General features: G+C 41.4%; 1 protein-coding gene across 2 annotated transcripts; it reads left to right on the top strand.

Annotated features, from left to right (window-relative positions):
• Positions 1 to 7,939: 7,939 nt before the first annotated feature.
• On the top strand, positions 7,940 to 40,636 carry LOC102812183 (tribbles homolog 2-like). Of its 2 annotated transcripts, none has more exons than XM_006869445.1 (3): positions 7,940 to 8,048; positions 14,323 to 14,615; positions 39,505 to 40,307. In XM_006869445.1, the coding sequence occupies exons 2-3, from the start codon at positions 14,461 to 14,463 to the stop codon at positions 39,971 to 39,973; spliced, it is 624 nt and encodes a 207-aa protein (XP_006869507.1). In that variant the 5' UTR covers positions 7,940 to 8,048; positions 14,323 to 14,460; the 3' UTR covers positions 39,974 to 40,307. The 2 variants fall into 2 exon arrangements, with proteins under 2 accessions (XP_006869507.1, XP_006869506.1); XM_006869444.1 differs by lacking the exon at positions 7,940 to 8,048 and adding an exon at positions 8,889 to 9,645 and having other exon boundaries at positions 39,505 to 40,636.
• Positions 40,637 to 52,959: the final 12,323 nt, after the last annotated feature.

Here is a 52,959-nt window from a genome sequence, read left to right as displayed (position 1 = left end):
GGAGGTCCCTAGGACCATCAAGGGAGATGAGCAGAGAGCGGGACCCTACCCAGAGAAGCAGTGATGTGTGAAATGGAGCCAGAGATGATGACATGGAGCAATGGAGCAGCTGGAGACTTTAGATCCAGAGAGGGAGAGACCTGGGGGGTACGGGGGGGAAGGGTTGCATGGAGGGGATTGTAACCATGGCAATGAGACGATATATATGATGGAATGAATGTAAAACTAATGTTCTCCCATGTAAATTATCACATAATTCACAATAAAACATTAAAAATAAATAAATAAATAAAAAGGGAATACAGAATTTGCTTAGAAGTATTAGGTAGATGGATTAGAATTTCACTTCCTTGAAACTCCATTTCCTCATCTGCTAATGCTAATAATGAAATTGACTTTTTAAAGTTGTTGTAGGAATTACATGAAACAAAATAATTGTGTTCTGTGAATTTGTAAGACTAATAACCATAGAAACATTTATTAACCTTAATCTGAGTTTTCAGTGCTGTCCAAAGCCATGTTACTAATTGGCTAAGTTGTGGCCAAAGGAAGGCAAAAACTCAGCACATCTCTGTTCAGATATTGGTCTACTTGTGACAAGTCTGGTTTTCTCATACTGAAGTTAGATTTCAAAAGTTCAAGAGGGACTTAAGTAACCATTTGGTTTAATTCACTCACTTTGTCAAAAAGATATTATTATTAAAATCTCCATTCTACCCTAAAGCTAAGTAAGGATGTTAGTGGTACTGAAGGCTCCTAAACCTACAGATGAAGCAGAAAAGCTACCTAAACCCAGGTTTGTCTACTCCATGGAGGTCTGTCTGTGTTCTGGGCATGAAAACACACACTAGATTTACCAGAACATCCTTCAAACTGAATCTGTTTTTACAATAACTGAGCCCACTAGACACTATGTCAATTTGTAGTACTTCCTGAACTAGTTGGTTTATGTCACGTGTTTTCACTTTTCTCTATTAGTTGTTAAGCAATACTTAACAAGATAATTTGCAACCTCCAGAAAGTTATCATATTATGAGTTTCCCACCTTCCTCTAAGTAAACAAAACAAAAGCATTCTTTTGTATCTAATTTCACTGGTGAGACTCAACAATTATTTTCCTATATAAAAAGAAAAACTACAAAAGCAGAGTCTGGGACTAGGGGTGGGGGAAGGTGAGAAATGGTTGCATTATGACAATTCTGTATTGATATACTGGGCATTCCTTAGTGCATTATTTATCCCCAAAGAAAAGCAGATTGCAACTTATCCACTACGAAACAAACAGACTGAAAGTTACCTTTGAATAAGTACTAGGTGGCATAGTGGTTAAAGTGCTTGGCTGCTAACAAAAAGGTTAGTGGTTTAAACCCACCACCCATTCCATGGGAGATTAACGAGGCAGTCTGTTCAGTAAATATTTTCAGCCTTGAAACTCTATGGAGCCGTTCTGTTCTCTCTTACAGGGTCTCTGAGTCAGAAGAGACTGGAGAACACTGGATTTGAATTTCTTGGGCCCAATAGAAACCACCTTGTATATAAAATAGTGTCTTTTCAAACAACATGAGCCGCTTGAAAAAGAGAACTTGAGAAAGAAGACCATCATTATGGGAAGATTTTAATTGGGCCAAATAAAATGTTCAGTAAGCTCTTAAATATATGATGATAGACAATATGATGTAGAAAAAAAATATAGACTTTCAAAATAAATTCATCATTATCCCATAACATCTTCCTTTCTCATCTCTCTCGAACATATACATACACAGATACACACACACACACACACACATGCATGCTCTAAATAGCAATTCAAAAACATGGAAAAACATAATCTCTCTACGTCCTGGTTTCTTCATCTGTAAACTGAGGATATCTACTTTGAAGAGTTGTGTGGAATCAGAATGGAAGTAGTTGCTGTATCTATCATTCATAAGTTAATAGTTAGAATGTAATTATAATTAAAGTTAGTAAGAGAAGATTTTTCTCAGTAATGGTGCAATTTATGAGATGGAGTTAATATAATTATCAGTGCCAGAGCCTAGAAAGGAGCCGTAGGCCTTATGATTACCCCAAACAGCATATCTGTAGGTAAAGCCCAGGATCTTTGTGAACCTGATAAACGAATGTCCAGTGGCTGTAAATGAAAAGGCACATACCCTCTTTCCTGGATTTCTTCCTCTTTCCATAAAAAGATGACAAAAACCATTCCTAGAGTTAGTAGATTGTTCAGGAAGACAACAAGAGGAAGCAAAAGTGCACACAAAGTTGTTGTTATTAGCTTCTGGTGAGTCTATCCTGATGATCCCGTGCATGACTGAACGAAATGCTGTGTGATTAGGTTGCACAGCTGACTGTTGTGATCCATAGAGATTTCATGGGTTGATTTTCTGAAGATAATCAAAAGAACTTTTTTCCTTCTAATCTATCATAGTCTAGAAGCTCTGCTGAAACCTATGCACCATCATAGAAACATGTAAGCTTCTGCTGACAGTCAGGTGGTAGCTGTGTATCATGTGTATTGCCCAAGTATTGAACCAGTATCCTACATGGAAGACAAGAATTCTACTGCTGGACCACCAGTGCTTCTAGAATGCAATAGTATTGAACTCAGACTAAGGAAGGATATAAGAATTGTATCTAGATTTGTTTTGGTGTGGTGCTGCAGGATAATGCACTAGATTACAAGTCAGTTTGAGCCTCAGTGTTGGTGTTTCAAATTCACCAGTTGCTCCCGGAACCCTATACAGGGTTGCTGAGTCACACTTAAACCACAACAACAAGATGGCTAGTTAAATCTCACATGAGGAGTGAATTAGGACCACTTACCTTCTTAAGTTGAACCTGCACTTAACAATATCATCTTAAGTCAGAAGCCCTAGTGGTATAGCGGTTACAGCACATTGGGCTGCTAACCACAAGGTCAGTAGTTAGAACCCACGGGTCACTCCACAGATGAAAGATGGGGCTTTCTGCTCCCACAAAGATTTACAGCTTGGTTCCAACCTAAGAGCACACAACCACCACCACTTTCTTGGCTATCTTATTAACGTTAATGCCAAACATCAGGAATCCATTATTGAGAGTATATAGATTGCAATTTATGCATTGACATGAGAAAGCCTTGGTCAAGCTCGCCCATGTCTTGATTTTACACATGTCATTTAAAAACCCGAAGCACCCACAAAGGCAAATAAAGGCAAATAAGCTCAAGGAGGAAGCAAGGTGGGGGCAATGACCTGAAAGAAGTCATTCCTATGAAACATGGTAACAAAACACGTCCAAGTCACAGGCACAGAGGTAGGAACCTGAAGCCTATGGAGTGGTGAACAGCTGATGGGTATGTAAACCAGAAGAATGGGAGATAAAGTTGCTTGGAAGTGCTTGAATTCCAGCCCAACAAAAATTTACCTCAGGCTCCCATTATGACCCCAAACTGCATTTTGCATAACTTCCTGGGCATCATTCACAAATCCTTCAATGAGAATGAAATTTCTGGGGCTGTATATGTCAGTCTGCACATACATATGAGGTGACACGCTCTAAAACTTCTCCTATCAGTCTGTCACAAATTCTTGAACCTAGATGTGACTTGTAAGAGTTGTTTAAAAAAGATGATTATGGTCACTTGTGGTAGATATAACATTTAGAGTTATGTGGTAGTTTTATGACTCCTTCTCGAAAGTCATTTATTTGATCAATAAATACAGCACTTAGTTTAGATCTTCACACACAGCAGTACTCAATTTGTGTTTGCTAAATGAGAGAACTAATAAACAGAGTGAATGCAAGAGTAAACCAAAATCCAACCCAACTCACTGCCATTAAGACAATTCTGATTCAAACCCTAAATAGGGTTTCCAAGGCTGTAAACTTGTCCTGGTGTGATGCCAAGATCTCAAGCTCAAGATCGGTTTGAACCGCAAGGTCAGTGATTCAAACTCACCAGCCGTTCCTAGGAAACTCTATACAGGGTCGCTATAAATTGGAACCAGCACTTAACAACAACAAATCTTTATGGGAGCAGAACGCCTCTTTTTTCTCCTGATGAGTGGCTGGTAGTTTCGAACTGCTGACCTTCTGGTTAGCAAATCAATGAGTAACCCAGAAGGAACATTAAAATAGATTTCAGATAGGGAGTGTTCTAAAAGCATGCGCCGTAAGCTAGTGAATAGAATCAGTTGGATTACATTACTCTACAAAGTAGACTGGATAAAATGTGTCTCCCTGAAATGGTATAATCCTTTTTAACTTGCCACATTATTTTATCATAGATATCTACTATATATAGCTATTTATATGATTAAATGTTTGACAACTCCCATATATTTTAATTGATATCATAAGCACTTCATTATTATTATTTTGTGTGTTGGGTTACTTTCTGTTGTTGAATTCTAATAATGATAATTTGTTGTTGTTGTTGTTAAGTGCCATCGAGTCGGTTCTGCCCCATAGCGACCCTGTACAGGGTTTCCGAGGGTGTAAATCCTTACGGGAGTAGAAAGCCTCATCTTTCTCCCGCAGAGCGGCTGGTAGTTTCGAACCGCTGACCTTAAGGTTCGCAGCCCGATTCGTAACCACTACGCTAGCAACCATTTATTGTATTTTGATTATATGCAAGATTTTATGCTAGTAGTTGCTTTATAGACATCTTTCATAATCTTGCTGTTAGATATAATTCAGTTTTATAAAAAAATTCACCCAAAGTATATAGCTAAAAAGTGAATGAATAACCACCGAGATCTTCCTATTACAGTCTCCCTCCAAGTTTAGAAAGGGTTGCTGAGTCAATACGCATATAAATAAATATTTAAGGCACTTGTAATAACTAGTCTAGTGCATCCTGCATGACAATAGCTTTTAAGTCCATGAATTTGGCTATTCTATGGACTCCTGGTATGATCTACATGTTTTCTAAATGCACTTAGTTGGTTTGAACCACAAGGTTGGCAGTTCAAACTCACCAGCTGCATCTTGGAAATTCTATACACGGTTGCTCTGGGTCAGAACCGACTCAACAGCTCTTAATAACAACAACAACATACATACATACCTTCTGTTGTTGTTAGGTACCATTGAGTCTACATTGACATACCAGGACTCTAACCATGCCACTTACCATTTTAACATAGACCTTTATTGCAACATCCCTTCTAGGAGAAAGACCATGCTCTCTAGCTGGAGCTATCAAACCCTTCCCACTCTAAACACAATCCATTTTTGCCAGCCACATCTTCAATCATCTCTCTCCAAATTGCCAGTAGCAGAATCATGTTGAGTTACAAGAATTTTCAGACCATCCCACCCCTTTCCTTTTGTATATTCCTTCTTTCTTCTTGAAATGCCAACAACAACTTTTATTCATTTTATTTTATGACTCATAGGACATTTTCAAGGTCCATGAAGACAAGAAATACATTTTTTAAATCATCGAATCTCCATATCCGTGTCTGGTGACTAGTAGGTTTCAATAAACGTTTGTTTTACATTAGTTCAAGATAAGATATCATGTCTTCTTTTTTGGAAAATCTCCCTGAAGTCCAGGAAAAGTTGTTCTCTCTTCTTTATGCTGCCTTGATGTTTTAGGCACACTCCAATTGCTATATTGTTACACAATGAAATTATTTGTTTCCATAATTTGCAATCTCTGGGACTAAACTCTGAGGTTCTGGGTTGCAGAGACTAAGTCTTACTCATACTTGAATTCTTAACATCCAGCATAGGGCCTGGTTTATGGTAAATTTGCATAGATTTCCTGGAACTGAGAATGTAATTCTAAAGTAATCACGTGAGGTGAGCAGGGTGGATGTTATGCTTCTTACTTTACAAATGAAGAAACAGAGACCAAGGAAGAAAGAAAAAAATGCCTTGATTCAATTTCCATTTGAAATTAAAGGCCCACCCAGGTCTGAAACATAGGCCTCCAACTCATAATTATTAGAAAACATTGATGTTGGCCACTGAACAGAGGAAGCTAGCTACCTACTTTCTGACTTATCAGCAGACATTGCCTCAGTCTGTTACTCAGGCAGGGACAAAGGCACAGAATGTCATCTTGGAACAAGGCTGGATTAAGGGACATTGCTCAGCAGTAGTGATCACAGTATAGATGTAAACATGGGCTTGTGGAGAATGGGATGTGACATGAGATGTGTCAGGAGGCAGGAGGCCACTTTTTAACCTTCTTTTCAAACTGTGGTAGCCTATTGTCCATTTAGTGTCTTGTCTCTCTTTCTGGCTAACTTCCAAGGAACTCTATCACTAGAATGACTCAGGTTGTTCCAGTAGGCAGGCATAATTATAAATAGCTCCCCTGTTCACTCCAAAGGGTCTACTATGGGAGATATAATATAATGGTCACCCTGTTTATCTCTCTCCTTTTCCTCTTCCCATTAGAAATTAAGCATATATGCCTGCACAAACTTGGAGAGCTCTAAGAATTTTCTAAACGCCCTGTTCCCAGTCCCCTGATTTTTTTCTTCCTAGTTTTCCTCTTTTTTTTCTTTTCTTTTCTTTAAATTTGTTTCCAATGTATGGAAGACCAGATTTTTTATTGAATCTTTGTTGTTGTTAAGTGCCGTGGAGTCGGTTCAGACCCATAGAGACCCTGCATAGGGTTTCCAAGGAGCAGCTGGTGAGCTTGAACCACCAACCTTGAAGTTCAAACCGACTTTGCAGTCCAGCGCATTAACCCACAGCAAACACACCAGGACTCCTTTTATTGACTGTTGCTGTTGTTTGTTGTTAAGTACTGTGGAGTCGGTTCCGACTCATAGTGACACTGCACAGAGTTTCCAAGGCTGCAAATCTTTACGGTAGCAGAAAGCCTCATCTTTCTCCTCCGGAACAGGTGGTAGTTTCAAACTGCCGACCTTGAGGTTAACAGCCCGATTCGTAACCACTACGCTATGACTGGGGTACATTAAATTGAGGCTGGAGTTCCAAGACTGCTTGCGTTCAAGCCCCTGTGTTCCTGCATTCATATTCAAGAAAGCCAACTGGAAATTTCTCAAGTAAATTAAGAATGATTCAGGGGTTAAACTGCAGTTCTTTCCGTACTTTCAGTATTGAATGCATTTGCGGTTCCCATGTGAAGGGTTAAGACAGGAGGACAAGTGAAATTAAGCATTTTGGCTAAGAGCCAACTGCACTCAAGGTGTGGGTGCAAACGTTTGTCTCATTTGGCTTCCAGGGACCTTTGGGCACTGCCTTGGGAAGAGAAGAATTAGGGATTAAATTTGGCCTGACTCAAACTGGATGGAGAGAGATAATGAAACTAGGTCTTGAAACTCTAGGCAGCAAGACTGATGCAAGCACTTTCTTCAAAAACAGAACAAACTCCTCCCATTGCAACATCTGAGCAGAGGTGGCCCATGGTTCAGAGGATGCCTGTCTTACTGGTTAAAAAAAACAAACAACAAAACACACACACACAAACCCGTTAGGAAGATGAACTACATACGGAAGAAGTGCAGTGCACTTCGCGCTGCTAGGTTGCGTGGGAGACATGGGTAGGTAGACAGCACCCTACAACTTTTGCCCCGACGCTTCCAGTCCGGTTGCGCTAGCCGTACAAAGCCGGCGGAGGCGTTCCCAACCCGCCCTCTCCTGAGGTCAGTGAGCTCTCTCACAAAGACTCACCGGGTGTGAGCCGCGGAAGGATATTGCACTTTGTTTACCTCACCCAGGGCCCAGCGAGCCAGTAGCTATGCTAGAGCCCGGCTTCCCAGACCCGGGAGTTGCAATTGCTATTGCAGCCGCCGCGCCGCCAGCTCGCTGAGGGGAGCCGCTGGAGGACTGGCAGCGGCGAGGCTGATTGATGGGAGCAGGACTCAATGAGGGGGGCCCGGGCTGGGGGAGATGGGGCGGGGCCGGCTGTGGTCTGAGCCAGTCCGGGGTGCCGCGGGAGGGTAAGGGAGGGGGGATCGAGGCGGGAGGCTCCGTGGAAATGTGTCGGTGACATTGAATGGAGAGACTCAGTGCGAGCGAGGCGCGCGCGCGCACACACGCGCACACACAGCCCCGCTCACTCCGAGATCCCCGGCCACGTAAGTAACTATTAATACCGCCTCGCCGGGAGATGCGGGTTTGCTGAGCAAGGGGATTGGTCTTCGGGATCGTCCGCCATCCCCTTTAATTTTAAAATACACATTCCTTTCTTACCTTTGGTGGGAGGGGGGGGGGAAGAAAGAAAGAAAGAAAAAAAAGCCCACAACAAAAGAAGAAAAGCTGTCAATTTTTTTTAAAACAAAACCGCCAGGAGCATTTAGGTTTCGGGTAGGAAAAGGAGTGATTGCAAATTATCCCAAGGCAAGATCCAGTTATACAGCGGGAAAGAGACGCCTCGAGTTGGCGGGGTTGTTGGTGCATCACCTTGAAACGCCGGGAAGACCCCTGGAGGCTCGTGCCGCGGAAATCGGAGACCATTGATCAGCCGTTGTCCTGGACCGCGTTTCTAGCTTTATTCAGAAGACTTGGAGAGTGTACGGGAGGGTGGAAAGCAAGGCGACAGCGGCATGAGCTTTTGCTGACCCTCCGCACGGCGGGCCAAGCCCTGGGATTTGTCGCGGTACCTGCGCCTGGCCCATTCCGTAACTCTCTGCCCAGGTTTTGCAATCTTTTGTTGGCAGCGCTGACCGCTCCAAGTTAAATGCTCCCTCGTAATTTTTTTTTGTTTTGTTTTGTGTAATTTTTGGAGCGCGCTTGCGATCTTGGAAAAGACTCATACGCCATCTACAGTTAAAACGTAGGTAACTACCCTCTCCGGCACCCCCCTCGCTTCCACGCCCCCCACCCTTGCCTTTCCACCAAAAAAGGGGGTGCAGCACTGATTGTGTCTGCGGTGCGTCGCGAGCCGGTAGACTCGTGCTTATTTCCTTTTTCTTTTTGTTTGGTGTCTAACGCTTTGAGATTAAACCTCCGCTGTGGACTCTGCGAAGACTGCACAAAGTATTGTAAGGCTTCTCCCGTCTGTGATTGGAAAGCCTGATGTGGGGATCTCTTCAGGAAACCCGGAGCTGCACCTCCCCACCTTAGCAATTCGGGTACTCTTCTAGATCCACGTTGGGAAAAAAAAAAAACAGAGAGAAACTAAAAGTGAGGCGATTCTACAGATCGCCGGCTGCTCTGGAGTAACAAAAGGACCCGAGTTGCCGGCCAGCCGAGTACTCACTCCTGGGAACCAGGTTCAGAGCTGACAAGGTGCCCTGCCGCACTCATTTGTGGTCTTCCAACTACTTCACGTAACCCTTTTCCCGCCCCCTCCCCTCTCATCTTCCTTTTAAATTCGTGACACCGAGGCGCCTGCAGCCGCACTCGCCTGCGACTTATCTCGCCAGCGGGTTTTTTTGTTTGTCGTGTGTGCTCCCCACACTCATGAACATACACAGGTCTACCCCCATCACAATAGCAAGATATGGGAGATCGCGGAACAAAACCCAGGATTTCGAAGAGCTGTCGTCTATAAGGTCCGCCGAGCCCAGTCAGAGTTTCAGCCCGAACCTCGGCTCCCCGAGCCCGCCCGAGACTCCGACCTTGTCGCATTGCGTTTCTTGCATCGGGAAATACTTATTGTTGGAACCTCTGGAGGGAGACCACGTTTTTCGTGCCGTACATCTGCACAGTGGAGAAAAGCTGGTGTGCAAGGTAAAGAGCCCGGGGGCGTTTTTTGTTTTTGCCTTTTAAACCACCCTTTGAAGGGGACCGGAGGTGGGGCAGCAGGTCACCAAGCTCTCCAGTCAGGGGGAGGGAGTTTCGCGGAATAATTATCCGCATCCTTGCTAAATGGGCTTATTTATTTATTTGTTCATGTTCGACTAGTTGTGAAGTTTTCAGACCGTTTCAGACAATGGGGCGGGTTGCGGCGGGGGCGTTTTGGGGAGAGCCCAGGGCGGGGGAGCGGCGGGGCTGCGCCGGAGCCACGGACACGCGTGTTCCGAAAGGCACGGAGAGCGCTTCTGCGCGATGCCGGGTCCCGCAGCCGTAGGGATTTCTGCTTGTTTCTAGCCCCCTCCCTTTTCAACTTGGAAGTAGGGAATCCCCCGCTAATTTAGCCACAGATGACTTGACTCTTAGCCATTGTTCTTAGCAGCATGCAGGTGTTAAACCTTTGTTCCTTAGGTGTCCTTTAAAAGAGACACGTAAAGATATCTATACCCTCTGGCAGAGCCTGGGGGACCACCTTGATGACGGAGTTTACTTAGAGCTTTTCTGTCTAGAACCTGGAAAGAAAGGTTGGAGGGTGGAAATCAAAGCCTTGGGCACACCTTTGGGTGTAGAAAATAGTGAATCCTTTGAGTCTCAGCTTTTCATATCTATACTTGAGTGCCTACCCTCCTCTCTCATCCACCTGAACACACACCTTGGCCTGTATGGTTTAGGGACTAGTATTTGGAGACTCGTGGGATTTCAGGGCTGATAAAGGGATGAACACTTCAGTTTTCTTTTTTTTTCTTTGACCCTGAACCGTGACTGGTTCATGTATGTATGAGTCTGTATGTCTTTGTGTGCTTCCTCTCAGGGCTCCAGACAAGGGGATGAAGAGAATAGTTGCAGGGGGAGGGGGGGGGGGGGAGAGTGTACTGTTTACCCAGGAATTGGACATGGATCAAGAATTCATTGTCTCTTAATTTTAGATTTGCTCTCTATTAGGTTTTTATTTTTGGGGAGTAGGGGAAAAGTGGGGACTCATGCTTCTCTTGAAATTGGCACTCTACACAGATACAATACAAAATAATGCATCACACTTTCAGCATTAATTACAGCCTGTTTTGTGGACTTGCTTTTATCAGATGGCTTTGTGGAATTGCTTTTAATGCTTTATTTCATATGGGACAATAATATTTATTTATTTGTAAAAAATTGAATTTCATGGAGGTCTTTGGTCAGTTTTGAGATTGTTCAGTTCAAACCTCAGGGGGAAATTGGAGACTTCAAAAATATTGCCCTTTGCTTGTACTGATCATTTGGCATTTTGCATCTTCTCCAAGTTATTGAGACGCAGAGCAATTGTGCCTGGTTAACCAAAATTCAGTAGGCTATTCAGAGCTGGTTGAATTCTCAGAAGTCCTGCAATGTTGCACAATAGGATAGTCATCCTTTGAAATGAATGAATTCCACAAAGCTGCCACTCGAATACGAAATATGCACAATCACCCAGCAATGAGTGTTTTCACTCCTTTTCCTCAACTTAAGTAGAGCATTTTAATAATTTTCAAAGACTGAAGATGCTTTTAAATACAGGTGCTCTGTAGCCAATTTTGCAGGATCATCTTGCTTTTATTTCTTTGTTTAAAAGCAATGACACTGACCCCCTTACTCTTTTCTTCTCCCTTCAGATTCTTCAAGACATATGTCTGTTGGGCAGCCCTCACAGTATAATTTGCAAGTTGCTCTCTGGCCTAAAACTGAACTTGATTTGTTGGTTTGGTTATTGCAAAGATTGAATCAGCCCCTCAACAATTACACTGTGGCTTCAAGTGGATTTAAGTGTGTAGTATCATTGTTCTGCTTGACATAGGTCATCCCTTTAAGACACAGCAGCTTCTGTTTTCCTGCCTTTTTTAACTAGAAATGATGTGGATGACTTCTTATGCTAGCAGATTTATATGTATATAACGTATGAAGCTCCAAGTGAGTCTTACAAGGCTGCTTCAATGAACTATCCTGAGATATATACATTGGACTCTTAGCTTACTTCAAGGCTCAGTGAAATCTACACACTGAATCAAGTTCCTTTTGATGTCTCAAAATAGAGTTTATGTCTCCTAGCACTGTGTTGACTCAAGAAAAAAGTCTGCAGAAACAGATTCAATATATAATGCCTTTCAATTATAGAGGTCTGTATAGAGAATTCTGTATGACACTATTTGGAGACAGGGAGGTTCTAGTGCCATTTAAACAAAATAATCAGGCCTTTTTATTGTCAAATACTCCCTACATTTGCTACACAGATGAAGGAAGGGAGCTTGAAGAGATCCTTTAGCTGTATAATTTCCATGGAATTGTTGTTAGCTACTGTGCAGATTGACATAATTACTATCTTGGCAGATTGGGCAACTTCCCCCCCCCCAAATGTTATTAATGATGGACCAATCTTACTGCCTTATCTGAACTGTCACATTATATAACTAAGGCTCCAAATTAAGCATTTAAAAGAAGCTGGCAACTAGGCTTATGGCATGATTTTGCACTTGAAGGTGATGGTTTAAATATCAATCCAAGCCCATAAATGCCTGTTATAGCTACTAATAAAAGTTTGTGGCTCCTTTCCATTTGGGAAAACATTAAGTACATGCTTTATTTTTCATACTCTGTCCACCATCTTGGATTTTGGCATATTTTGCAAAGGGTATGGCTACATTTTGAAGCTGCCATGAATAGATTTGATTATTATTATGAATACTTTTATTTACATTCCATGCCCATCTAATATTTTTAGCTGTGGAGCCAGGATAAAAGTACAGGAAAAAAGAAATCACCGTCTGGTTCTTTTTTTTTTTTTTTTAAATAGAACTTGAAACATTCTGAATAATCATAACTCAATGAGCACTGGAGACAAAAACGGAGTGTAGAGCCCCAGAAGACATCTTCCTCATTATATAATGCATAGTGTTTACATTAGCCACTGCGTTGGCTTTATTCATCTATGAAATTTTTGAGGCTTGCCCGAGCTTCTGTTGCCTGAAGTCAGGGTGTTAAAGTTGACTCAAGCATTTCAGATTCCTAATTGAACAGGCCTCTGAGGTCACTGCTCTTAGGTCATTCTTTGACAGTATCAGGGTGTGATTTGTGGTCTCTGGAGATGGTGAAGTATTCATTCTTAAATTCTAGGTTATAGTGGCACCAGCTGTGCCGCTTTCCTGAGATGCCTCATTATGGTTCATTCACAACGTTACTTTGCTTCCTCGCCCTGGGTTAGCACCAGTTTTCTTGAGGTTCTTGCTATCCCTGTTTGACTCACAGATTTTTTTTTTTAAATCTAGGAGGGACTTGTGGATTCTGAAATGCCAGCTTGTGTCCCTGAATAGGCTTTTGAAGGAAGACTGCAAATCCCCTTAAAATGAATCCAGTATCATGCGTGCATTTGAGAATGGGCGTTGCCAGCTAAAAGGGGGACCATGCTTTTATCAGATTCTCCTGTGGGATCTGGACTCCAAAATTAACAGCGTTCTTAACCATTCTCTTCATTTAATGAAGAGGAGGGAGGGAGGCCGTGTGATCTGAAGTGTTTTATCTAAGACCTTCATTCAGTTCATTGGTAGCAGAGCCAGGATTTAGAGCCTCAAATTCAGTGGTTCTTAGGCCAGCATTTTTTTTTTTCCTGCCATACTGCAAAATGACGACCAAGAGAAGTATGTTCTAACTAATGAAAAACATATTAAAGATGCTGAATGATTGTGAACTGATAATAAATACATTGTTAAGAGCATTCCTGGTTTAGCTGCTTTCCCACCTAGCAATGCATCATCTTTCACACACAGAAGATTCATTCTGCCTACGTTCCAGGCAGATACTAAAATCACATTCCAAACCCAGAGATTTGTATTCCTGATTTAGTGGACGTCTGGAAATGAGTAGAAAGCCATTCCCTGTAGCCTCAAAAATTTTGCAGTAGTGTTAATTCCTGTTGGGTCTGATTCAAGAAAAGTATTGATGATGCTTTTTTTTCACAACTCCACAATGAGGCAGCGTTTCCCAGGCTACTTTTGATTCACAGAAAATCATTGCATAACTGGCTCATTGAGCTAGATATGTATGGAGGGAAGAGAGAAAGAAGTCACTCTTTTCATATTAAGGCTATTCTATTCCTTGTTCTCTTACTGGATGCTTACATTTAGCTTTACTTCTCTGAGTCTCAGTTCCCACATCTAAAAATTAGGCAATTCTTAGATTATTTAATCTATTCATTGTCGATATGTTGCCTGATGCCTATTGATGTACATTTCTTGGTTTTTGTTTTTTTTTTTTTGGAAAGTAAACATGGGACTGTCTATGGCTTCACATTTAAAATAATAATTATTTTAAAACCTTGCCATTTGTGTACTATATACATTTGCAAAGCTCTTTTACCTTCATTTTCTCATATAATACTCCCCATACTATAAATCAAATATCCGTTGCCCATTTCACGCATCTGAGACATCAAGTAATTCAATGCAATGGAGTTGGTAGGAGGCAGATCAGTATGATATAAGTCCCAAGTTCAATGCTCTTTCTATCTTCTTAAAAAGTTCATGCATGAGGGGGAGGTGTCAGTATTTGGTAATTTGGTTGTGTAAGAAATAACTCTGACTCTTGGTTTTGTTGTCATTCCTGCCCTAGGTGTTTGATATCAGCTGCTACCAGGAGTCCCTGGCCCCGTGCTTTTGCCTGTCTGCCCATAGCAACATCAACCAAATCACTGAAATTATCCTGGGGGAGACCAAAGCCTATGTGTTCTTTGAGCGGAGCTATGGGGATATGCATTCCTTCGTACGCACTTGCAAGAAGCTGAGGGAGGAGGAGGCGGCCAGACTGTTCTATCAGATCGCCTCTGCGGTGGCCCACTGCCATGATGGTGGTCTGGTGCTGCGGGATCTGAAGCTGCGAAAATTCATCTTTAAGGATGAAGAAAGGTAAGGTTCAATCTTTTGAGACTTGTGTACTGTGAGACCTATTCATGGAGGCTTGAGTAAAAAGCTAGAATGGATATTTTTCTGTATCTTGTACATGTTTTAGTTATCTAGTGCTACTAAAACAGAAATACCACAAGTGGGTGGTTTTAACTAACAGATTTATTCTCTTATAGTTTAGGAGGCTGGAAGTTTGAATTCAGGGTGCTGACTCTAAGAGAAGACTTTTTCTATTGGCTCTTAACACTTTGAGTTTCTGTGCCTGGATATTTTCACATGGTGTGGCTTCTACTTCCCCATCTCTGCTTCTTTCCTTGTTTTCATCTTTATATAGCAAAAGAAATTGATTGAAGATATACCGTATAATAATCCTTCCTCAATAGCATAACAAAGACAAATTCATTCCCCAATGGAATTATAGCCACAGGCATATAGGATAGGATTTACAGTATATATTTTGGGGTGGGGAGGCACATAATTCAACCCAGAACAGTTCAGGTGAGAGGAAATTTGGGAATACAAAGAGAAGTGAAATACTAAGTGTCCTTGGAAAAGAAATGGCCACCTTCTGTAAAGGTGAGTATTTAACTTACTCAGAAGGACAGATGCCCAGATCGTCTGTGACCCAGCAAATAGTATATGTGGTATTGGGGTGACTGCTAGTCTGTGTGACATTTTCAGTGTCAATAACTCAGGGTCTTGAAAACTATTTTCAGAGCACTTAGTGTTTAGAATCAGCGAATTATAATTCATTCACTATTTTAGCAGGTATTTCTAAGCCTATTTTATATATTCTGGTAAAAGATGAGGCTTTCTGCTTCTGTAAACACTTACAGCCTTGGAAATCTTATACAGGGGATTGCTATGAGACGGTCTGTTCAACTTGATGGTAGTGGATTGGTTTATGGTTTTTGTATAATGTATATAAATTACAGTTCTCAGGACTAGGAATATCAGCATGAATTAGATAATCAAATGAACTAAAAATAAAGTTTGAGGTATATACTGGGCATATAGTGGGTTATTTTAAAGTGTGGTGCTGCAGGATAATGCGCTAAACCCACAAGGACAGTTGGAACCAGTAGGTCTGCAGCTGCTCCTTGGAAACCTTATTATACAAGGTCCCTATGAGTTAGAAGTAACTCGATGGAACTTAACAACAACAAGTTCATAAGACCCAACTGTGATCATAAGTATATCCTACCTGAATTAGAGACTGTCTGAAGAATAGATTTGAGGGATTGAACACTAATACTAGACGAGTTGTGGATGGCATCAAAAACATTATACTAGAAGAAAACAAAAGATTATCAGAAAGACAGGAAAGAAAGAAAAGGCCAAGATGGATGCCAGAAGAGACTCTAAAACTTGTCCTTAAATATAGAATAGCTAAAGCAAATTGAAATAAATGATGAAATAAAAGAGCTGAACAGAAGATTGCAAAGGACAGTTTGAGAAGGCAAAGTAAAGTATTATAATAACATGTACAAAAGACCTGGAGTTAGAAAACTTAAAGGGAACAACATATCTGGCATTTTTCAAGCTGACAGGACTGAAAACAAAGTTCAACCCTCTAGTTGCAATATTGAAGGTTCTTTGGACAAAATATTGATTGATTCAGGAAGCATCTAAAGAAGATGGAGCTAGTACACAGAGTCACTGTACCAAAAATAATTGGTCTGTGTTCAACCATTTCAGGAGGTAGCATATAATAAAGAACCACTGGTATTAAAGAAATAATTCCAAGCTGCACTGAAGGCGTTGATGAACAATAAGGTTCTAGGAATTGATAGAATACCAATTGAGATGTTTCAACAAATGAATGTAATTCTGGAAACACTTACTCATCTATGCCAATAAGTTTGGAAAATAGCTACCTGGCCAACCAATTGGAAGAGATCTGTATTTGTGTCCATTCTAAAGGATGGTGGTAAAACAATGTGGAAATTATCAAACAATGTTAATATCACAAATAATTTAAACTTTACTGAGGACAATTCAAAAATAGTTGCGTCAGTACATATTACCAGGGAGCTGTCAGAAATTCAAGCTGGATTCAGAAGAGGGCATGGAATGAGGGGATATGATTATTGATATCAGCTAGATCTTGACTGAGAGCAGAGAGTACCAGAGAGATGTTTACCTGTGTTTTATTTACTATGCAAAGACATTTGATGTTGTGGATCATGACATATTATGGATAACGTTGCAAAGAACGGGAATTCCAAAACACTTAATTTTGCTTACTTAGAAACTACATAAACCAAGAGACATTCATTTGAACAAGGGGATACTACATGGTTTATAATAAGGAAAGATGTGTGTCAGCATTGTATCCTGTCATTCTACTTACTACTCAGTCCATATATGAGCATATAATTTGAGAAACTGGATTATATGAAGAATATAATAATAGGGTCAGAGGAATACTCATTAATAACCTGCAGTATGCAGATGACACAACCTTCTCTTGCTAAAAATACTTACTGATAGAGATGAGACTACAAACTTCAGTATGAATTACACCTTAGGATAAAGAAAATAGAACTCCTCAAATATGGTCCAGTAAGCAATATCTTGATAAACAGAAAAAATATTGAAGTTATCAAGGAGTACATTTTATTTGGATCTACAATCAATACCCATGGAAGCAGCTGTCAAGAAATCAAAGATGTATGTGGACCACCAAAAAGTCTGTGGGATAATTCTATTATCTTTCCATTCTTATTTTTTCCTGAAAAATTTCAACTGCCCAAAGATTGCATTGGATAGATCATCTGCAAAGGACTTCTTGAAAGTGTTAAAAAGCTAAGATGTCACTTTGAGGACTAAGGTGGGCCTAGCCCAAGCCACGATATTTTCACTTATCTCATAAGCATGTGAAAGTTGGACAATGAATAAAGAAGACCAAAGAAAAATTGATGCTTTTGAATTATAGTGCTGGCAAAGAATATTGAATATACCTATGGATTTCTAGAAGAAGGAACAAATCTGTTTTGAAAGAAGTACAGTTAGTATGGTCCTTTAGAAGGGAGAGTAGTAAGACTTCCTCATAAGTGCTTTGGCATGTTATTAGTGGGGGCCAGTCCTTGGAGAAGGACATCATGCATGGTAAAGTAGAGGGTCAACAGCAAAAAAGGAAGAACCTCAGTATCACAGTGGGGTCAAGCATAAGGATTTTTGAGGATGGCACAGGAACTAGCAGTTTTTTTTGTTCTGCTCAGAGCTTTGAACAGGTTTGACTCCCTGCTGAGAATTTGCTTTCCATCTGAGATACACTGAATCAGAATCAGAATCTACAGTTTAACAAGATCCCAGGAATCACCTGGGAAACTTGTTAAGCTGTAAATTCTGATTCTGTGTATTGGTAGTAGAAATGGAAACTTTCAGCAGGGGATTGAACCATAATGTGGAAGCCCTGGTTCTGTTGTATGTAGGGACACTAAGAAATTGACTCTGCAGCACCTAAAAACAACATCTGGGGCAGGTAAAGGCCACGGGATGGGAGAGAGGGGCAATTCATACTAAGTTGTGTGGGAAGTGATTTGGGAGCCAAAATTTAGGAGATGAATTTGTTATAGGCAATGTGAGAAGGAAGGACATTTCAGATGAGGAAACTGCCTATGCAAATGCATGCCATGTGAAAGTCTGTTATTTTAAGAGACTTCAAAATAGGATCCTGGGCTTCTGGGCTCCTTTCATGGTTCTTCCATTAACCCCTTACATTTTACTTAGACTCTAATGGATCCCTGTTTTCTCTTCCAGCTGACTTTGAGTGCAAAACCTTTTTTAGGTGGCTTTTTTTTTTTTTTAAGAATGTGTTCCTGTTAGGGGAGGCAATTCATTTATATTTATTGCTCACTGGATTCTGAGAACTATTCTAAAGGATTCACATACATGATGCCATGGAATTTTCATGACAGCCTTGGGCATTTTCATCCTCTACCAGGAATGAAGTCAGCAAAGTAACGGGTCTGTTGTTATGAATCTGATTAGAAGGCTTGTTGTTGTTGTTAAGTGCCTTCAAGTGGTTTTGACTCATAGAACCCTATGTAGGACTTCTGAGGATTGGCTGGTAAGTTTGAACTGCCGACCTTGAGGTTTAAATTGACCTTGTGGTCCACTGCATTATCCTGCAGTGCCACACCAGGACTCTGATTACAAGGCTAGTGCACTTCATTTAGGAGTCTCTGGGTGATGATTCGGATAATTATCACACTGCTGCTAAACAAAATGTTGGCAGTTCAGGTTCACCTAGAGGTACCTCAGAAGAAAAGCCTGGCAGTTGACTTCCAAACAATCAGCTGGTGAGAACCCATGAGGCATAAATCTACTCTGATACCATATCAGAGTTAATTCCACAACTGTCAATTTTTGTTTGTTTGTTTCCTTTCGTTTTGTTCAGTTTTTGTACTTCATTTAGTCATTACAAACCCTTTTGTGGGTCTGGCATAGATCTTGCTGTGAAACCTTTCTGTCTTCTAGTAGTTGGCCAGCCAGTCTGCCCAGTGACCTATAATATGTTCAGACTATTGCTTACAGAAATCTGATGGCATCAAAAATAGAGAGAGCCTAACAACAACAAAACGATGTGTGCTTTGATTTCTTCATCTCTGTGGTTTAAGCTAATTGGGAAGTAAATATCTGGGAAGCATTTTGGGATTAGCCAAGGAAAACGGCCTGTTGTTACTTAACCCAAGGGGCATAATTCCCCAGGCTTTTATAATCCAACTGAGTATACAAAGTGCAGAAAACCACTTGGCATTTTAGACCCAAAGAGGTTGCTTATTTTTCCATATTTTTACCCATTAAGGAGGACTGTATGGTGCTGTGGGTTAATGTGCCAGACTGCAAAAATCAGTTTGCTCCGAAAGGTCGGTGGTTCAAGCTCATCACCCGCTCCTCAGAGACCCTATACAGGGTCACGGAAGGGTCAGATAGACTCAACGGCACTTACCACCTACAACAAGGAGGACTATAAGCATCCATGGTAGTTCATGTAATGGTCTCTGATAGTGACTGTCTTTACCTTTATTAATGAACAATAAGAGGAGCTATTTTAAAATCTAGAGTGTGAGGCAGCAATTCTTGTATTTTCTCTTTTTCTGCTTAGAGACATATGCCCTTGGAGCCTGGAAACCTAGGTTCTTACCGTGTTGTTTGTTAGGTGCCATTGAGTCAATTTCGACTCCTAGTGACCCCATGTACAATAAATCCAAACACTGCCTGATCCTGCAACCACCCTCCCAGGAGTGGCTGCGTTTGAGCCCATTGTTGTAGCCATTGTGCCAGTTCAGCAGTTCATCCTATTCTCTGGCCATCTTCTTTACCCAGATTTTGCCGTAACACCCTTTGTGACATTGTTCAGGCCCCTTCTGCTATGGGCCCCTTCCCCTACGGGCCCGACTGTCCTCATTCTTTATTGTCATTTCACTTTTATATTGACTGCAAAATCTATTTTAAGGAGCCTGGTGGCACAGTGGTTAAAGCACATGGTTTCCATCTGAAAGGTCAGCAGTTCCAACTTACCAACCACTGTACAGATGAAAAAACCCTGGCTTTTTTTGTTTCCATAAAGATGGTTGTTGTTAAGTGCCGATGAGTTGGTTCCAATTCATAGCGACCCTGTACGAGGTTTTCAAGGAGTGGTTGGTGGGTTTGAATCACCTGCTTTGCTGTTAGCAGTCCAGCATTTATCCTACAGTGCCAACCCATGAAGATTACAACTTACAACACTCTGTTGTGAGGCCAGTTCTACTTTGTCCTGTAGGGTCACCATGAGTGGGAATCGACTTAATGGCACATAACAGCAACAAGGGTTTTTTTTGTTGTTGTTGTTATAACATTTTGAGTATGTACTTCTTTAAATATTCTCATTTGTCCTGTTCCCAACTCTCAGTGGACTATTGACTAAGGTATCATCCCACCTTTCTTAGAGAATTACTTCTCCAAATGAAAGTTGGGAAGGGAGATGTGAGTATCATCATGTCCATTCCTAGTGAGGCCCCACAGTGCAGAGTGGTAAAGTTTCACAATTATAGACAGGGGAGAGCAGAACTAAGGGCATATATTCGAATCAGTCAACCCTCAAATACTCAGTTACATAGCAGACGGAGTAAAGACATGAAGAACAAGCTCTGCATTTTTGAATAGAGCATCATCGTTGATTGTCTCCCCTTAGAGAAATTTCAGATATCAGCAGTGTGTGGTGTGGTGTGTCCATGATAGCACATACATACTCAACAGATGCTTGTGAAGGGAGTCAGAGTAGGGTAGATGTCCTCAGGTCACAGAGCAGTAGAACAGGACTGGACTCCAGAGGTCCCAGCTAGATGGTCTGTGCTTCATTCCTCTCCTTTTGTCAACCAGGAAGCAGAGACTCAGAGAATAACGGGACTTGCTTCAGTGCTCACAGCTACCTGGAATGTAGCCTAGCTCACGTCTCCTAGTCACTGCTCCAGGGCTGTTTCTTCAACCCTAGATTTCTTCTTTATCGTAAAATGTATAATGAGAGTGCTGTGGCGTATATCATGGCAAAATTAAATCCTTGACGTTCCAGAACCCAGGAGTATATACTGAGATACATCAAGCTTCCAACAAGTTTTCCAGTACAGGAGGTGATATTAAGTCTGGAGTAAGGTTTGACTTTTGTGGAAGAGCATGACCCTCTGCAGAAAGAACTAGAAAGGAGTATCAGTTGTGAATGCTATACCAGAACAATTCACTGTGAAAATATGTCAAACCTAAATTCTTTTTCATTTTAAAGAGCATTCCTAAAAAGAAAATTTATGTGACTCTTATGGAAACTCATGGTTATCTGTTACCAGCATATCTGAGAACACCTTTGCTCATTCAGTCTTGTGGGTGAGTTGATGCTTATCATCGCTTCATGAGCTCATCCAGGAGAGTGGCAGCTACCCATTGAATTTGTGAGATAACTGGGCCTCACAGAGGTTAAGTGACCTTGCTCGAAGTCACATAGGCAGTCTGATGACCAAGCCATCATATCATTTCACTCCGGAGCTTTTTCTCTGCCTCTCATCAAGCTGAGGTCCCAGTGGGTTTGCCATTGCAGAATATGCCAAGTGTCAGTGTCTGGGCAGTTCTCAGAAACTGGTTTCTTTTTCCAAGGATGTTCTAAATTTTCTGAGCAAGCATTAGCTCATTGAAACTTTATTAATATTATTTTTCAATACACCTATTAATGCGAAACGTCTACTAGTCTTTATAATTTTTTTAAATTGTTGTTTTATTTTGTTTTTAAACCTGTTCATCTCGGAGTGTGAGCCTCTGATTCTGTAACTCACTTCTTCTGTGCTTCCTGAATTCCTGGAGTCTCAGGAAATTTGTAACCCAGATAGTGGCCTACATGAAGACACTGCCACCATTTCCTGAGGGCACAGTGTGATGATGACAGGAATCAGGAGACCTGGAGCCTCACTGAAGCAATGCTGCTGGGGGCTTTACTTCATTGGCCCTCAGTCCCATCAATTTCAATAGGGCTGAAGGGTTCTCTCTCGAATATGGAAATATAGTATAAGAATGTAATACGTTAACTGTGAAAGGATGTTGAAATGGTAAAGTAAGGAATCTTTGTTTTCTAACTCTTTAGTCATTCCTTTGAAGAAAAATAAAGCATGGAAGAAACTTTTGGAAGTATTTCTTTGTTGGTAGGTGCCATCAAGTTGATTCTGACTCAATGATCCTATCTATGCACGACAGAATGAAATACTGCCCCGTCTTGTGTCAGCCTCACATTCCTTATTACGCTTGAGCCCATTTCTGCTGCCATTGTGCCAGTTGTTCTTGTTGGGGGTCTTCCTCTATTTGATGACCCTTCACTTTACAAAGTATGATGTTCTTCCCTAGGGACTGGCCCCTCCTAGTAATATGTCCAAAGTGTGAGACACAAAGTCTCGTCATCCTGGCTTCTAACAAGCATTCTGCTTGCAATTCTTCCAACACAGATGTGTTTCTTCTTCTGGTAATGCATGGTACTTTTAATATTCTTCTCTAAAACCAAAACTCAATTGCATCAGTTCTTCTACCATCTTCCTTATTTATTGTCCAACTTTCACATGCATATGAGGCTAATGAAAATACCATGGCTGGGGTCAGGCCTACCCTAGTCCTCAAAGTCACATCTTTGTTCTTGAATACTTTAAAGAGGCCTTGTGAAGCAAAGTTGTCTAGTTTCCCCAGAGGCTTTTTCTTTGCTAATGTCTTCAGTGTACCTTGGACTTCTTCCTTCAGTAGTACTGGCTCTTGAGCATATGCTACCTCTTGAAATGATTGAACATTGACCTTTCTTTTGGTACAGTGACTCTGTATTTCGTCCATCTTCTTTTGATGCTTTCTGCATCATTCAATATTTTGTCCATAGAATCTTAATATTTCAAGTTGAGGCTTAGATATTTTCTTCAGTTCTTTCAGCTTGAGAAATTCTGAACATGCTCTTCCCTTTTGGTTTTCTAGCTCCAGGTCTTTACAAATTTAATTATAATAGTTGACTTTGTCTTCTCGACCTGCTCTTTGAAATTTTCTATTCAGCTCTTTTACCGCTTCATTTCTTCCATTTACTTTATCATCTCTACTCTGGAGAGCAAATTTCAGAGTCTCTTCTGACATCTATTTTGGTCTTTTCCTTGTTTCTTGTCTTCTTAATGACCTTTTGCTTTCTTCCTGTATGATGTTTTTGATGTCATTCCATAAGTCTTCTGGTCTTCCATATCCTCATAGATTTTTCTCTCTACTTTCCAGCCTCCCTTTCCCTGCTGTTGCATTAGTATGATCACTTGGTCAGCCCATTCTCTGAGGTCCGTTGTCATAAATTGAGCTCTAAGGGATAGCCTGCTTTTTTTTTTTTTTTTTTGGCAAAGGGCAGCTACTCCAGTATAGAATCAGAATTCCTATCTGAATTGCTTTATTAAATATCAAATAATCAGCTGTTTGACACATTTATCTCATGGACATGTGTTTGATAATCTTGAGTGATTGAAGGTGGAGGCATTTAACAGTTAATTTGGCTGCCACCACCCCCTTCCAACCCCACTCCAGGCTCAAAATGTGACCTGCTTATTGGGTTACTTCCACATCCATGGCTTCAAACCAGTTCATTGTAGGGTGACACCCTGCTGAGACTTTGCATTTCCATCCCAGATATACTGATTCAGAATCTAACAAGATTCTCAGGTGGCCACATCCTCTTCTCGCTTTCTTTTGATCATATTAAAATTACTAAGTCAACCAGCAAGTTGAATGCATCAGGTACAGAAACTGAGGCCCAGAATGGTGCAAAGATTTACAATAGTATGGAAGAGATGTACTCAGAAAAGATGCTCCTTATGTGTAGATGATAGATTCTGAACTGTCTTAACATCAGTGGCTATCATTGGAAACATTCCTAATGGAACTCTGAACGTCTTACGACTAGCTTCTCCCTAGTTAGGTATGTAAAGCTTCATACACAGATAACACACAAGTTTATGTGAGGACCCAGTGCCAGTTTGTCTCTTATTCAATTGGCAGCTTCTCTGGGCTGTCTATTTTGAGTTGTGTTCTGTATTCAAATTCTGGCTAATTTGCTACTTGTGTGGTGCTGTGGGTGACCAACCCAAGGTTGGTGATTCAAGCTCACCAGCGGCTTCTCAGAAACTCAGAAACAGGGTCACTATCGGTCGGAACAGACTCAATAGCACTTAACAACAACAATATTGGATCAGTCATTCAATGTGTCTGTGCTGCTTTAAGATAGAAATAATAATACCACGCTATAAGGAGCTCTGGTAGAGTAGTGGTTATGAATCGGGCTGTGAACCTCAGGGTCAGCAGTTAAAAACTACCAGCTGTTCTGAGGGAGAAAGATGAGACTTTCTGCTCCCATAAAGATGTACAGCCTCACAAACTATACAGACTCACTAGGAGTCAGAACTGACTTGTTGGCACACAATAGCCACCATCACCACCTGGATGGTTGTGAGGGTTTAATGAGGTGGCTCCTGTGACTCAAGAAGTAGCACAGGCACTCTGTAAGTGACAGTGGTTTCTAGAGTCATTGTTAAGAAAGTAGCTATTGTCATGGATGAGCAGAACACTGCAGGTTCATGTGGCAGTCCTTTCTGTGAGGACTGGCGCCCTTGTGAAGTGCCATCCAGTGGAATCCGATCCATAGCGACCCTGTGTAGGGTTTCCGAGGAGAAGCTGGTGAGCTTGAACTGCCGACCTTGCAGTTCAAATGGCTTTGCAGTCTGGCGCATTAACCCACAGCGCCACACGAGGACTCCTTTGTGAAGTAGTAGGCTTTAGAATTAGGCTATCTCCTCTTTCTTGCTTTGTCACAACTGACTTGATGGCACTTAACAACACACCAACAACATATCATTGCTTTGAGGCTGACCAGCAAGTCCAGTCAGGCCCAGAATAGTGCAAAGATTTATGAAAAGTTGGGCACAGGAGAAGATTTATAGTGTGAAGATGTACAAAGGTACACAAAATGAGCATCATGTTCCTCCAACCTGTGTCGCTTCTCTTCTCGTTTCCTGAGCGCTGCTTCTGAAAGGCAGAGTCTTCCGTTTACACTGCTGAAAAACCTCAAGATCCACAGGCGCTGAGAAGTGCTTTTGAAGACATTAACCCTGACCCTGATTGAATTTTCTCTGCCCCTCCAGTTCCTGTAGTAAAATCTGAAATGGTCTGTGTAACATAGGAAGTGCCACCCTGTAGATATGGGCCCTGGGATCAGATAAGAGAGCCATGTCCATGTCCTCACAGGGTTTGCCCTGTGCCTCCCAGCCTTCCTCTCCCTGCTGTGGCATTGCATGATAGATATACTTGGTCAGCCCATTCTCTGAGGCTCCTTGTTTAAATTTGAGTTACAAGTGAAGGCCTGCATTTGGGTGAAGGACAGCTTACTCCAGTGTAGAGTCAGAGTTGCTGTCTGAATTCAAATCTCTGCTCTTGTACTTATTAGTAAACTTAACCTTGACAGATAACTGAGTCTCCTTGTGCCAGCATTGCCTCATCTGTAAAGCGGAAACAGCAAGAGGCCTTTCCTCATAGAGTTAAATAAATCATTGAAAGTGAACACAATGTTTGGCATACGATCAGCTTCAGCAATCGGTCAGTCCTGCTTTGCTGAGCCTCCTTTGCACTTAGCTCTTGGCCCACTGCACAAATGTGGGGCCAGCTAGCTGACTGACCAGGATGTGACAAGTCCTTTAAGCTGGTGCAAGCCTTGGACTGAGGAGAAGTAAATGGTGCTTAAAGGATGTGGGAGGGGCATTGTTCCTGAAGCCATCTCGGTGTTGCTCAGCTTTATTTTTCTTTCTTGAGACAAGGTGCATTCCATCCCTCTCCTCTCTACCTTAGCCCCAATCAGAGTTCAGTGTTGACATTTCCTAGCATAGATATACCTCAGGTGAAGTCAAGAACATGCTCCTTTATATGTTTCTTCTTTGGTTAGAAGATCTTTATCTCTTGACGTCACCGGGTTTTCATTTCCTCTGCTTTGTGGAAACCGATTAGTGCCAGCATCTGCAGACTGGAAGCTGGAACCCTTTGCGGAAATCGACAGGCCCTGGAGCTTTCAGATGTAATCAATGCCATCTGCCTAGTCACACAGCCCCGCCCTCCTGATGGGGCAGAGACTTGTCTTCTTCTCCACCACAGGAGGTCAGCTTTTGCTTTTCTCAGGTGTCAGTGTCTAATATTGACTCTTCCTTTAGATCTTCATCCTGCTGCCACCTCCATTGAGGTCTCTCCACTGAGTATCTAACAAAGTACAGAGGACAGAAATTGGAGCCCTATTTTTCTTTCATTAATAAACATTTTCATTATTTTAAGCTGTAGGCCTTTTGTATTTTAGGAATATACCTTTTGGCTTGGAGCAGTCCTTGGGTGTATGAACAGGTTAATATGCTCTGCTGTTACTTGCCAGATTGCAGGTTTGAATCTGCTTGGAGATGCTTCAGAAGAAAGGCCTGATGATCTACTTCTGAAAAATCAGCCATTGAAAACCCTATGGAGTTCTACTCAGACAAACATGGGCTCACCATGCATCAGAGTTCACTCCGTGATAAATGGTTTTGGTTTTGATTTCAAGGAGGTAGAGCAGGAAAACCTCCACTTATGTACTGCAGCTTTAGGCATGACCAACCCTTGGGGAAGGTCTGCCTCATGCTATCCTTTCTCAGACTGGTATGTGACTGATCCCAATCCCATACCACCTCAAATTTGCATCCCTCAGGGCATACTCCCTTTCTATTCAAATTGTGTACATCTCTAGGCTGCCCCAGTCTCCTCCTGCTGGTCTAGAAGCATCTTGCAAACAGGGTTTTCATGTTTACTGCTCTGGAGCATGGTGAGCATTGCTATTTGTTGAGTGAACGTTAATCTCCTGGGACAGGAGCAGCTTTGAATCTGAGAGAAGCAGAGAAAAGCAGAGAGTATTAGCATCTAGGCCTTTACTCAATATGGGAGCATAGGAAGGCTGACATCAATTTCCCAGAGAGACACCTTTTCAAAAGGAGCTATTTTCAAAGTTACACATCAAATGAGAAATTAACCAATCATTCTCATTTTCATTTAATGATTTCTACAAATATAACATAATTTTAAGTGTATTGTCAGTATTTATGTCGTTGTTAAGTGCCGTTGAGTCGATTCCAGCCCAGTGAGCTTGAACGGCTGACCTTGCAGTTCAAATGGCTTTGCAGTCTGGCACATTAACCCACAGCACCACACCAGGACTCCTCAGTATCTATGTTGTTGTTAAGTGCCATCCAGTTGATTCTGACCCATAGCAACTTTGTATAGGGTTTCCAAGGAGCAGCTGGTGAGCTTGAACCACCAACCTTGCAGTTCAAATGACTTTGCAGGTGATGCATTAGCCCACCGGGCTTTTCTAACCACAGTTAGAGAGGGGGGTGTCTTCTTCATGATTCTATGACTAAAGTAGACTAAAGAAGTAGAGATTCTCCAGCAGGATGTCTGGTTAGACACTTTCCTTATGTACACATAATACATTAACTGGTGGTCTAGACTGGAGCCCCTGAGCAGATGGACGCTATAATCAGAAGGCATAGCTACAAAACGTTTTGATACTTAGCTGTATGACCTTGTCCCACTTTCTCTGAACTAAATTTCATCATCTTAACAATGAGAAGAAGGTTATAGATAGTGTATATAATGTATCTAGCATAGTGCTTGTTATCTGGCAGATACCTAAAAACATAGCCACCATTACTACTTTCTATTATCATCTAATGTCTTTGAGCCTCATAACTTTAAAACCTGGAGGGTCATTTATTTGTTCAACATAAAAGGACATCATTCTTGGTAATATAGAGAGACAATGGAATTAGGGTATCCGATAAGTTTTTATTATAGCCTTAAGAATGAACTCAAACACATCAAGGATCCTAAAGGACTAGGCAGTATTTCATTCCACCATATATAAGGTTGCATGAGTTGGAGCTCACTTGATCACAATTAACTATAACAACAAATATTTCTTAAACACCTTTTAGGTGTCACAAATTATTCTGTGTGCTGGGAAATACTGCAGTACCAAATAAGACAAAAATCCTTCCCCCATGAGATGTCTTTTCCTTTGAAATAATAGCTAGGGCCACCATGCACTGTGTCTAAGTAGGGCCCTGTTCTATAGGGCATTTAAGATTAATCGATCTTAATTCTAATAATCTATGCCAGGGGACTTCGAAAAGGTTATGGAAAAATGGGATTAAAAGGTTAAGGAATTGTTTCATGAATTTTTTTTTGAAGCCCCTTTGTATTGATTGATTCAAGCCATATGAGTAAGGTAGTATTTTTATCATAACTTCACAGATGAGGACGTTGAGGCACAAGGTCTTAGAGCAAAGAAGTGGCAGACCTGGGGTTTGTATTCAGACTGTCACATACTATATTGTTTCTAGGAAATAGATATCAGGTACAATATTAATCCCCTCTGCTTAAGCAGTTTGGCAGCAGTACAGCAGTAAGTATGCATCATGAGGATCTAACCAATCAGAATATAAATGAAGTGCCCAGTAGTTCGTTTTCTCTGAGCAGCCTCAGCACTGGGTAACTACCAACTACTGTGAGCTAACTCCACAGTCCTATTGTGTTCCCTGTTTCCATTTTAAGGGCTGGGTTTTGTTTTCCCCATAGAACTGTAAATTGAGATCTATTCATGTTTCTGTCCCTCATGCCTAGCACAGGACTTAGCACTGACAGTACTTGGTGAATGTATGAAAATTGACTGACTGTATGAATAGCCCCTTATGCACTTATTGTTGTTACATGCCATCAAGTCAGTTCCGATTCATAGCAAACTTATATAGGGTTTCTGAGGTGTTAAATGTCCACGACAGTAGAAAGCCTCATCTTTCTCCTGAGAAATGGCTGGTGGGCTCAAACTGTGGACCTTGTGGTTTGCAGTCCAGTGCTTATCCTGTGCACTAGATACATAAATATTATAAGACAATCCCCTAGATACATTGAAGGTAAAATGTGGAAATACATTTTAAATTTATTTTACAACATGTCACTGTGGAGAAGTTTTGTTTCTTTAATCATGGAATAAAGGTCAATGTTTTTGAAAATATTTCTGTGAACGCATACCTAGAAGCCCTGATCTCTAGATGGGGCTGGGGGCATCTCAGACGTGGAAATCACGCTGTATTACCAATATTTATTAAGCACCTACTGTGTTCTACACTTACAGTACTAGGTATTGGTGTTGCAAGAATCAATATAAAGAGACTCCTTGCCTAATGGAAGAGACGGCATGATGGTTATATTTAATACCATGTGCTAGAGGATGTATGTTCAGGTTTGTGCATCACTCTGGCCAGCCTGCTGCTATGAAAAACACTTGGGTATCTGGGGGGTGGGGTGGGGGATAATTCTGACAGTAGAGTATGAGGTAGAGAGTGATTGCGTTAGGGTGGGGATGGGCTCCTGCGAACACTGGTCTGAGTGATGTAGTAGGGGGTGATGATGGAGGTGATGCCAACAGGGATTCCAGAAAGAGTGAACAAAGGCTAGAGAGTAGAATCTACAGCTGAGGCTGCCTGTGGGAGGACAGAGATGAGGCTACATAGGAAATCAAGGCTCTGGAGCCTTGGCTGCCTGCCTGTGATCTTGGACTTGACCTGAAATCTAGGAGGAGTCACTGAAGGAATTCTAAACCACACAGTGATGGGATTAGAGTTGTCACTCTGGGAGTGTATGTACAGGATGGGGCTAGTGATCGATGGAAGGTGGGAATCTATTTCAGAATAAGGAGATTTGAACTGGGACTATGGCAGTGAGATTGAAGGTGGTGAGGAGGAGCAAGAGAGTAATTAAACCAAACCCTCCATAGAAGCCAGGAGGGGAAGGTCCTTACGTAAGAATCCTTAGTACAGTTGTGTATCAGTAGCACAACTGAGAGCAGAATCCAGGTTTTCTTGACTTCTAAACTTGCTCAGTATGTGTCAAGCCATCTCAGATGTGTCACGCCATCTCTGGGAGAGTCCCGGTGTAGGATTTGTTCTGTCAGCTGGAGCATTAACAACTGATTTAGTGATTTAGGTGGACAGACCTGCTCATGGTACTCCCCAGACTGACGGGGTCTCAAGGGACTAAGCCCTGCCCTCTCCCCCTCTCCTGTCCCCACCTTCTACCCTGCAAATGGGGCATGGATAGGAACGCTCTGGACGCCTAATAAAGAGCCAGAACAGCTAGGTAGGAGCAGCGACTCTGGGTGCCCCTTGCTGTCCCTTTGTATTGCCCCTTGGGTCCCAGGCCCAGTTCCATAAGCCCTCGGACAGAGCTGTCCAGCATTGATTGAGCTTTATATTGCCTGCGGAAGCTTTTCTGAGAGGTCAATCGATTGATTCGGTGGGGTTCCTTTGGGAGCCAAGTCTAAATGCAGTGAAGTGAATGGTGAATGGTGTATTGATGAGTTCAGAGCAGCATTGTCTTTCTCGGGTTTCCCTGTCTGTTCCTATGGAGACAGAGACGTACTTCCTCTGCCTGCTCCTCTGCGGCCTTCACATTGCACTTTGTGGTTTCTTTACCGGCAGTGGGAGGATTTTCAGAGTTGGAATGGCTTCCCCCGCTCCCCCTAGCCTCCAGTGGCCATGATGACTCAGAGCCTCAAAAGAGGACCAAGCAGGGCTGAGGCTGGGCAGCCTGCTGCTCCGGAAAACACCTGGGCGTTTGCTTCAGATTGGGTTTCACCTTCCCAATTCTGCTATTTCTGAGCAAGTTACTTAATCTTTCTAAACAACAATTTTCTCAGACATCAAATCAGAGCAGGAACACCCACCTCCCCGATTGTGTGGTGATGTTGTAGGGAAATGAGAGGATTATAGTACCTGTTAGAACTAACCCAATCCCTCCCCGTACAGACTTCTCTCTGGGCCATGAAATGTGCTCCTTCCTTACTCACCTGCTGCTTTCCTTGGCTAGCTTGTGAGTTATGGTGAGATATGAGTTGAGTCTCAGCCACCACCGAATCTGGTGGAGTTGGCTCTCAGATTAAGATGCTGGGGAAAAAAAAAAAATCCATGCATGTATTAAATAAAGACTTTAAATGAGTAAAAATTTATTGGTGATAGTTCAGCAGCCTCTTCTAAAAATAGGTGCCAGATTAGCATGATGTTGATTGTGGGTCTGAGCCTCTTTCCCTGGACAGTCTCCTCTAGCAGTATCCTCTCCTCTAGCAGTATCCCCAGGTGGGGCCCTTGCAGGCACAACTGTACACACAGCCAAGGTCAGTTTTCAGTAGCAGGCAGAGCAAGGCCAGACCTGGCTGCAGCAGAGCCTTCTGACTTGACCCTTAGCCTGCCTGGACCCACCCAACTGGATGGCCTTCAGTGACTTTTCTGAATTTCACTGACCTCAGGACACCGGACTTCCTGTCCCTGCCAGGCCCACTTCGTCTGGCTGAACTCCCAGGCCAGCCCCACCCTGGCCCACCCTGTCCTGATGTTTTCCTGCCAGGAGCTCAGTGATGTTTAAAGGTTTAAAAGCAAAGCACAATTTGCTTGTGTAGGTCATTTTTTTATACTGTAGACAGGCATTAGAGGTTAAAAACCTGCATTGGAACCTGAGCTTGGCCATGAGCTTTTATTTTTTTTTTATATAGTTATGATATATATAACCTTGGGTATTTAATTCTGCATGCTTCTGTTTTTGTTGCCTTTCAGTTTTGTTATAAGTAGTAGAGATATGGAACATAAAAATCCTAGTATATAATAGATACTTACTACATGTTTACTATTACCATTACTATTAAGATTTATTTAATAAAAGAAGTGTTATAATCATTGGAATTTTAAAAAGAAATACATTTCAATAAGGCTATTTTGAAGCTAGAAGAGTCCTTTGGGAGCCATTTAGCCATTTGTTTTTACTTATAGAGGGGAAACTGAGACTGAAAGAGAAAAATAACTATTGCTTGTGCCCAGGTTCTACTCCGAATCAGTGGCCTCTGAAGCCTGTGGTGGGGGTGAGGAGGGAAAATGGAGCTTTCAAGGCCAGCTTCTGCTACTTCAAGGAGACTGGAGTGGAACCACATCCTGCTGATTCTGGCTTTCTCACCTGGCACCAGAATCTGGTGACACAAGACCCAGGTCCTGGCCTGGGCTGGCATTGAGTACACAGGCTGCCCACGTGTGAGTCTTGTTCATTCAGCAGGTCTAAAGCAAAGCAGGCTGTTCCCTTTTTATGCCAGGAACAGATTGCAAAAGGCATGCAGGGATCCAGCTTCTCTGGCCAAATACATCCTGCTCTTGGCTTAAAGGGAGGTGTCTCTTTCTCCTGAGAAGTTTCAGGTGATAACCGCTGCCACTTACAGCTCTTTGTTACACAACCCCTCCCTCCTGACCTTCAGCGTTACTTTGCTGTTGTTGCAAAGTCCCACCTCATAGTGACCCCATGAAGGGTTTCCAAGGAGTGACTGGTGAGTTTTAATTACTGACCTTGAAATTCAAACTGACCTTTCCTTTTGGTCCAGTGCTTAGCCCACAGCACCACACTGTGACTCTTTAATATTATTCTAGGGAGTCTTTATTCTTCCTAGACTATCTTGAATATCACCTTCATAATGTACATCCTGATCACCTTAATCTGTACTGATTTAAATGAGCAGGAATGAGCTAGGCCCTGCTCTTGGCTCCAACATTCCTGTTGGTGGAGAGAGTGAGTACAATGGCCCTTGGAAGGAACATGGTCAAAGAACTCACATCGACTTTGATCTTTGGAGGTGAGGAGCATGGGAGAGTACCTTATCTTAATTCAGTCAATCATTTGACAGTGAAACCTCTGAGAACCCAAGCTTACCAGGACTTCCTTGGCCTGCCTTGTCTTTCTGGGTCTCCCAACTTTTTACTCTTTGACAGCCTTGTCACTTTTCTGGTGTTCATTTTAGTGGAAATTATTTCAGTTTTCCTTCTCTGATAGTTTTCTGCCTTACATAGGTTCTGGCTTTCTCAGGTTTTACTGTAATTGCCAAGATTTTTTTTTTCTTCTTTTTTTCAGATCGTCTATGTCTGGCACTTTGATGTGCTATACTTGCATTATTTCACTGAATCCTTCCAAAAACTGAGACGATGGGTATCATTGTATGCCCAGTACCTAATTTGGGAGCTTAGAGTCAGTGCACATTGTTGTGACTTGATTCTGAATCATGGTGACCCCATGTGTTCAGATTAGAACTGCCCCATAGGGTTTTCAGAGGTGGTCCTTCCAGAGGTGGAAGCAGATTGCCAGGGTCTTGAGAGATTCCTGTGGGTGAGTTCGAACCACCAATCTAAATGTCTTAAATGCCTGAATGTTTTAACGGGACATTTGAATCACTGGGTCCACAGACACTCTTGTTGATTTCTATGAAATTTGATTCTTTGCCTGAAAAATTCAGTCACCAAACTACATAATGCACCATAGAAATTGAAAGACTGTTCCATTCTCTTTCTCTCCCATCTCCAACTTATACTGGTGCCCTGTTAGCCACTTCATCTAAAAGATCTTAAGCGCAGAGGACAGTAGCCCAGTTTTCCAGAGAAGGAAGCCCAGAAACATTCAGCAGCACGTCTGCAGTTGCATAGGAAGTTCATGGGGACGAGGGCTGAACTCTAACCCCGCCTGTCTGACTCGCATGTGCTCCCCTCAAGATGGTGTACATCCTGAAAGGTCCTTGTTTAAAGACATCATCCAGATCACTTGCCTCGACCCTTGCCTGTGAGTGATGTAAACAAGTTCAGAATGTTCCAAGAAGGAGGCAAGGTCAGAAAAAACGATGCAAGTGCTTCATTTCCTGCCCATCTTTTTCCAGGCTTCCCTCTCCCTTTGCTGATTCCTTTCTCCTGCCTGAATTACTTATACTCCTGCCCTGAAAGCCAGCTTACCTTAGACCCTGGGGTTCGCATGGGCTGCCCACTTTGAAGGAATTTAGTCGACAGACTGCCCTGGGTGTGGTCTCTTGCTTCAGATGCTTTGGTAGGTGGGGCAGGGCTGAGGGCGTCTACCCACTGCCTGGAGAAGATGGGCCCTCAGCCACTGAATAGCTGTATATTAGCTGTCTGGGCTTACTTAACGTCTCTGAGTATGAGACTCATGATCCCTGAAAAGGAATAATAAGATCATCTTTGAAATTTTCTTTTAAAGAGATAATGTACGTACTTAGACCATACTTAGGCACATAGATCGCATTTGACACAGTAAAACTTGCAGATACAGTAAAACCTATAAGATAGGAACTTGTCAGAGAAGGAAAACTCAAAATTAAAATGAGGTAGCCTTCTTAGTAGAGAGCACTAGTAAGTACCTTGCCAAAGGTGGAGAAATTTTGAGACCTCAGAAATAAGCCCGTCCCAGTTCCAGTTATCACAGGTTTCACTAGATTTGGTTCTCAGTAATTTTTAAAGCCATAATTTGAACCCAGGTCTCTATGACTTCAAGATACTGCTTTTCTCTCTGAACTGGCCTGGTTCATGTGAGTATTTGGTGGCCCTGCCGCAGGTACTGAATGAACCTTCTCCAGTGCTTTTCTGGAAAGGCTGAGAAGCAGAGGAGGTGACTTGCCCAGAGTCAGACAGCAGGTGAGACAGATAGCCCTGCCAGTTAATGGGCTCTCCTAGCACCTGACCCAGTGCATTTTCTAGTTACCACAACTATTTCTTGCTCATTAGCAGAAGTCAGGGTTAGGGAAGTAATCACTTCTTTATCTTTGAAACCCCAATAATCCAAATAAGAGATCTGAAAATTAGTCTAAGATTTCATTAGGCCTTTTGCAATAGGGAGCTCTCAGCAACTCTCCATGATTACTTTGAACATGGCCTATCTTCTGCAACTCCCTTTTAGTAGGTTATGTTGATCACACTGAAAAACTAAAACCTATACATTGGATCGATGGAAAAAAATAGCAGTGTATGGATCTGGTTTGCAATCTCCTGCTTGTGAGTGAAAGAAATAGCAGTGTATGGATCTGGTTTGCAATCTCCTGCTTGTGAGTAAGACTGCATTGTGGTTTTCCCAAGCTCATTGTGTTCTCAGCTCCTTTTATCTTCATTAACATCACCTTGGGGCAAAAAGGGTAGCTGCTTTTATGTGCACAGAAATATGGGTGTAGTAAGTGCTATCTGGTAGCGTAGTGGTTACGAATCGGGCTGCGAACCTTAAGGTCAGCGGTTCGAAACTACCAGCCGCTCCGCGGGAGAAAGATGAGGCTTTCTACTCCCGTAAAGATTTACACCCTCGGAAACCCTATACAGGGTCGCTATGGGTCGGAACCGACTCGATGGCACATAACAACAACAACAAGTGCTATCTGAATTCTAATTCCAGTGCTTCTACCCTCCCAGTCTCTTGTCACCATTTTATCAAATATTAATGCTGTGATGGAGTCCTGGTGTGGCACTATAGGATAAGCACTCAACTGCAGTGTTGGTTTGAACCGAAAGGTCAGCGGTTCAAATCCACCAGTCCCTCCTCAGAAACCCTCAATGGAGTCGCTTAGAGTTGGAACTGACTCGATGGCACTTAACAACAGTGCTGTGATGAGATGTGATTAACAGAACTTATGGAACCAGAGAACTACTGGACTCTGCAGTGTCTCTGTTTGTTGTTGTTGTTGTTATGTGCTGTGGAGTCGGTTCTGACTCATAGCGACCCTGTATAGGGTTTCCAAGGATGTAAACCTTTATGGGAGCAGAAAGCCTCATCTTTCTCCCACAGAACAGCTGGTAGTTTCGAACTGCTGACCTTGCAGTTCGCAGCCTGATTCATAACCACTACGCTACCAGAGTTCCTTTATGTGTCTGTTTAGACAGGAGAATAGGAGTTGAGGGAGGAGGGGTTAGGTTTCAAGAACTGAAAAATAATAATTACTAGCTTTGTACCAAGAAGATTGGCAGGCCAATAGATAGATATATAGTGGGGGCAACAACACTAGTGAGGTATGCACACCATGGAGTGGTCAATTATTTAAGATCAAAAGGACAGCATTTACCTACGGACAAAATTCAGAGGTGTTGGGAAGAAGGTTGAAATAGAAACAAGAATCACAGGGATAAGTGATGTTACATTTATTACAGTCATTGAAATGAACCAAAGTATATGATTCATTGAATGTAAAAGTGATCATCTGCTCTGTAAACCTTGCAAGAGACCAATGATTAAAAAAAAAAAAAAAAAAAAAAAAAAGGAAGAAGAAGAATGGCAGGTTAGGGAATTCTCCAGGGGCCCTAGGCTAAGAAAGGAGATTGCCAAGCACTTGGGGTGCGGGGTGGAGGGTAGCTGCATTACTCAACATGCAGCTTCCACAGAGTCACTGCATACTGACTAGTGAATTAGCTGCGGTATAGTGTCAGTATTCAGTTCATTTCCAAAAGGATTTACTGGATACTTATTTTATACCCAATGATTATATCAAGCTCTTCTGAGGACAGAGATGTTTAAGGCTTATTTCTCCTTTCTAGGGACTACTCAGAGATTAATACAGGGTTTTCCCAGTACTCTTAGGAGAGCCCCACATTTCTGTCAACAAAGGTGTTATTATGAGTTGACTGTTGAATTGATTTTGACTGTCTGCCTTTGTAGTGTCCACCTGTGACAGAGTAGAAGGACTCTATAGGGTTGTCTTTATGGGAACAGATCACTAGATCTTTCTCCCACAGAGCCACTGGGTGAGTTTGATCTTACAATTAGTTAGCAGCCCAGTGCTTAACTGTTACACCACCAGGGTCCCTTTAAAACCACTGCCATTGAGTCAGTTACAACCCATAGTGACCCATTATAGGGTTTCTGAGACTAAATATTTTCAGGAGCAGACAGCCTCACCTTTCTACAGCAAAGTGACTGGTAGGTTTGAACTACAGAGCTTCTGGTTAGCAGGCTAATGCCCCACAGTATCAACGAGGGCTCCTTTGTTATTGTTGTGTGCCATCAAGTTCATTTCAACTCATAAAAACCCAATAGAAGGGTTCTGAAAGTAACTGATGGGTTTGAACTGTCAACCTTTTGGATAGTTGTTGTTAAATGCCGTTGAGTCGGTTCTGACCCATAGCAACCCTGTATAGGGTTTCCAAGGAACAGCTGGTTAGTTTGAACCACACACCTTGTGGTTCAAACGACTTTGCAGTGTAGCGCATTAGCCCACAGCGCCACACCAGTACTCCTTTTGGATAATAGTCCAGTGCTTATCCTATAGCACCATACTAGGGCTCCTTTGTTGTTGTTAATTCCATAGAGTTGGTTCTGAATGGTAGCGACCATGTATAGAGTTTCTAAGGAGTGACTGGTGAGTTGGAATTGCTCACCTTGCAGTTACCAGTCCAGTACTTATCGTACAGCGCCACACCAGGACCTCTTTACTGCCCAGTCAATTTTAACTCATGGTGACCCTATATATGGTTTCCAAGGAGTGGCTGGTGAGTTTGAACCACTGACCTTGTTCAAACCGACTGTATAGTCCAATGCTTTATCCCACAGCGCCACACCAGGGGTCCTTTAATGGTTCTTAAATGGCAGGGGAAAGCCTGTGGAAAGGGTGAGTAGTTTGAATAGAATATCAGGCTCATTGTACTATTCACACACACACACACACACACACACACGATGAGAGATCAGAATCATAGGTGAAGGAGACAGAAGATAAAGGTAACCTAAGTCAGATGAGGGAGCCCCTGGGTGTGGCAAATGGTTAACATGCTCAGATCCTATCCAAAACATTGAAGGTTCATGTCCACCCAGAGGTACCTCAGAAGAAAGGTCTGGCAATCGATTTCTGAAAAATCAGCCATTGAAAACCACCCTAGGGAGTACAGTTCTACTTTGACATACATGAGATCACTAAGAGTTTGAGTCAACTTGAGGGCAATTGGTTGTTAAGTAAGATGATAATTACCCTGCCAAGGACTAGGTCCAGAGAGTGTTCTGGGAGTAAGGTTGGTGGGATAGGAGATGATGCCAGCAGAAAATCTGAGAAGGAAAGATGGATATGATTAGAGGATAGAGGCCTCGAAAGGATTTGGTGTGTGGATCCACTCCTGCTATAATATTCCCTGTGTCTGGTATAGCACAAGGAGCAATAGGATCGACTTAGGAAGGTTTGTGGTTCAATGGGAAAAGGCTCTGGGCAAGTTACTGAAACTGTGAGCCTCAGTATTGTTATGTGTAAAATGGGACAGTAAAGTTCTACATGTGTGACAGGAGAGTTTTGAGTGTTATCAGGCCAAAATGTGTTTAAATTATGTGAAAGGACTTGGCAGCTTGTGCTGTATCTGGTGATCTGCCAGATGTTCAAAGGAAGTCACGTACAGATCTTCATTGAGCTTCCCACTTGGATAGATCTGAGCTTGATTTCTGTGAATCTATATCATCACTCTTATGTGCAGATTTTGATATTGCTTAATCTCTCATTCCTGGTGTGGTGTTGTGGATGAATGCACTGGACTGTAAAGTTTGAACTTCAAGGTCAGCAGTTCAAGCTCACCAGCTGCTCCTTAGAAACCCTACACAGGGTCACTACGGGTCAGAACCGATTGGATGGTACTTAGCAAACAACAAAATAGGGATGCTTTGAGGTTACCAAGGGTACAAAAGATGGGAAAGTTTTTCACAGGCATAAGGGTAGAGACACATGTTAACTTGATTGATGGGAAAGGCAATAAATAGGAAGGTTGGCAGAGGAAAGATGAACGTAACAGAAGTCACTAGGAGAAATGCAAGAGTTAAAGTGAATAGAGGTATATACTGTTTACTGATGGCATATAGAAGGGATTGCAATAACTGTAATGAAACGAAGTATATGATTTGTTGAATTTAAAACTGATGATCTGCTTTGTAAACTTTTAATCAATTCACAATAAAAAGTTTTATAAATAAATAATAAAATGGGGATGCTAAGAATGTACTTATGGCTTGTTTGCTTCCTAGAGGTCTGTGTATTTAAGTTTCATGAAAAAAAAAAAAAAAAAAAACTTTTAAGTCTTGTTGCCCTATGTGATCCTAGCATTGTTACAATGATGTCTGGAATACAGATGGTATTCGATAAACAGTGTTTGACTGGTCAGATGAATAAATAAATGAATACGGAGTCGTTGAAGTTTGTAAGTGGTACAAATGAGTAGTGTACTTGACCTAAAGTTTGGCAGTTTAAATCCACCCAGAGGTACCTTGGAAGAAAGGTCTGGCAATCTACATCCAAAAGAGCAGGCATTGAAAACGCTATGGAGCACAATTTTACTGTGACACACATGGGGTCATCATGAGTCCAAATCTGCTCAATGGCAAATGTTTTCTGCTTTTCTTTTTTAAACTTACCAAGAGGTGTGTTACAATGATGGGAGTAATATTTCTCAGATCACTCTTAGAACCTCATGTCTCCCTCTATTTCTTGCAGGACTCGGGTCAAGCTAGAAAGCCTGGAAGATGCCTACATTCTGCGAGGAGATGATGACTCCCTCTCTGACAAGCATGGTTGCCCAGCTTACGTAAGCCCAGAGATCTTGAACACCAGTGGCAGCTACTCGGGCAAAGCAGCTGACGTATGGAGCCTGGGAGTGATGCTGTATACCATGTTAGTAGGGCGGTACCCTTTCCATGACATTGAGCCCAGTTCCCTCTTCAGCAAGATCCGTCGTGGCCAGTTCAACATTCCAGAGACTCTGTCACCCAAGGCCAAGTGCCTCATCCGAAGCATTCTGCGGCGGGAGCCCTCAGAGCGGCTGACCTCCCAGGAAATTCTGGACCATCCTTGGTTTTCGACAGATTTTAGCGTCTCGAATTCAGGATATGGTGCTAAGGAAGTATCTGATCAGCTGGTGCCGGATGTCAACATGGAAGAGAACTTGGACCCTTTCTTTAACTGAGTTCCAGCCCTCCAGAGACTAGGCATTTTGCAGGTACCAGGAGCGAAAGAGAGCATCGGGAAGGAGTTCTTCCGAGGAAGAACACACATCGCCCACTTGGTAGCAAGAAAGACATTTATACTCACAGTTTCTTGGTTCAAAGAAGGAAAACCTTCAAGGAGCTGACTAAACATGTAGCATGGGGGCAAGAGACACATGGTGGGATTGGGCTGTGTGGTCAGGTCGTGTCTGATGGGTGGAATTAAAGCTGCAGGAACCACCCTGGAGCTTCTCTTCCCGGATGGAAACTAAGAGACCACCCCTGCCGGTTGGGCTGCTTCCGCCTGCCCCACTTATTGTTTTGTTCAAAAATAGTTGTAGATCCTGACAGAATGGAAACTCTCTGCCTCAAACACACATCTTGGCATCGCACTGTTAGCATTTAACTTCTTGTCATGATTCAGGGCAGGTACAATTGGCCAAGGATTTTTTTTCTTCTTCTTCTTTTTAAAACAAGCCAACCACCTATCTGGTCATTAATGGGGTTCATTTAAAATAATTCGGTGCACACAGACTGACACGCAACCTGGGTGCTAAACTAAAAGAAAACAAAAAGTCCAGTTTGTGTCTCTCTTAATTGCTCTCATCAGATCATTTCTTCTAAATAAACTATTTAATATCCTGGTCAGGAAATAACATGTTAATGCTTTGCTCCCTGAAGGGGAAAAATCTGTCCTTTAACAAGCTATTCTGTTTTGTGTCAATTGGTTTGTGGCAGGAAGCTATTAGAAGCCAAACTTCCAGATGCATTACTGCTATCATAGTTTAAAGTGGAGAAGAAAAAAAGGAAGAAGAAAGCAAAGAGAAATTCAACTCGTTCCTTATTATTATTATTTTTTTTCTCTTGAATGGAGATGGTTTGAATTACAGGCATTCCTCTTTGTTGTGATGATAAAATGGCATGAGATAGTAGTCTTGCTCATGGAGTCTTAAGCTTTTGCAACACTCTGATCTCAACTAAATATTTTGGCTTTGTTTTACTGGAAACTAGTGAAACAGTGCAGGTTGTCCCACATAAAATACAGGGCAGCTATTTAGTTTTTTAATTTTTTTTTTTTTTTTTTCCACAAAGAAAGAATGAATCTTTTAGCTTGGAAGGCCCTCTGGTTTGGAATAAACCTTCAGTAGAGACAGTGGGAAGGATAATAAGCTGAAAGCTAGGATGATATAAATACAAACAGCTCTCTCCCAATACGCACCTTTGTATTTTCAAGAACTCTTCTATTTATTAAGGAAAATGTCACATTGTGATGTATTAAGCCAGTACTTCAATTACGGGTTGACTTGGGATGACATGTTACATGCTGTAGTTAACATTTATAGTTTTTTTTTTTTTCTTGTTTGAGTATTTCTGTCCCTGAAATAACCTTTTATTTGGCTTTTCTAGATAGCTTTATTTGATTTCGAGTGGCAAATGTTTTTATTACTGCTTTTCTATTGCTGTATGATACAGAAATCTTTTAGCATCAATATTTGTGTTTCCAGTACCTCAGTTGTTTGGATTTCACTGCCTGTATATGTTTTGTGAAATGGTCATGTTTTTGGGTAGGTAACACGTGGACTCTAGTATGTAAATGTTACTTGAATCTGTGCTTAATTCTAGTATGTGGCATGTATGTGCAGACCATTGGATGCTTTATTACCTGCTCAGCAGGAGCCATGTTGTTCGTGTTCCCAGGAGGGCGGCTTGACCGTTCATAATCAGGAGACAAGGCGGCCATGGATTTGCCCTTGGTTCTATTTTGATAATGGAAGATTTAAAGGAAAGAGGTTTATTTACATTCTGAAGATGGTGCTGTGTCAAGAAGGACCTTTTTTTTCTTCCCCTCTCCCCTATTTTCTAAGTACCTTGTAGGAGGAAAGATTGGTGATGTGCATGGTGGGGATCTATGGCCTCTGGTGCTTTGTCATGTATTTGGTTTAATGTTTTTGTCCTAATCTCTTCAATAAATAAAATTGTGCGTATTTAACTAAAATCCTGGGGTGTGGAAAAATGGTTATTTCCTAACAATTGGTTTGTGCCCAGCCCACCACAGGTAAGAATTCATCCATTCTCTTAAGCATTCACTCTTTCAGGGAACGACTGCTACTGTTGTTAAAAAATGAAAGCTGTCTTTCATTATTTATGGGTATATGCTAGCTGATTTAGATATAATATCTCCCTTAATTGATGTTTTTAGGAAGTCTGTTTTGTTGTTAGCTGCTGGCGAGTTGGCCCCTGACTCATGGTGACCCTATGCACAGTGGGGCAATGTGCTGCCTAGCCCTGTGCCATAATCAGTTACAGATCAGACTGTTAGGGTTTTCATTGGCTGATACTCAGAAATAGATCACTAGGCCCTTCTTCCTAGTCTCCTAGAAACCTATTCAGCATCGTAGCAACATGCAAGCCTCCACTGGCAGGTGGTTGCTGTGCACATATGAGGTACATTGGTCAGGAATTGAACATGGGGCTGTTGCATGGAAAGTAGGAATTCTATACCACTGAGTCACCAATACCTTCTAAAATGAACTAATTATGCTTCTATTACAGATTTGGAAACAAGCCCAGAAAGGTTCAGGACTTGTCCAAGGTTAAACAACCTGCAAACGTTAAGAGCCACAACTGAATCCCAAGTGTGTCTGATCCCGAAGTTTGTTACTCTTTCCTTTATGTTAAAACCTAGAAGCTCTCAGGAAGTTTACTAATCCCTCTATTTTAGCCAGGCTTACTTAGAGCTCAAGGAGCCCTGGTAGCAAAGTAGTTAAGCATTTGGCTGCTAACTGAAGGTAGATAGTTTAATCCACCAACTGCTACATGGGAGTAAAGCATGGCAGTCTGCTTCCATAAAGATTTACAGCCTTGGAAGCCCTTGGGGCAAGCTCTACTCTGTTCTACAGGATCATTATGAGTCAAAATTTACTTTACAGAAGTGGGACCTTGAGCTCACCAGAATTCCACAGGGACTCATCAGCAAGATCAACATCTGCACACCAGAGTAGAAAGGTCCAAGGCGAAAACCACCCAACTCTCAGCAACTAGGCTTCACCCCATCACCCTTCTCTCCAATTTTGTTAAGTGCTGTCGAGTGAGTTCTTACTCTTAGCGACCCTGAATAGTGTTTTCAAGGAGCGGCTAGTGGGTTTGAACTGCCAACTTTGTAGTTAGCAGTCCAGTGCTGATCCTACAGCACCACACCACAGAATTTAGATGTCAGATCTAGATGGGCTGTACAGACAGAAGTAACTACAAGCTGAAAATGTTCTTCACTTTTGGTTTTCTGACAACATAATACTACTGAAACTGCCCTTGGAAATTTACTGTTTATCTCTTTTGATCATTTCTTCCTGTGGATTTAGTTTCTCTGTTCAAAAGCAAGTTTTAGAGTCTCTTCTGAAATCTATTTTGGTCTTTTCTGTCTTTTTAATGACCTTTAGCATATTTTATATATAATGTTCTTCATGCCATCTCACAATTCTTAGGGTCTTCAGTTATTAGTGTATAATACATCAAATCTGTTCTTGAGATGGTTTCTATATTCAAGTGGGGTCTACTGAACGTCATTTTTGGATCTGGGGGACTTGATTTAATTTTCTCCAGCTTCAGCCTGAAATTGCCTATGAGCAATTAATAGTCTACTGCATGGTTGGCCCCTGGCCTTGTTTTGTCTGATGATACCAAACTCCTCCATCATCTCTTCCCACAGATGTAGTCAATTTGATTGCTGTGTATTCCGTCTGTGGAAGTCCAGATGTATAATTGCAGCTTGTGTTGTTAAAAAAAAGTATTTGCAATGACTAAGTCATTGGTATTGCAAAATTCTGTCATGTGATCTCCAGCATTGCTTCTGTCACTGAGGTCATATTTTCCAACTAGTAACCCTTTCTGTTTCCAACTTTTAACATTCCAATCACCAGTAATGATCAATGTACCTTTATTGCATGTTTGATCAACTTCAGACTGAAGAAGTTGGTAAGATTCTCCAATTTTTCTTCAATGAATTTAATGGTTTATACATAAATTTGCATAATAATGGAAATAACTGGTCTTCCTTACATGATTATGGATATTGTTTTATCACTGACAACTTTGTACTTCAAGATAGATCTGAAAATGTTCTTTTTTATGATGAATGTGATGTCATTCCTTTTCAATTAGTCATTCCCAGCATATGATATGATTATCTGATTCAAACTGGTCAATACCAGTCCATTTCAGCTCAACCATTGCCTAAGCATTCCATTTCATTTGTTAATGCCTTCCAATTTTTCTAGATTCAACTTAATGCATTCCACTTTCTGATTATTAATGTGTGCTTGCAGCTATTCTCATTTTGAGTTGTGCCCCATCAGCAAATGACAATCCCAAAAACTTTGCTCCATTCACATCATTAAGGGAAACTACTTTGAGGAGGGAGCTCTTCTTCAGTTGTATTTTGAGGGAAATGTTTCACAATGATTCATAAGGTTTTAAGAGGCTAACCTTTCAGAAGTGATCTGCCTCTCCTTCATAGTCTTCATGGAAGCTCTGCTGAAATGTGCCTACCAGAGGCTTCTGGTATTTAAAATATCTGGCATAGCTGCCAAGAGCACAGCAACCCAAACCTCCACAGCATGACAAACTGACAGAGGAGTGGTGAAGTTACAGTCATGAGGTTTAATTTGAGACAGGAAAGGTTTAGCCAGCATTGCTCTGTCAGTTTCACTATTAGGTGAGGAGCTAGATGAGGAAGCAGAAAAATGCAGTGCGTTGAATTGGGTGAATACAGGATCCAGTGCAAGACCATATATAGGCACCTTATGTCATCTAGGACATTCAGGAGATGCCTTGGAGGGGTCGCACCTGAGTCGGAATCCAGAAAGACAAATGATCTAGAGACTGAACTAAGAAACAACAGTAGCACTCTAGGCAGAGGACTCTGTGTGTGAGGAATATTTAAGATTCGCCCAGGTTAACAGCATTCATGCCAAGTTGTGAGTGGAGATCATCAAATTCCATTCAAAAGAATGGAGATTGTAGTATATGGGAGGGCATGGCTAAGGAGGTTTCATCGTCTGTTGGCTCAGTCTTCTAAATTAATAGTGTTTACCATTCAAAGACATCACCTCCATATAGTATCTGTAGCACCTTGCCCAGTGGCTGGCACCTGACCTGGTGCTCAGGTTTCTGCTGGTAGATCTCTGTAAGTTGGTGCTTAGTAAATAGCTGTTAATTGATGTTTGATTTGTGCCAGAAGACTCTGCTGCTAAGTTTCCTTCCAATCCCAGTTTTCTAAGATAAACATCATTAGAGAACAGCCTTTGCAAGTATTGAAGCCTACCAGAGTCTCTTTTCTGGGGTGCATATAGGCTGATCCAATTTCTTTGCTCTTTCACTGCCTGTGATTAAGCCGAAATGGGCCTGCTGCCTAATGAATGCCTGCTTGAATTGTGTTCTATCAAACCTTCGCATGTGTGGTTGCTGGGGAAAGGGAGTTGTTGGCACACATACTCCCAGCCTTTATATAATGAGCTTCCACCTTGGTGGGAACCCAGAATCAGCAAGCTCCCTCCTGTACTGTTGAAAGGCTCAACCAATTGAAACTGTTTGCTTCTCTAATCCTTTTGGGGATAGCTACTTCAACTCCTTCCTGCCTCAAATCTGGATCTGGAACAGGGCAAAGGTCTAGCCACTGGGAGTGAGCTCAGGAGGTATGGCAGAGTAACAGGACTGGCTCTGAATGCTTACTAAGTTTCACATTAGCCATGACTAGGCAAATCACTTAACTTTTACAAGAACCAAGGGTGTTGTGAAGATAGACTAAGTTAACATACTGCCCTTGAGTTGGTTCTGATTCATGATAACTCTATGGGACAGAGTAGAACTTCCCAGAGTTTCCAAGGCTGAAAATCTTTGTCCCATGGAGCAGCTGGTGGGTTTGAACCACTGACCTTTTTGTTAGCAACCAAGCACTTTAGCCAATGTATCATTTTTGAAGGGTTAGCCAAAGACTAAAACCTGTGCTTGGCTGTAATGGTAACAGGGTGGAGTTCTTTTGGTTGGTATGGTATTGGAACCATAAGGAAGAGATGGGAAGAACCCAATGAAAACTCTCCCCTGCCTTAACCAAAGCAGTTCCACTTTTATCAGTTTTAGATATGTAGATCTAGGGTGAATTTATAGGAAGGGGAGTAAAGATTCTGCTGTTAATATGCTTGAAGACTAGTGATTAAGTCCATCTCCTGTACTTTATGGTAAAGCAGCTAAGCTCCATAAATACAGGAAAGGGCCTTACCAGAGTCACCCAGAGTACTGAACTGGACAGTCAAGGTATGCAAGCTCTTGAAAGTGGGACAGCTCATCACAAAATCCAAGGGTTCTTAAATTGTTAACCCAGATTTTCTCACTATTATCCTAGGTCTTTCCACTGTGCCATTCTTTCTGGACCCTCTTCAGTGACTAGCTCTGTGACCAAGCTTTAATGGGTGTCAGTGGACAATCTGTAGTGACAATGAATTACTAAATAATGTTTTTGAATGCCTAAACATAAGTATCCTTATTCATTATCTGTGGCCTTTAGACACCCTTGTTTATACAAATCTGGAGTATTCAGTGTCCCAACAGCAAGTGAAAAACCAAGCACAAAACCCAGTTGTGGTAGAGTCAATTCTAGCTCATGGCAACCCCATGTTTCAGAGTAGAACTGCACCCCATAAAGCTTTCATGGGGGATTTTCCAGAAGTCAATTCAATCACCATGGCTTCTAAGGCTCCTTTAGGGTGGACTTGAACCTCTAGTCTTGACCATTTGCATAAGTCAGAGACTGTATAACAATAAGCCATGATGCTATTCAACTTCGGAGTCAGAGTCCCTCCCTGAGCACTTTTTCTGTGTATTTGAATTCCCAGGTCTATCTATGCTGTCAATGCAGAAAACCTTGAAACAAAGATACACAGATTCCCAGAAGTTCTTTATAAGAATTACCTGGGGATCTTGTTGAAATGTAGATTCTTTCACTAAATCTAGGGTTCAAGTGCAAGTTCTCAGCAGCGGGGACATAACAGAATGCACCTGTTGCAAGCCCTGATTTGAACCCGGTTTCCCAATCTCCAAAATTGTTCCACACTGCCAAAGGTAAACACTGAAGCCTCTCAGGACATAGACTTAAATGCTAAAACCTGGGAGCTATTAACAAAGCCACTCCTTTTCCCTTGCACACCCTTTCTGAGAATGCTTTTGCCAGGCCAGGGAATACAAGAGTTGAGAACATGTTTGAGGCTAAGTCAATTATTCACCTTTCTCTGAACTTAATCATAATTCAAGCAGATTTGAGAGACACGCTTGAATACCTGAATTTCCTTCATTTCCAAAGAAGACAGTGCTCTTTATATATATGGCTAAAGTTTTTCATGTATTTGCTTGCAAATATAATATAGAGAAAATGCCCAGGTTTGATTTCCATTTCTGCCACTGACTTATTTCCTGTGTGATCAATGGTGAGTCCTAAGATACAGCTGCTACACCATTGAGGCTACACCTTCAAGGCCCCCATAGGTCCTGATCTCAAAGCCTCAGCTGAGGCTGAGGAGTAGATTGGGAGGGTTCCCAGAGGAAGCAGCCTGGAGCCTTCAGGCTAAGCCTTCCCAGCTGTAATGTTTCTGACCTTAACCCAGGAGTTTCAGCCATTTCATTGCAGGTTGACTGTCTGCGGAGAATGTACATGTCCACCCTAGATAGATACTGAATCAGAATCTAAATTTTAACAAGACTCCTGGTGGTTCTTATAGATCCCAGGTGACTCTTGTTTATACATGTAAAAAGTATACATGTGGTGCTGTGGGATAAGCACTGGACTGCTAACTGCAAGGTTGGTGGTTTAAATCCACCAATATAGGGTCGCCATGAGTCAAGTGAACGCACCAGCACTTAACAACAACACAGCCATGGACAGGTCTAATGTTTCTATAGAATAATAGAGACCATGGAAATCTCTGTAATGATTATAGCTTGGATATCAACCCAGAAGCCACAAGGAGAGTAAACTCCTCCTTTTGTGTTCAAATATTATTTATAGGAAGGGATTCTAATAGGTAAAACCAGAGAACCCCATGTGGATATGCAACTACAAGTGAACGCTAATGTCCCAGATATGTATCACATCTGGAAGTGTCGTGAGCAAATGTTAACCTATTTGTAATTATGCAAATTCACATCACCCCTTATTTCTGGCACAAAACCTTCCTGTACTCTTCTCTTGCCTTCTATACTATGTATGACTCTACCTTTAATTAATATTTACTAAATTAGCATGGGACTCTTGGTATGCGTTAATGTGCTGGATGGCTAAGTTGGTTTGAAATGCAAGATCGGCAGGTCAAGCTCACCAGCTGCTCCTTGGAACTCCCATACAGGGTTGCTAAGGGTTCAAACCGACATGATGGCATTTAACAATAACAACAAATTAGCACTAGACTTTGCTAGTAATAGTTTCATAAGGTAAAGTACCCATTTGAGAGGTGACCAGAAGTGCTCTAGGCATACTTTAACTTCAATTATTGAACACTCTGCTGCACTTATTTCATGTTCAATTGAGTTCTTTGCATACTTTGTTTTTATAGCTTAAAGTATCTAAAACAATCTATAGTTCACCTGCTGTTTCTGCCATTTTTGTTTTTCTCTCTTTGGAGTTATTTTTATAACCGTTTTGTTGAGATGTAGTTGACTACATTCAGTATAATTAATTGAACATATTTAAAGTATATAATTTGATGCCTACCATGTATATACCAATGCTACTATTAATATTTGCCATGTTAAATTCACTTACTTTTCCTAATATTTTTTTGGAGATTCCATACAGTTTTCTATATCAATTATAATATCAACTATAAATGAACAGTTGTATTTCTTCCTGTCTAATCTGTTGGTGGTGGTGGTGGTGGTAAGTGTCATAGCAATCCTGTATAGATAGGGTTTTCAAGGAGCAAATGCCTAATCTGGATGCCTTTAATTTCTTTGCTGTTGAAGTGGCTAAAACCTCCAGGACAATAAGGAATAGAAATGGTGAAAGTGGATACCATCTATGTCTTTGCTAATTTACAGCCGATTTATTTTCTCAATAATTAAGAAATGAGTATTGCAATCTCTGGCAATAACTACTTTTTCTATTTCTCTTTGCAGTTTTACCAACTTCTGCCTCATGTATTTCAAGCTCTGTTTTTAGGTACATAAATGTTTAAGATTAGTATGTTCTTTTAACAAATTGATTCCCCTTTATAATTATGAAATTCTTGATAATAATCTGTGCTGTGAAATTTACATTGTCTGATAGTATTATAGCCACTCAAGCTTTCTTTCAGTATCATCATGATGCATCTTTCTTCTACCTATTTAATTTTAATCTATTTACTTATTCATATCTGCAGTTATGTCTTATTGGCAACTTATACTTTGTATTTTGTGTGTGTGTCAAATCTGACAATCTCTGCTTTTTAATTGCTCTACTTAGTTTATACTAACTGGTTGTTGATAGGATTGAACTTGAATGAACCAATTAGCTGTTAGCTTCCTGTTTGTCCTTTTGGTTTCCGTTTTATTTTACCACCTTCTTTTGGATTAATTGAACATTTACAAATTTAGTTTATCTCTCTTGTTGATTTATTGGATGTAACTGTTTTATTGTTTTATTAGTTGCTGAAAGATAATATAAAGACAAACCTCATTTATTGTGTTTCAGTTTGTTGCACTTTGAAGACGCTGTGTTTCTGACAAATTGAAGGTTTATGATGCCGTTTATACAAGTCCTCACTTAGTGTCTCTATCTCATTTTTTCATTCTCACAACATTTCAAACTTTTTTCATGATGCTATTGCACAGTTAATGTTGTTGTTAGGTGGCATCGAGTCAGTTCAGAGTTGGTTCTGATTTAATAGACTTCAGTATAATATAAACATAACTTTTATATGCCCTAGGAGACCAAAAAACTTCTGTGACTCGCTTTATTATGACATTTCCTTTATTGTGGTAGTCTGGAACCAAACCTGCATTATCTCCAAGGGTATGCCTGTACATCCTTAATTTATCACCTACCTTTTAGTGATAAAAAATGTTCTTTTAAATATTGTTTAAAAACATTATAATAGTAGATAATCCAATTCTTTCCTCCCATTGTTGTGGTCTGTTTGGCATGCATTTTATTTCTATATGTTATAAAACTCACAATGTACATTATTAAAGTTTTTATTTAGAATGTTTATAATTTAATGTGTTTAAAAAATTAATAAAAACAAATATCTTTATCCTTATGTATATCACCAGGTATGATGGTCTTTGTGACTCCAAAGAGGCCTAGTAAACATTGTGCTTCTTGTTTGAAATAAAAGATCTCGCCGCTTATATTTTGTTGAAGAGCATGTCCTCATTTGCCTTCTTAAATTTTTAGTAAAATGGTAGAGTCCTGAATCTTGATAAGGTTTATTTCCATCCCTCTAATAATTGACATCTTAATAAGGCCTCCAACAGTCTAAATGACATGTTCATCATGCTTGATCAGTGGGACACCATTGAAGTAACAGGTTAAGATGATGCTCTGTAGAATGTCTAGGTAGTCCAGATTTCTTTTAACTACAATGTAAAAGAAAACTGCAGAATTAACAAAACCTCGGGAAAACAGGTGAATGTATATTGTTGTCCATTCCATGTGAATGCAAACTGCTTTGATCTTCTCTCATGATTTAGCTAAAAAAGACTACTTTTGCTAGGCAAACAGCTACATACTATGTATGAGTCTCCTGCTCATCATGTTTGCCTTCTTTTTAATGCCCTGTGAACATTATGGTAATTGTGGTGTCTTGATTTATTGGGTGATAAATGCTAACCCCTAACCTCTATTTCTTTAGGGTGCCATCATCCCCATTGCTATCTGCATACCATCTCCATAATAACTTCACTTCCTCATCCATGGTCTTCAAAAGAGAGTCACCATTGAACTCATTAATAATGTTTATACTCGTATCACAAGTAAATTTCTAATGGCATTGGTGAGCCTTTAAGACACCATGAAATGTAATCTTCTGATAGACCTTCTTTTTTCACATAATGCATCCATCTACTCCAGCATGCCTGCTTCCCTGAGATTTTACTCCCTTGGGCAGCCATCTGTCATGATAACTTAGGCATTTTAACTTAGTTTGTTGTTAGCATGGTTATATTCAGGTTTTGAGGAACTACTCTGATAACATGTTTGCAGCATACTCTAAGAGACTTGCTTGTTGTTGTTGTTGTTAAGTGCCGTTGAGTCGGGTCCGACCCATAGCGACCCTGTACAGGGTTTCCGAGGGAGACTTGCTTAGGTGGTATATAATGAGGCTTCAAAAAACTTTGTGGAAAAATGGAATTAAAGGATAATGGAATTTTTCCAGGATCTTTTCAAAATCTGCTTGGATTAGTATTCTATTGCTGCTATAGAAAATGATCACAAATTTAGTGGCATAACATAATATTAATTTTTTTATATACTTTTGTAAATTAGAAGTCCATTACAGGTTGTTCTGGGTTAAAATCAGGATGTCAGCAGAGCCACATTGCATCTAAAGACAGTAGGAGATATTCCCTTTCCTTTCCAGCTTCTAGAAACTGCCTCTATTCCTTGGCTCATGATTTCTTTCTTCTAGCAACACAGCATCTGTTTCCATCATCACATCTCTTTGACTCTTCCTTTGCCTGTCTCTTTTACCTTCAAGGACTCTTGTGATTATACTGGCCTGCCTGGATAATAATAGAATTGTTTTTTTTTGTTGTTGTTGTTAAGTGCTGCCGAGTCAGTTCCAACCCATAGCGGCACTGTATAGAATTTCCAAGGAGCAGCTGGTGAGTTTGAACTGCCAACCTTGTGGTTCAAAACCGACTTTGAAGTCCAATGCATTAACCCACGGCACCACACCAGGACTCAGATAATCTCCATATTTGCCTTAATTACCCTGTGTCATATAAATGAATTTACTCAGAGGTTCCTATGGTTAGAACTTGCACATCTACAGAGGTTTTTACCTAGGATGGGTAGTGAATTTCATATCCCAAGAAAGCATCCTCATGTTAATAAGCCTTTCCTGATACATTTTTGCCCTTCTCCCACTTTGATAAAAAAATCTTCAAAATCCAGGTCAAAAATGCCCTCTGGTTCTCACTAACACATACTGCCTAATTACAGTAGCTACTTTAGAGTGTAGTTTGTTTCCTATCTTATCCATTACTTACTATAGGGAGCCATGATGACACTTTTGGGTTTCTGAATATTGGTGGCCACACTACCTGGTGTCCAGAGGTCCTTGAAATGTCTGAACATTCCTGTTTCCCCCATGTATAGTCACCCAAGTAAATGAATGCAGTTTCCATTGGAAAACATTATTTTGGTGTAGTGAGTTATCTAATGTCTTCCTAGTCATAGTCTGTTGGTAAATGCTGTCGATTTGATTCCATCTCATAGCAACCCTGTACAGGGTTCCCAGGGAACAGTTGGTAGGTTTGATGAACTTGTGGTTAGCAGTCCAGTGCTTATCATCTAGTGCCACACCTGAACCCCCACCAAATGTTTCTACCAGGCTGGGTCTGGATAAGAGAAGGTGGGAGAAGATACTGACAAGATGGCATGATTTAGCTATGGATGTTAACAGTTAATTGTTATTGTAAAACCTTGAAACTCTAGCATGGGTATAAAATGAACCCACCTCAGAAGTTGGAGAGAGAATCTCACTGCCATCAAAGAAGAACCAGGAATTGGAGCACATCCTGTGGACCCGAAGATTGAACCAGGGCACATTGAGCCTCCTTGACCTAAGGACAGAAAGTTGTGACTCTGGAGGAGTGGCAAAGGAACAGCAGTGATAGACCAGGAACCACAGCACAAGACAGAATGGTGGAATTCCTGGCCCACAGAGCAAATGTAATTGTGGAAGTGGAAAGCTTCCATGCACTTAAGTGTGTGTGTGTG

The sequence above is a fragment of the Chrysochloris asiatica genome, unplaced genomic scaffold (assembly GCF_000296735.1).
Source record: "Chrysochloris asiatica unplaced genomic scaffold, ChrAsi1.0 scaffold00131, whole genome shotgun sequence".
Classification (NCBI taxonomy): Eukaryota; Metazoa; Chordata; class Mammalia; order Afrosoricida; family Chrysochloridae; genus Chrysochloris; species Chrysochloris asiatica.
Note: the sequence above shows the minus strand (reverse complement) of the source record. Positions and strands in the feature narration are given on the sequence as shown.

Coding starts and splice junctions, on each gene's coding strand:
- LOC102812183 (XM_006869444.1), top strand. CDS start 9,376: ATGAACATACACAGGTCTACCCCCATCACAATAGCAAGATATGGGAGA. Junction 9,646..14,322: donor GAGAAAAGCTGGTGTGCAAG/GTAAAGAGCCCG, acceptor TTCCTGCCCTAG/GTGTTTGATATCAGCTGCTA. Junction 14,616..39,504: donor ATCTTTAAGGATGAAGAAAG/GTAAGGTTCAAT, acceptor TATTTCTTGCAG/GACTCGGGTCAAGCTAGAAA.